The 72,089-nt window shown below is 33.9% G+C and overlaps 1 protein-coding gene and 1 long non-coding RNA gene across 6 annotated transcripts; both read right to left on the bottom strand.

Moving 5' to 3' along the window:
• Positions 1-34,010: 34,010 nt before the first annotated feature.
• On the bottom strand, positions 34,011-35,292 carry LOC131178526 (uncharacterized). Its single transcript, XR_009147446.1, has 2 exons — positions 34,559-35,292; positions 34,011-34,256 (listed from the first exon to the last, which is right to left on the bottom strand). It is a non-coding gene; the product is annotated as an uncharacterized LOC131178526 (long non-coding RNA).
• A 1,541-nt stretch (positions 35,293-36,833) lies between these two features.
• LOC110653720 (F-box protein CPR1) lies at positions 36,834-49,102 on the bottom strand. Of its 5 annotated transcripts, XR_002494634.2 has the most exons (5): positions 47,870-49,102; positions 47,702-47,778; positions 47,370-47,434; positions 37,318-37,445; positions 36,834-37,188 (listed from the first exon to the last, which is right to left on the bottom strand). XR_002494634.2 is itself a non-coding variant. In XM_021809514.2 (3 exons), exons 1-2 carry the CDS (start codon positions 49,000-49,002, stop codon positions 47,739-47,741), a joined length of 1,173 nt encoding a protein of 390 aa, XP_021665206.2. In that variant the 5' UTR covers positions 49,003-49,102; the 3' UTR covers positions 36,834-37,188; positions 47,702-47,738. The 5 variants fall into 5 exon arrangements, 1 of the variants encoding a protein (XP_021665206.2); XR_002494626.2 differs by lacking the exon at positions 47,370-47,434; XR_002494643.2 differs by lacking the exon at positions 47,370-47,434 and having other exon boundaries at positions 37,303-37,445.
• Positions 49,103-72,089: the final 22,987 nt, after the last annotated feature.

Raw genomic sequence — 72,089 nt, forward strand, 5'->3', positions numbered from 1 at the left:
GGTCAGTGTGCCCTAATCCAGATTTGGCCTAATGGTTCACTAAGTTATAGTCATTTTCTGGGCATGGTTCCTAAATGAAAAATGTGCCATTTTGTGTCTAGATTCATTCCCAATTAGCCTCACACCAATTGGGTTGGTAAATTTTCAGTTTTAATCCTTGAAAGGGACCTAGGTTAAGCTGCCTGCATACCAACCCTAACCAATCCGAATTGAAACTTATTTCTAACAATTCACACACACCACAAATGGTCACAATTGACCATTTCTCAACTTAAGTAAGTTCATTTGCATCCATTGACCATTTTCTACAATTTTTCTCCCAAACCCTAAGTACCAAGAACCCTAATTTTGGCATATGTTTCAATTGATACACTTAAAGTAGATATTCAACTTCCACACATTCAATCAAGCCTAATTACATGTTTAATGCACATAACCATCATCAAAACCCTAAGGGACTATGGCTGGCAGAAATTCATAAGTTCCCTAACAAGCATGATTTTTCACTTTTCCAAGCAATCCTCACTTATTCAACCTCAATTCTTTAGTTATAACCCAATGAAGCTAAGAAAAACACATACCTTAAGTGAGCAGAATTTGTGTCCTCAATTCTTCACTTTTTTTTTTTATCTTTCTTATTCCCAAACTCTCTATCCAAGCCAAATAGCAAGATTTTACTTAAGGGAAATATAAAATTAATGGCTAATTTTAGGGGTAAGGAAGCTTTGAAAGTGAGCTTCAATGGTGGAAGAAGAAAAAATGAGAGAGAGATGAGAGAGAGTGTGTGGACGGGTGACTAAGGGAAAAAAAGACACAAATTTCTTTTCTTTTAAATTTTGTTTTATTTATTGTGTGATTATCCTTATAATTAAATAATTAGAAATTAAAATGGTTAATGGTGTCATGCTTACCTAAGCATGATGATGTCATAAAGCTTTTTATTTTTGAATTTCTTTTCTTTTTCATTTTCTTTTCTTTTTCCATCCTTCATTAATTTAATTTTATATTTCAAAATTTTCATTTCTCAGATTTTATTGGACAGTTAGGTCAGGAGTCAGCTCTAGGGGTGAATTAACCAAATCGTCCCTCACCGGTTCAATCCGGTTTGCAAGTTATTTGGTATTTCTTTCGGATCCCTGAACTAATTATTTGACCTACTTAACAACTCTTTTTCATGATTTTCTCTTTTCCACTTTGTTCGCAATAGTCCTAAGGACTGCGGCGTCACATTTTCCGATTTGAAATTTGAGTTTAGACTGACCTTGCAGTCATTTCCCGAGAAGGTCACCCATCGCTGTGACTCCCAACTCGTTTAACTTCTTGTGCTTTGTTTTTCTTCTTTATACTTAACTATTTGGCAATTACTAATTATTTGCACTCAGGGCTTATCTAGTTGTCTTAGACGTGGTTCTAATCCTCTTAATTGTCTGGACCGACACTGGTCATTGGAATAGTAAAATATACCAGGCTATGCAAATAGGGGTGTTACATATCCCTTTGCCATAAGTCTTGCCTTATATCTTTTGATAGATCTATCTGCCTTGTATTTAATAGAGAAGACCCATTTGCATCCTACTGTCCTCTTTCCCTTTGGTAAGGAAACCAAAGTCCATGTTTTATTCTTCTACAAAGCCTCCATTTCTTTTTCTATAGCTTAAACCCACTTTGGATCTATTAAGGCTTCTTGTATTCCATTCGAGACATGGCATGAAGACAATGTATGCACAAATGCTTTAAAAGGTTTTGATAATCTTTGAATGGACACATAATTTGTAATCGGGTATCTCGATCTCCTCTCCTCAAAGTCCAAAGAGTATCAATTTGGTGGCTTCCTATGATTATGTATGAAAGGTAAATTATAACTAGCAAAAGTATCCAAGTTATTAATAGGAGAAGGTGTTGTAGGAGCGCTTACCTCAGGAATATTCTCAGGAGATGGGTCTTCAGGTACTAGGGAGTGAGGAGGGTCATTTCCATAGTCAAATTCAAATTCACTTCCTGGTTCATATTCAACTTACCATTTCCTTCTTGTTGTTCAATATCAGTTCTCTGCCCTTTACTAATCACATTTTCTTCTTGTTGTTCAATATTAGTTCTCTGTTCTTTACTAATCATTTCCTCATTTCCTTCACTCATTTGTATTAAATTGTCTTCAAAACCTGGCTAACTTTTCCAATTCTGCTCTTCACCTTGTATCTCACCCTAAAGAGAAGATGTGGACACCAATGAAGGAAAAAAAAGTTTCAGATTCTAAAAAAGTAACATCCATAGTGACGTAGGTGCGCTTGATGATAGGATTATAACAACGATATCCATTTTTATGTGGGCCATACCATAAAAAAAAAAACAACGCATTGCACATGGATTAAGTTTACTACATTGATTTTTATGAAGATGAACATAAGCAACACACCTAAAGATTTGTGGAGGAATCATTAAAATAGTAGGCAAGGAAATATAGTTTGATAAAACCTATAAAAGGGTCTTAAAATTTAATATTTTTGAAGGCATTTGATTCAACAAATGTACTACTATGACAATAGCATCATCCCAGTAGCTAGTCAACATGTGCACTCCAATCAAGAAATCACGAGCTATTTCTAAGATATGCCTGTTCTTCCTTTCAGCAACCCCCTTTTATTGGGGTGTTTGAGTGCAAGAAGTTTCATAGAGAAGACCATGAAGCTAGAAGTAAGTTTGAAATTATTAGCTACCATATTCTCCACCATTGTCAGACTAAAGAATCTAAATTTTAGCTGAAATTGTGTCTGAATCATTGCATAAAAAAATTAAAATACACTAAGAACATTTTTATGTTTCAATAAGTATAACCAAGTCATTCAAGTGCAATCATCTACAAAAGTAACAAGCCATCAAATGCCAGATGAAGTGGAAATCAGAGAAAGTCCCTAGACATTAGAGTGAATCAAGGTGAAAGGAATCTCACTTTTATTCATGCACATTGGATAAGATGCATAATGACTTCTAACCAAAATGCATTGCTACATTTAAAGTCTAAATTATGTAACTGCAAAAATAAGTCTAAAAACATGTACTTTATATATTCAAATGATTGATGCCCCAAATGACAATGCCATAGCCAAATCTGTGTCTCCTTGACTCTAGTCGTATGTTGCACATTATTAGCTTTACCACTAAAATCATCCATGGAATATAGTGCCACCCCCCCCCCCCCCCCCAACATTTCCTTTTAGTACCAACCCTAATAATCTCCTTGGTGAGAATATCCTGAAAAAGGCAAAAAGTAGGATAGATTAGTGCAAAACAATTTAGTTCCTTAGTGGCTTGTACTAGAGATATCAATTTATTTGAGAGAGATGGAACTAGTAAGGTATTCGATAAAAAGAGAGAGGGTGATAATGCCACGATTCTAGCCCCTGTAATTGGATATGTAACCCCATTAGCATTAGTAATACTAGTTTGCCTTGGTTGAATGATTTTAATAAATTCATTTAAATCAAATGTCATGTGGTCCATTGCTCCCGAATCAATTATCCAGCCACTATAATCTCTCTGGTTAGAACTAAGTAATGTGTTTCCACAATTACCTTATTCATTTAGGGTATTTGAATCATTTAAAGGTTTTACTTATGGGGTGAAGGATAACTGAGGTTCTGCATTCACTAAAGCAAATCAACTCGAGCCCCCATTGATAGTAGCTTCACATTATTTTCATGCTTTGAATTCATTTCACCATTCTGGGTACCCCATGTAACTTGAAACAAGTTTCATGAGTATGTTTCATTTTTCCACAGTGAGTACATCCCCCTCCTTCCGATTTTACCTTAGCCTTTGAGGTTGTGTTCAATTTTTCATTACCCATAGAGAAAGAAAGCTAGAGTGAAAGGTGACTGTTATTGCCTCATCTTGACTCCTTTAGAAGCCATAATAGCACTAGTTGTATTTTTTGTTCTAGTTATCATCACTGCCTAGCTAATATCTTCCCTTCGAATATGAGTGTAGGCTTATTTTACTATAGGGAATGGTCATAGCTATAACACTTCACTCCGTACCCTGTCAAGTCAATTGTCTAATCCATCAAGAAAAGTATAGACTCTATATTCTTATAGGGTTGAATTGCATTTCAGTATATCAGTCACACACTCCATTAGGTTAGGATGGCAAAAATTAATTTCTCTCCACAAGCCTTAAAGATCATTATAATATTTTTCAATGTATCCTGTGGCTTGTCTTGTTCTACTCATCTATTTCTTGAGATTCATACACTTGGGAGATGTCAGTTCCATCATAATAAGTTATAGCGATAGAATCCCATACCATTTTGTAGTTGGGAAGCAAATGAAATTGCTAATCAAGGATGAATCCATAAAGTTGATTAGCTACCCCTTCATAATTGCATTTTCATTTCTCCACTTTCAAAATTTTGGGTCTGTCGGTTGAGACTATGGGAACTCTCCAATGATATATCCCAATTTTTCTTTATCGAACATCTCAACAATTTGGGACCATAAGGCATAATTGGTGCCATCTAACTTGATGTCGATCTGTGCAGTATAGGATTCAAAATTTGGTGTATGGATGTGGGTTTGATTTTGGGTCATAACTTGTATTATTTTTGTTGTCAAATCTTCTAGGGTGAAGTCCATAGTGTTTGCACTATGTTGTACCTCATCAGTTGATTCCTCTGTAGTTTTTGATCAAATTTTTTCTTTTAGTTGTAGCAAATATCCTAGGATCTCTGCTTTAATTCCATGCAAACAAGGAATCCCCTTTTTCTCATCTATTTTCAACAGTAAGAATACATGAATATATATCAATACAAGAAAAAGAGAAAACTATTAAAAGTTATACATATTTTAAGGCTAAAAAAAATGGTTAACCCTTGAAGTAAGGGATTCTAAAGGAAATTAGTCCTCTGATTTCTCAATTAGATTCCACTGATTTCCCGATTAGATCTTCATATTAAGACTCACCTTTTGATAATTTTCTTTAAATAGGACTTCAATTTTGAACTCTCCTTAACAAATACTGTATAACAATCTTGTGAAATAGTCCAACGGGAGGGAATCCTAAACTTATGACGTATGGCTCTTATAAATTTTCAAAAACCCTTACCTTCAACAAATTTAAATGTCAACTCATCAATGATAGTCATGTGTACTAGAGCCTCCCTAATTGCATTTTCATCATACTTCTAAGTAGATAGTGTGCCCTATTCACCCTCTTCATCAGTTGCATTTGGTTGCAAATTCGATAGTGTTTACTTAGTCTCAATGGCATGTGGGTGCTTTTTACAAACATTTATATGATTCCTAAGTGCAGTGGTTCCATTTCTCCTTAGATCATAACAAAATTCTTTATCACAGTAATTACAATTGCCTTTTATTTCTCCATTATTATTTTTGAACCTGGTGAATTGATCCCAAACTTGCGACCTTGGCTTAATTGGCTTTCTCTTCATTTTTTATGTTGTTGCAGTTACATTTTGGCTTTGATTTGAATCAATCATACTTGTTGGTTTGTGATTCCCACTTGAAGGATCCATGTTCACCTATTATAAGAGTAAACAATGAATTAAAATTAAATTAGAAGCACCTATTAATTTATAACAACTATTGCATTTATAATATAAATCAATTAAGAAGGAAGCAATACTAGAGTTGTCTAATTTGGGCCGCAACCAACCAAATATAAATGGATATCTCATATCCTAACATGCCAGATGCTACATTCTCTAGAGATTTATATGAAAAAACATGAGAATCCATTCTCTTCCTTATCAAAATCAAAGAGCATTCAACACACATTCCTTTAAATCTTTCACAAAAGCAATTAAAGCATCTCATAAAATCATTTTTCAAGCATTGCAAAATCACAATACTATGTTCTTTTTTCCTAATAAAATCAACCCACAATAATTGATGCTCATTAAACAAAGGATGAGTCTCACTTGTAGAGAAATAAGATAATTCATCATTCATCAATCTATTTATCTCTTATCCACCCAAAATACATTAACATCCAACTCTCAAAATTAAAATAGGAAAACCATTCTCATATAAATTTTAATACATTTAAATATCAAATCAAATTTACACAAAATAACATCCAAAACAATATTAAAAGTTATTTAATTTATGTGAAACCCAAAAAGAAAATTAAGAAAGAAAATGTAACACCCCTCACCCGATCTACAATGTAGCCGAACAAGGAATGTCACATTCTGTGTCGGAGCACCTTATCTTATTTTGCTTTATTTATTAGAAATTTTAATTCCATTATTAATTACATCATAATATTTAAATGGAGAAACTGCCAGAGTTTCTCCTATTTTATTAATGTTGACCTGTTAAACAATTACCTGTTTAAATAATTTCATATCATCTATCACATCATCATTTTCAATAATTCAAATCATATATCATTTTCATCCATAACATTTCTATGTTGTTCCATATCAAATTTGCAAACTCATTTCATATATGAAATTTACAAAAATTACTTCCTTACATAATGTACAAAACTTATTATACAAATTTAGAATTTACATTTCAAACTTAACAATTAAGTACAATATACAATTACAAAAAAAATTTTATAGCTCATGGGCTCTACCAAAAATACTCTGCTAAGGTGACACTAACTCTAGTGCAGATCTGTAGTCCAGTTTCCAGTCCTCTGTCTACTAGGCTTTATCTTCAGTACCTACGCGAGAGAAAAATCCATCGCGCTAAGTATATTGCTTAGTGGTGCAATAACAAAGTGAAAATAAACTAAATAATTAAAAATAAATGTTTCCTGTGTGTAGTGTCATCAAAGAAATGCATTTTCATTAATTATGAGCCATTGCACATTTTTGGTGGTCTTTAGGAACAATCTAGTTCATAGGGATCTTTTCCATTCATTTGCTTAACATTCAATCTTCTTAATACTTTTCAATGCCCAAGTAACCTATAACAGACTATTAAGACTGGATACATAGGAGTATACTAGTTAGACACCCCATGTGCCTATCAGGTATATATCTGTCAGGCATAAAGCCAGCGGGCAGGAATGAAAGCCTGTAAAACATGTCAAGCATAAAGCCAGCAGGCAGGCATAAAGCCAGAAGAATAACCATATCAGACATACATTATCTATCAATGATCATCCATGAAGTATGCTCGAAAGCCATGGACAGTACTGCATCTGTGGTCCCTAATTGGCATGCCAATCCATCCAACCCATACACTAATATCTAGGCATACATGGGCAAATTAATATCGTTACGTATTCATAAGTCTCATTAATTCATTTCATGTGTCATTGATGTTCATAGCATTTTCATTCCATTCATGAACATATTCATATAATATATGTGTTTTTCAAATCATTTATGTTAAGTATCTATTACATTTTAAGTCATTTTGTGAAAGTTTAATAAATTCTAGAATTGATGCTTTAATTTTTCCTAGCAATTTGGCCAAGATGTAGAATCAGTTTGGCCTCACTTTCTCATGAAAGTTGTTCCCCTATATTTTAACTTTAATTCCCTTTTTGAATCATTCAATTTAAAGTTTTGGAACTCCAGTTATAGTCAAATTACAAAGTGCTGTTCAAGGGTACTAAACCCTGCTCTTTCCTTATTTTTCAAAATTTTATCAGATTTTACAACTGATATCCGAGCACCTTAGGCTCAGAATTGGCTTTAGGTTCCTAAAACAAAGTTTTAGGCCATTGTCTTAGGTTTCCAAATCTTTTTGAATCACTTCAATTGGAGTTTTGTAGAGGAAGTTATGGCCTAATAACTATTTGGAGGTCATAAGGCAAAATGCTTCATGTGCAAAAATTCCAGATTTGGCATTCCTAACTTATCCTAATAATTCCCCTACTTTGCTCTAAGAACTGAGTTCTGGTCAAAAGAGAAAAGTTGTAGTTCTATATATTATGAACATTTTGGCTTTATAATTACCCCATTTGCAGTTTTGTAGCTTGAGTTATAGCATTTTTACCAAAACTAGTTAGTTGACCAATTCCTCACATTTTCCAGGTTTAGTCTAGAATTTAGGGCAGGTTTCTAGACCAACTTTGTCTAGCAATTGGTTAGGTTAGGTTCATAATTTGGCTTTAAGTTCTGCATATGAAATGTTCTCTTATGTCTCAAAATTCCATAGGTTCAAAAATCAGGTCAATTGGAGTTTCTTAGAGTGAGTTATGACTAATTTACTAAGTACTGTTCATTTGGTCAATTCTGCTCAGGTCCAGAATTGCAATTCCGGTTTAAGGCTTAATTAGGATAACTTATGGTCATTTTTTGGGCAGGCTCTCTTCATGAAAATTGTTAAGTTTCATCTCCAATTGGTTTCACACCAATTAGAGCTATGTAGCTCAACTTATGGCCAATTAACCATACTGGACTCAAGCTGTCCAAAATCAAGTTCCCTACATAACTTCACTTTCCATCAACCAATTTGATATCTTCTCGACATACTCAAATAATTAACATATTCAAGAGTTATAATCAACGTCCAATAGCATCAATTAGGGTATAAATAAGAAACTTCCTAATTATAGCAAACCCTAACAAAAATTCATAAAACTTCAAAATTGATAGGGACTTTTAGCACTAACCTTGTCTTTAAGCTCTCCTTAGCCCAAATCAACCTTCAATCCAACCAAACTTCACGCTCCCTTATGGAACCCTCTTTGGTTGAAATTTCCTCTTGCTCTAACTTCAAAATTCTTGTGGTTTCTTAGTTGCTCTCTTCAATTTGAGCTTTAGTTTAGAGTGGGCTATAGTTTTTCTAAGGAAATTTTGGTTGAAACTTAGGGTTTCAAGCTTTGGATTTTGGGTTTTAATGGAAAATTTTAGAAAAAGAGGAAAGAAAGCAAGTGGATGGGAAAAAGAAAGGAAGAAGATGCAAAATTTAGTTTAATAATTAACTTATATAATAATTAAATTTTTAATGGAAATATGGTAAATAAGTAGAATGGCAAATTTGAAATTATTTTGAAGTTTATGATCATTATAATTTGACTTTTCAATAATTATTTTTTATTTTCATAATATAAATTAATTAAATTAAAAACCCTCATTTTTTGTCAATATTGGACCTTTAAATTTAATTGACCAAGTTTGGCTCTTACCAGGTTTATGTCTGTCTTTTTACATAATACCCGATAATGCCGTATCTTTCTTTGCTTTGTGCTTATTTCTTTTCATTTCTTTGCCTTATTAATTCATAAAAATTCCCTTAATTAAGTCTTCATTAAGGGTCTCATAGGGTTCTGCTTGAATTTACAGTTACACCGAACTCATTGTCATTTCCCATTGAGGTCACCCATCACCGGGACTTGTGCTCATTTAACTGATTCCTACTTCCCTTCTTTCATTTTTCTACACCCTTAATTGATCTTTATTTGATTTAATTATGATTCCTCACTCTGATTTAAATGTGGTTCTATACATTTTAGCTCTCGGAACAGACCTTAGTCCCCGGAACAGTGGAATGTACAGAACTACCTACAGTGAGGATGTTACAATTCTTTCCCTCTAAATAGAAATTTCGTCCTCGAAATTTACCTGATATAAATAACCGAGGAAACTGCTACCTCCTCGTTTCTTTGCTTTCCAGTGTCGCCTCTTCAGTGTCTGGATTCGACTTCTCCCAACCTTTATGGCATATACGCATGGTGCTACTCTAGCTTGGGGCCTGTCAACTGTATCAGAAGCAACTTTCTGTAATGTACCAGCCGCTTTTGTCCTAACAGGTCTTTTACCCCTCTGGGCTACTGAGGTAGACCTCTCTATCTTTGGTGGAGCAGTAGGAACACTCCACTATGGACAATCTCGCAAATAATGATCTGTAGCTCCATAACGGAAACATCCCCCAGTCAACAGTCGACATTCTCCTCTGTATCTCCTACCACGGTGTGTACATTCTGGCACTGGGACTGATCCCCTTGCTACTGTGCTTGGAGAACTGGCCACAAATACCCCAGACTGGCCTCTCTGGTATTGTGAACCCTTGGGCTTCTTACTAGCAGAAGCTAAAATATTAGACTGCCCTAGTCCTCCCTTATGCTGCTTATCTCTCCGAGTCTGCTCGATATTCCTGACTCTCTCCGCATTTAAAGTTGCTACCACTAACTGGGAGAAATCAGTAATCTGATGTGCCATGACCAGAAGTCTGATATTATCATTCAGCCCATCCTCAAACCATCGGCACCTATCTGCCTCTGTAGGCATCATCTCCCAGGCATACCTACTCAGTCGTACAAACACTCTCTCGTACTCAGATACAGTCAACTGCCTCCGCCTCAGGGCCAGGAACTCTCTCCGTCTAGCCTCCAAATAAACATGGCTGATATACTTCTTCTTGAATTCAGCCAAGAAGAAGTCCCATGAAATCACTGTAGGCTGCACAACTCTGGACACCGTAACCCACCACTGGTAAGCGTTCTCCTGTAGTAATGACAGAGCACATTCCAGCTACTGCTCAGGTGTATAGTGCAACTGCTGTAAGACTCTCTCAGTCCTCTCTAACCAGTGCTCTGCAGCTGCTGGATCATCCGCCTTCTTACCCTTAAAATCGACAGCCCCATACCTCCTCACTTTCCCCAGTGGGGACCTCTGAACTAGTTGTGCTTGTGGCTATGGCTATGGCTGTGGCTGTGGAATAGCTCTGGTAACCTGACGGAGCATCTGAGCCATCTGCTCTAAGAATGCCTGCTATGCCCTACCAATGGCACTCTGCGATGACTCCTCTCTCTTGTCTCGATCCTAACTACAGGCAGGTATATAACTCTCAACCTCCTCTTCCACATGTCTAGGAGACCCGTGTTCCAAAGGATCAGAAGCGATCTAACCTATAAAACAAACAGAAAAACAGATCTACATTAGTGTCACCTATACTCCTAATTAAAGGCCATGTCAAGCTCACTATCACTTTCTATCTATCTATGCCTAGGAACGCCTAAACCCCTGCTCTGATACCACTAAATGTAACACCCAACACCCAATTGATAGTGTAGCCGAGCAAGGAATGTCACATTCTGTGTCAGAGCACCTTATATTATCTTGCTTTAATTATTAGAAATTTTAATTCCATTATTAATTACATCATAATATTTAAATGGAGAAACTGTCAGAGTTTTTCCTGTTTTATTAACATTGACCTGTTAAACAATTACCTATTTAAATAATTTCATATCATCTATCACATCATCATTTTCAATAATTCAAATCATATATCATTTTCATCCATAACATTTCTATCTTGTTCCATATCAAAATTACAAACTCATTTCATACATGAAATTTATAAAATTTACTAACTTACATAATGTATAAAATTTATTATACAAATTCAAAATTTACATTTCAAACTTAATAATTAAGTACAATATACAATGATAAAAAATTTCCTGTAGCTCATGGGCCCTACCAAAAATACTCTGCTAAGGTGACACCGACTTTAGTGCAGATCTGTAGTCTAGTTCCCAGTCCTCTGTCTACTGGGCTTTATCTTCAGTACCTACGCGAGGGAAAAATCCATCGCGCAAAGCATATTGCTTAGTGGTGCAATAATTAATTGAAAATAAACTGAATAATTAATTGAAAATAAACTGAATAATTAAAAATAAATGTTTCCTGCATGTAGTGTCATCAAAGAAATGCATTTTCATTAATTATGAGTCATTGCACATTTTTTGTGATCTTTAGGAACAATTTAGTTCATAAGGATATTTTTCCTTTCATTTGCTTAACATTCAATCTTCTTAATACTTTTCAATGCCCAAGTAACCTATAATAGACTGTTACGACTGGATACACGGAAGTATACTAGTTAAACACCCCATGTGCCTATCAGGTATTCATCTGTCAAGCATAAAGCCAGCGGGCAGGCATAAAGCTAGAAGAATAACCATATAAGACATACATTGTCTATCAATGATCATCCATGAAGTAGGCTTGAAAGCCATGGGCAGTACTGCATTTGTGGTCCCTAATTTGCATGCCAATCAATCCAACCCATACACTAATGTCAAGGCATACATCGGTAAATTAATATCATTACATATTCATAAGTCTCATTATTTCATTTCATGTGTCATTAATGTTCATAGCATTTTCATTCCATTCATGATGGAAACATAAGTTCCAATTACATATTCATATAATATATGTGTTCTTCAAATCATTTATGTTAAGTATCTATTACATTTCAAGTCATTTTGTGAAAGTTTAATAAATTCCAGAATTGATGCTTTAATTTTTCCTACCAATTTGGCCAAGATGTAGAATCAGTTTGGCCTCACTTTCTCATGAAAGTGGTTCCCCTATGTTTTAACTTCAATTCCCTTTTTGAATCATTCAATTTAAAGTTTTGGAGCCCTAGTTATAGTCAAATTACTAAGTGCTATTCCAGGGCACTAAACCCTGCTCTTTCCTTATTTTCCAAAATCTCATCAGATTTTGCAACTAATATCCGAGCAACTTAGGCTCAGAATTGGCTTCAGGTTCCTAAAACAAAGTTTTAGGCCTTTGTCTTAGGTTTCTAAGCCTTTGTCTTAGGTTTCCAAATCTTTTTGAATCACTTCAATTGGAATTTTATAGAGAAATTTATGGCCTAATAACCATTTGGAGGTCATAAGGCAAAATGCTTCAGGTGCAGGAATTCCAGATTTGGCATTCCTGACTTATCCTAACAATTCCCCTACTTTACTCTAAGAACTGAGTTCTGGTCAAAAGAGAAAAGTTTTAGTTCTATGTATTATGAACATTTTGGCTTTGGAATTACCCCATTTTCAGTTTTGTAGCTTGAGTTATAGCATTTTTACCAAAAGTGGTGAGTTGACCAATTCCTCACATTTTCCAGGTTCAGTCCAAAATTCAGAGTAGGTTTCTGGACCAATTTTGTCTAGCAATTTAATTGGGTTTGGTTCATAATTTGGCTTTAATTTCTTCACATGAAATGTTCTCCTATATCTCAGAATTGTACAGGTTCAAGAATCAGGTCAATTGGACTTTCCTAATGTGAGTTATGACTAATTTACTAAGTACTGTTCATTTAGTCAATTCTGCCCAGGTCCAGAATTGCAATTCTGGATTCAAGGCTTAATTAGGGTAACTTATGATTATTTTCTTGGCAGACTTTCTTCATGAAAATTGTTAAGTTTCATCTTCAATTGGTTTCACTCTAATTGGAACTATGTAACTCAACTTATGGTCAATTAACCATACTGGACTCAAGCTGTCTAGAATCAAGTTCACTACATAACTTCACTTTTCATTAACCAATTTGATATCTTCTCAACATACTCAAATAATTAACACATCCAAGAGTTATAATCAACATCCAATAGCTTCAATTAGGGCATAAATAAGAAACTTCCTAATTATAGCAAACCCTAACAAAAATTCATAAAACTTTAAAATTGATAGGGACTTTTCGCACTAACCTTGTCTTCAAGCTCTTCTTAGCCCAAATCAACCTTCATTCCAACCAAACTTCACTCCCCCTTATGGAATCCTCTTTGGCTGAAATTTCCTCTTGCTCTAACTTCAAAATTCTTGTGGTTTCTTAGTTGCTTTCTTCAATTTGAGCTTTAGTTTAGAGTGGGCTATAATTTTTCTAAGGAAATTTTGGTTGAGACTTAGGGTTTCAAGCTTTGAATTTTGTGTTTTAATGGAGAATTTTAGAAAGAGAGGGAAGAAAGCGAGTGGATAGGAAAAAGAAAGGAAGAAGATGCAGAATTTAGTTCAATAATTGACTTATATAATAATTAAATATTTAATGGCAATATGATAAATAAGTAGAATGGCAAATTTGAAATTATTTTGAGGCTTATAATCATTATAATTTGAGTTTTCAATAATTATTTATAATTTTTATAATCTCAATTAATTAAATTAATCTAGCTTTATTAAATTAAAAACTCTCATTTTTTGTCAATATTGGACCTTTAAATTTAATTGACCAAGTTTGGCTCTTATCGGGTTTATGTCTGTCTTTTTTCATAATACCTGATAATGCCTTATCTTTCTTTGCTTTGTGCTTATTTCCTTTCATTTCTTTGCCTTATTACTTCATAAAAATTCCCTTAATTAAGTCTTCATTAAGGGTCTCATAGGGTTCTGCTTGAATTTAGAGTTACACCGAACTCATTGTTGTTTCCCATTGAGGTCATCCATTACTGGGACGTGTGCTCATTTAACCGATTCCTACTTCACTTCTTTCATTTTTTTACACCCTTAATTGATCTTTATTTGATTTAATTATGATTCCTTACTTTGATTTAAGTGTGGTTCTATACATTCTAGCTGTCTAAACAGACCTTAGTCACCGGAATAGTAGAACGTACAGAATTGCTTATAGTGAGGATGTTACAAAAAATATCATAAGAAAGGGATTAATAGGAAAAGTTTCTCATAAAAGTTTCTTCATATACACCAGAGCAATAAACTAAACATTAAACAAATTAACAAAGGTTGGAAATGTTTCGGAGTAAAACACATGTAATTAAGGAATTTTAACCGTACAGGTGTACCGTACAATTAAATTTATCAGAAAAGGGTGTGAATCAACTAAATTAAAGGAAGGGGATGAGATTGAAGTTAGCTTACACAAAAACGCTAATCAAAATAGCATATGAAAATAAAAACGCCAATCAAAGTAGCGTTCGAATAAACACGCAAATAATAGCATTTTTACACCAAAACGCTAATCATAATCGTGTTTTTGCAGGGTCTTCACCTTTGACTTTCATCGGATGATTTTGGCACCAAAATGCCATTATGAATGGCGTCCTCCTGCCACAATATAATATATTTTTTTTAACTTAAATTTATTTAATATTATTAATATAATTAGTGTGTAAAATATGTTTTTTTTATAGATAAAAAATAATAATGTATATAATATTTGAACCATCTATTGGGAATTTTTTTGTTTTTATTTTTTAAAACACGTTAATTTTGTATTTTTAAAAATATATTAGTTTTATGGATTAAAAATATTAAAGTACAAAACTTTAACCGTATTTGTTAATGAAAATTTATATTGTAATTATTTAAAAAAATATATTAATTTTATAGATTTAAAAATATTAAATTTTGAACGTATAGGGGTACTGTGCAATTTAATTTATCAGAAAATAGTGACAATAAACTAAATTACGGGAGGAGGGTGGATGTCAATGAAGGGGAAGTGTCCCGCATGTAGGACGCTAGCTTAATTAGTGTCCCGAGGCAACACCCATACATGCAAACATAAAAATTTGTATTAATTTGTACATGTAAAAAAAATAAAATTATGAAATTATATTTTCACAAATTATTAGTACTATTCAAAAAATATAAGAAATTAAATAAAATTTGTTGCTTTAATATTCACATAATATAATGTACAAAAAATAAGAAATTAAATGAATTTTTTTTTCTTTAAAATGTTAAATTTAAGTTATATGAGACGGAAAAAATGATAAACAAAATTGATTATCCTCAATTAAATTAATTTGCATGTAATATTAATTTTTATTCTTATTATAATTATGGATAATTTATTTTCTTGATAGCAATTAATAAGTTTAAGTATTAAAAGAAATTAAATTGTTATTTATTACGTGTGAGTATTTATAACAATATATAATTTAGATATTGCAATTGATTTTCACTTAGTACGAAATTAAGTTATTAAAAATTTGTACGAGATTAAATTGCAATCTCTTATAAAATTTATAGTTTTTAATAAAGTGTGAGTTGCATCGTGTGTTATATAGTCATTAGTTTTAATTATTTTTTTTATTTTCAATTTAATTATGCAAAAAATATAAAAAAAAATTTCACTAGCATATCGTAGCAATTGACCTAAAGCAAGATATAAATTAAAACAAGTATTCATAATTAATATATATATATATATATATATATATATATATATATATATATATATGAAAATAAATATTTAAATCAGTCATGTGCCACAACCAGGTCTTTGTATATGTTGCCTCAGTCGAAGAACTCGATGCTGTCCCCCTTCTTGATGATCTTCTAAATCACCTTGTGCATCTTGGGGTTAGTTAGGTTGCTCTTGTTGTCGTCCTGATGATTCCCCCCTTAAAATATACCCGCACCAGATGGAATATGGCCTAAGACACCAAACTAATATGGTGCAATGTATTGACATGAACCATATCCACCAAATTGACTCAAAGTATAGGGTGACGGCCGAATGCTAGATGGTCTACCAAAAGGAGCAAATAAGCCACCGAATGGTGTTTGTGGCTATTGACTCTCAGTGAAGTCAAATGTGCTTCTGCTTTGCATTTGAGATTGATATGGCATCCATGGTGCTGATGGGCCAGGCATTGATGGGGTAGGCATCCAACCAGTGTAATGTGTGGGAATAGTTTCTGAATATGGTTGGAATATTATGGATGGACTAGGATCAGACGGTACAGAAGCTGAGGGAATAGGATCAAAAGGATCAGGCGCTGATGCCACGCAGTAAAGGTGGAATGCGATAGGTGGGGGCAAAACAACATCGGGCAAAGAGACTCAATGCACTGGATGTTGATGACGTCGAGCAGAATGTGATCGACATTGTCCTGCTCTATGTGAGGGCTTAAGCTGGCTGATGGGTTGGTCCTCTTCCAATTCATCATTAAAAGTTACTACTTGAGGTGTGGACTGAGGAGGTGGCATTTGGCAAAGCCAAGTTTCTTGCTCTAGAGCAATCATCATTTTCCTTAATGTACGCTTAACTTCTGCCACATTTTGTGTTAATAGGTTTTGTAATTTTAGGAAACAATCTTCAATTGTGTCCTCCTGTAAAATAAAAAGTCCATGCATTACTTAACATTTTGGGTTAAAAAAAATATAAAATTATTATTACTAAGTATTTAATAATGAAAAAATATGTGTTGTAAATCATTACCATACAACCAATAGTAGCTCCATTTATTGAAATCCATTATCTCGCAACTCAACGGTACCACTCCATATATTCAGAATGATGGTGGAGTGGTCATCCCATTTCTTACCCTTGAACAATATATTGTTCTCACCTATTCTAACGATTAATGTATATCGCATGATGGTGTGCCCAATTACTCTCACTAAGTCAGAGAATAATCCCATGTAGCTCATCTGTTTGCATTGGTGGTCCTGGAATAAGCTGGGCCAAACCAAACTGCCTCATCACTCTATCAGGTTAGTGCTATTCAATAATATGGAAGCAAACTAATGGCACCACTGCCTGCTAAATGGGACAGCCCTAGATACATATGTCTGGCAGTTCATCCAACAATTCCTCACTATATGGTTTCCATGTAATCTACAAGTGAATATTAGCAAAACATGAAGTGATAATAAATGTAAGCAAAAATATAACATATTATTTTAAGATTTATGGAATTTTGGTTTACATCTTTAGATCGCATCTAGTCAAGGTTCTACCGGATTTGCAGTAGTACATGGGTGTTACTTCAGTAATTTGTCGAGCTCTACTCCATCTATTAGTTGATAAGAAAATTTAAAATGTAATGCAATAAAAATCAATTTATTGATTGCTTAATGGAAAAAAATATAAATTTAGTGACATACCTAGCACCTAGGGGTGCATCATGAGGTGCTGATAGATCTCTTATTAATGGAGAGATTATTTTAAAACTCTCCTAGGCCCAGATCTGTAAAATGAATAGTGGTCCTAAAATCTCCTTTGTTTCATAACAGCAACATGACATAGCTCACGATAAAGGAAGGCTAAGCAAGCTCCACCCCAACTGTATATCGTAGCTTCCCTCAAGTCTTCTAAAAGGGATAGAAACATCAAGTTGACCTGTGAGTTTGTCTTGTTGGGAAATATCGAACCGATGAGTCATTATGTGAATGCTCTTGCATGCCATAACACTGTTAAATCATCAGCATGATGTGGAATAGCTCTAAACTCATAAGTTAGCCATGATAATTTTAATGCATGTCCTCGGATCATTTTCAGGGTTGGTCTAGCTCTAAACAACATCTCACAAACTTCTAGCCAGTTGGCCCATGACATTACAGTAACAGTAGAACCATGTACTTGTAAACCAGAAATAATGCGAACATCCTAAAGACTGATTGTGCACTCACCAATTGACACCATAAATGTATGGGTCTCCAGTCGCCATCGCTCTGCAAAGGCACTAATGAGGTGCCAGTCAAGTGAAAAAAATCCTAGTATAACAATACCAATAAATCCAGAATCACGGAGATGAGGAACTATTCAGTCATCAATATCAGAATGCAATATGTTCTTCTACCTCCTGCACGTAAGCACTTCACGCTCAATTGTGCCATTCCAAATCCCTTTAGAATGGTGTCATGGTTAGAGTCGAAGAAGCTCTGGATCAATTGGACCTGGCACAATGTAATCTCTTCTTTCTTATTGTCTAGCCATACCTATTCATTACAGCAAATATACATTTTCAGTTTGTATTTTGACAGCTACAGCAATGCACATATTTTCCTTGTATATTAATTAATATATGAATGGTAATAAAAACAAGTAATAAAGGTATTAAATTACATAAATAAACATTTTTCATTTAATTAATTAATTAATAAGTCTGCATTACATAGTCAATACAAAGATAGAAGTACAACATTATTTAGTACATCAACAAAACATATAAATATTGTTTACAACATTAAAACTAATTAGGTCAACCTGACTATTTGATTCACAAGACATGATCTAATTAACTCGTCATAAAGATCTTTGTCCAATGTGTAGTTGATTTTATGTAACATGGGCTTTACCAGAGTATATTTGTTACTATCACGCATTTTTATACCAGTTGACCGACACATTGTCCTTGTAGCGACCCAACTAGCATACTCTTTAACAAACCCTTTAAGTACTAGTAAATATGATGGGGTATGGCTGGCTTCTAATTTTTGCCATACACAGTCAAGTATACCCTTATTGTGGACTTAACTAAAAACTAATTTTAGAGCCAAATATCTAGGTTTATCTGTTAATAGCTCTCCTTCCCATATAATTTGTTGAATGAGCCTGTTCATCCTTATCATATGCTTAACAATGCAGACTAGATGATCTCCTATACTTGAGGGTGTTACTTCCATAAATAGATTAATCAAATTCCTAATTAGACCATGGACCCTTACTCGCTGTTATTGACTGACAATCCTTTTTGGAGTGTGCATTATACGAGCCATTATTTTATTTAAGACATAAACAAAAGGGAGCGCAAATAAATAAATGAGAAACACATTATAATGCAACCATTATATTAAATAATGCAATAAATGGAACTATTCACTATAAGGATGGAGGGTGGACAAGCATCCCATTACCTGTCCCACCCCCATTTTATTAATTCTCTCACCCTCACCCCTCACTTGTTAATTGTTTTTTTGAATGCATCCTTACGATAAATAGCTCCAACAAATGCTAGTATTATCAATAAAAAACAAACACATTAAAAGGCAACAACTAATATTTAATAATGCATTACGAATATCTTATGCTCACAATATATAAAGATTAAGATAACATTGAAATGTACTTAACCTAACAACATAGGGGTAAGCAATGTGGGAGATAATATACAAAATCACTATCATCACTATCACTAAAATCAGATATGTCATCATCATCCACGTTTAAGGTAGTTTCAGGTACGCTATTAAGCCAATCCATATTTTTGAATGGAATTTATTATTTATGAAATAGTTCAAGATGATTATTCATTATCTCATTCTTAGCACACAGTTGTGCTTTAACTTTCTAGATGCCTTAGACTGAATTCCTTTCAACCTCAGCTGATCGAACCTTAGGGATGGATAAATCATGAAATCTATAATATGCTTCCAATTCATAATGTATCTCCCATAATCTATCTCATTCATGTTGTGCATGATTGTAACTTGTCCAAAATCTGATAGATTCTTTGAATGCTTACCTATAAATATAGCTTCTGAATCCTTGTTGGAGACATGCATAATACTTCAGATTGATAAAAGCTCTTTTATGACCATACCATGTACATCCATTAGGGTCAGTATATTTGTCCGCTATATTTTCCTATGCATTTGTATTTGAAGTGGTTGGATGACTCTTATGTGATGAGATAGTTAACTTCTTTCTATGCATTAATTCCTGTTACATTTATACACATAAAATGAAAACATAAAAATAAAAATAGTGTGCAACAATTTGTGATAATAATATAAAGTATTTGAAAAGAGTAACACAATTAATTCATGGTGTTCTTTTGCACAGGACAACTATTTTTTGTGTGTACTTGTTCACGACATAGCAAATAATGGATTTTAGACATATCTCCTCCTTTTTTTATTCACCCTCCAATCCATTTCATTCTTCTTCCTTGAAGAAGTTGGTCTTCCTTTAGACCTTTTCCAAGTTGGGTCAAGTAGAAGAATTGGATCATTGTCTATTGGCCAATCATCATGATGTCCAAATATATGAAACTGCCACTCATAGCACTTAAGCGTTTGCTCCAATGTATAATAATTTGAGACATTCTGCTCATAATTAATTGACATTGATTAACATGCCGCTATCACATGGGAACATGAAATGCGTATTTCTTGAAACTTTCCGCACGTGCATGTCCTTTCATCAAGTTTGACCACATGCTTTGTTTTAGATCTACCCTTCAAAACTTCAAATTCACCACAATCACGGTTAAAAATCCAGACATTAAGTGAGTTTGCTTCATTTAAATTGTCAAGTAATATTTGATGATATGTCGGTGTAAATTTGAAGCCCAGTTGCAGTTGCTCGTGTTAAGATATATACCATAATAGCTAGGATATGTATATCTGTAGTGATTGTGTGAATATATTTAGGTGCTAGAATCGTGGCTATAATTACGTATTTAATTAGGATTGTATTTCCTATTTAGTTGTCCTATACAGATTATAAATTTACACCATTGGCTTGAGGGAATAATCAAGCTCTTCAATCATTCTCAATATTCTTCTTCTGTTCTATTTTCTCACATGGTATCAGAGCCCTCAGTGGGTCTGATTTGAAATCTGAAACAAAGTCCTCATAGGGAGGAACTTTCCCTCTTTTTTCGGTCATTTTCTGAAAGTCCGTGGCTATCACAGCCTAGCCTAGTGGATTACCCAACCCAGGATCGGCCTCTCCACTAACCGCCGATGAAAGACTCTGGTACATGCGCCTTCACGCACTTCTTCCCGTTGACTCGCTGGCCTCAGACGACCTCAACCACACTAGTCCCGTCACTTGTTTCTCACTTTTTTATCACTACCTCTTCATATAGTCGGCTTTTCTGGTGTATTTCTGAGCAACATTTCAGTGTGCTTCTCTTGCCAACATGTCTGATATTGAGGAGTCCTCCAATACAGCCTCCAACATAGGTTCTGAGATTCTCACACCCATATCCAACACAGGTTCTGAGATTCTCAAACCCATATTTTCTTCCATTGGTAATTTTCTAGCTATTACTACTGTTAAATTAGTAGGAAGTCAAAATTATATGTCTTGGGCTGCATCAGTGGAATTATGGTTTATGGGGCAGGGGTATGATGACCACTTGGTTAAAAATGCCATAGATATAGCTTTAACAAATAGAGCTAATTGGACTAAGATTGATGTTCAATTATGTAGTCTCTTGTGGCATTCTTTAGACCTAAAATTACTTAATATTTTTTAGTCTTGTAAAACCTGTTGCAAAGTCTGGACTAAGGCGAAAACCTTATATACAAATGATGTGCAACGTATTTATAAAGTAGTATCAGATATGGTTCATCTGCAGCAAAATCAACAAGATATGTCTAGTTATTTAGGACAGATAGAATCACTAAAAGATGAATTTAATTCTATCATGCCATGTACTGATAATATTTCTGAGCAACAGAGGGACAAGTTCTTCACGGTTTTAACATTGATTAGGCTAAGACCTGACCTTGATTCTGTTAGAGACCAGATATTAACTAGTCCAGTTATTCCCACTCTAGAAAATGTGTCTGCCAGGCTTCTACGCATCTCACTCAATAAGAATAATTTCTCCGGAATTGAATCTTCAGTTTTAGCTACACAAAGTGGAAACCAACCGAGACAGGGTACTTATCAGAGTGGCAAGGGTAAAAGGCTCCATTGCACTTATTGTGATAAGAGTAAGCACACTCGAGGCACTTGTTGGACCCTTCATGGTTGACCACCATGCCCCATTCAGTCAAATAATGTGGGCCGATCAACTACTCCTATGGCTCAATCTGGTGAAAATGGTATCCTTCCATTACCTGATGGAAAGGATCAGGTGTTAGATTCTATCCTATTAACTGGAGCTGATTACAAGGAGTATTTGCAATAACAAATAGCCAAACAGCAATCTTCTAGTAGTGCTCATTCTAGTAATTTCTTTACTTGTCTAACACAGTCTTCGCTCACTGGTCCATGGATCCTAGACTCTGGTGCTTCTGATCATATATTTGGTAACAAAAGTCTTTTCTCATCTCTAATTTCTCCTCCAGTTTTGTCTAAAGTTACTTTGGCTAATGGTTCACAAACTTTAGTTAAGGGCATAGGAGAAGTAAAAATCTTTCCATCTATTCATTTAACCACAGTTTTGTTCACTCCAGAATGCCTATATAATTTAATTTCCATTAGTAAATTGACTAAAAATCTCAATTGTTCTGTCACCTTTACATAGTGGAAAGGGTAAAAGGCTCCATTGCACTTATTGTGATAAGAGTAAGCACACTCGAGGCACTTGTTGGACCCTTTATGGTTGACCACCATGCCCCATTCAGTCAAATAATGTGGGCTGATCAACTACTCCTATGGCTCAATCCGGTGAAAATGGTATCCTTCCATTACCTGATGGAAAGGATCAGGTGTTAGATTCTATCCTATTAACTAGAGCTGATTACAAGGAGTATTTGCAATAACAAATAGCCAAACAGCAATCTTCTAGTAGTGCTCATTCTAGTAATTTCTTTACTTGTCTAACACAGTCTTCGCTCACTGGTCCATGGATCCTAGACTCTGGTGCTTCTGATCATATATTTGGTAACAAAAGTCTTTTCTCATCTCTAATTTCTCCTCCAGTTTTGTCTAAAGTTACTTTGGCTAATGGTTCACAAACTTTAGTTAAGGGCATAGGAGAAGTAAAAATCTTTCCATCTATTCATTTAACCACAGTTTTGTTCACTCCAGAATGCCCATATAATTTAATTTCCATTAGTAAATTGACTAAAAATCTCAATTGTTCTGTCACCTTTATAGCTGACTCTGTTGTTGTGCAGAACCGGAGTACAGGAAAGATGATTGGAGTAGGATGTGAGTCACAAGAGTTGTACCATCTTTCTATTTCAAATTCTCCAGTTGCTCTTGCCTCTACCACTTCCACTGATCTTCTTCACAATCGTCTGGGTCATCCAAGTCTTGCCTAATTGCAAAAATTAGTTCCTAGTCTTTCTAGTTTATCTTCTTTTGAATGTGAGTCCTGTTAACTTGGGAAACAAAGTCGTATTTCCTTTCCCAAGCGAGTCAATAATAGGGCTAAGTCTGTAACACCCCTCATCCATCTATAGTGTAGTCGAGCAAGGTGTGCTACATTCGGTGTCCGAGCACCTTATCCTATCTCATCGTGTACAATATTAATTTAATGTCTATTTAATTTTATTATCTCACTTATAGAAATTTTTTTTTTATCCCATTTCATTTTTATGGAGACCCAGACAAAGTCTCCTCTATTCTATTAGTGCATGGTGGATTCCATTATTTACCTATTAAATTCAAATTATATTCCTTTCATCTATTCATTCATCATATCATTTCTCATGCTCATATCAATTTCAAGAAAATAAATTACATTTCATTCATATAAAATTTACATATACAATAATTTACAATTTATATACAATCCAAAATTATTTACATCATTTAATTACATACAATACCAAAATGCAAAATCTATTATGTATATGAGCCCTACCAAAATAACTGATTAGGTGACAATCCACACTGTAGCAGATCTGGTCCAAGTCCGGTGTAGGCACTACTGCTGCTGCTGCTCTCCAGTACCTACGCATGGTAAGAACCAACGCGCTAAGCATATTGCTTAGCGGTGCATAAATTGAAATAAAAATATCAAAATAATTGAAATAATTATCCTGCGTATAACATTATAAAGAAATATACAATTATATGAATTTACAGTCTTTTACATGTTTATAAAACTTTGGAAGCAATTAAGTTAATCGGGATCTTTTTATTCATGTAATTTATATTCGGTCTTATATACTTTATATTAATGGTTCTCTCATGTACTTGTTTGAATTTAAACTTTTATTTCTCATAACTGTGCCCAAGTAACCTATGACAGACTATAAAGACTTGATACTCGGGAGTATACTAGTTAGACATCCATATGTCTACCCAGTATACAACGGTCATATCAGGCACAAGCCTAGTGGGCAGGCATAAGCCAATAATAATGAAAATTGGCACTATAGCCATCGAGCAGGCATAAAGCTAGTAGAACAATTATCTTAGATATATGTTGTCTATCAATGATTATCCCTATGGGCAGTACTGTAATATGTAGTCCCTAATTGGTATACTAATTGATCCAAGCTATATAAATGAGTCTAGGTGTACTCTGGGCAAAATAATATTATTAAGTATTTATAATTTCATTAATTCATGCTAGTTTTATGTTTAACAATTTATTCTAATTCATTTCATCTCATATACTCAGTTATTTTATGGACCTTTCTCAAGGTCCAGATTTAGTATCTTCAATTCATCTAACCAATTGGCTAAGATGTGGCCACTGTTTAGCTATACTTCCTTCATAGAAGTTGTCCCTCTATGTCTTGTCTTTGTTTTTCTTTTCGAATCATGTCATTTGAAGTTTTATAACTCAAGTTATGGTCAAATAACCATAACTGGTTCACTGTCTCTTTCTGGGTCCAGAATTAGGCAGATTCTAGAGTCTGTCTTGGTCTAATTAAATGGACCTGTTACAGTCACTTTTAGGCCTAGTGTTCTTCATAAAAGTTATTACCCTATGTCTTATGGTCACTCAGAAATTTTAATTACAATTTTCCAAATTCTGTAGAATTAGTTATGGCCAAATCACTGGCCTGGACTCAGCTACCCTGTGTCTTCGGGGTCCAGGTTCAGGTCAGTAACTTTGACCTCCATTTTAGGGTTCTTATGTTCATAGTTTGAAGGCCATGTCTAAAACAAAGTTGGAGCCCTGTTTCTTAGGGTTCCACATCAGTATGGCTCATCCTAATTGGAATTTTCTAGTGGTAGATATGACTAAATGAGTGTTTTGGGGTCAAATGGTCACTTAGGTAATTTCCAGAATTCATGTACTGATTTAACCTAGTAATATTGACCTAGTTTCCTTGGTTTCTGGGTTTTGGTCAAATCATCAATGTTGTAGATCTATGTCTTGTAGAAATTTTTCCACTGGTTTCATTGGATTTGGGTTTTTATAGACCAAATTATGGCCATTTTGCCAAAATTGGTCGGCTAGGCTTATGTCTAAAAAATTCTGGGCAGAATGGATTCTGGTCAGTTTGGTGACCGCACTTGGGCCAACAATTCCATTTGGTTAGAGTCATTTCTGGGCTTGGTGTTCTTAATAAGAGTTGTAGTCCTATGTCTAAGCTTTCTAATGGTATAAAATTCAGGTCATTTGGACCTGTCTAGAGGGAGTTATGGTTAAATGAACAGGTCATTTTTCTAGGTTCATAATATGGTCATCCGGATTTGGATAGTAATTTGGTCAAGATTTTGAAGAAATTTAGGCACGGTGTCTTCATGAAAAATGGGCTATTTTGGATCAAGTTTCACCTCCAATTGGTCTCATACCAATTGGATTCACACAATTTTAGTTATGGTTCATTAAACATACTAGACTCATTGAGTCCCAAACCTACAATGAAAAATGCACTCCCAATTTCAAATGTCTCCAACTCCCTTACTTCAATTGGCATACATAGCATTTCAATCAACAAATAGTCTCAACAACATCAATTACAAGCCAAATCACAAAATCCCCAATTCAAGATCAAACCCTAATTTCAATTTTTCCAAATCCCACATACACTTATGTAAATAAATTCTAACACTTTTAACTTTGTTAATCCACTTCCCTAACCCATTTAAAACCAACAAAACCATCAATTTCATACTCCTCTTAGGGCTACCGAAATTCAAGTGCCCCTTTTTCTCAAAATTCCTTTTTAATTTCATAAAATTTACACTTAGTTTAGCATGATTTTCATGCTTAAAGAAGAGAAATTAGGAGTTTAATGCACTAACCTCTTTGATCTCTTTCTTGGCTTGTATAAACCTTGGAATTTCTTCACTTTATGATAATCAAAAGCTTCCTTTTGGTGTGGGGGTTAATTTTTGTGAAGGGTGTTTAGGGTTTTGGAGTAAGAAACTTAGAGAAATCAAGCTCAAAGCTTGATGAAAATGGAGGACTTGTGCTCTAATGGTGGCTGGCCAAATGAGGGAGAGAAAGTGAAGAAGGTGAGCTGAATTTTTAGTCAAATTTTTGTCTTTTATAATCTCTCTTATCCCTTTAATTTGTTTGTCAAATGGTAATTGAGTAAAACTTTTTAATGGCATCATGCTTACACATGCATGATGTCATAATTAAGCCTTTTTATTTCATTTTCTTTTCTTTCCCTTTTTACTCATTTTTAATTAATTTTTCATCAATATTTATTCATATTTTATGTTATATAATTCACTTACTTAAATTTACAAGTTGGTTAAAAATCATCTCTGAAGCCGAAATGACTAAAATGCCCTCCATTTAGCTTAACAAGCTAGAATTGTCTGTACCGATTGTGTTGATTTTCCTTGTGTTTTCTTAGCAACTTATTATCAGCGAACCCTCAATAACTCTTCACCGGAGTCCCAAGAATTATTTTCCTAGGGTTCCTCGAGGGTCTAGGGTCAGCAACTATCTTCACAGTCGCTTCCCCATACGGTCACCCATCGCTGTGACCCCGGCTCGTCTAGCTCATTTGCAATTCAGTTCTTTTATTTTTCTTTAATTTTTTTTAGTCTTTATTCGGTCAATTTATGCCTCCTCACTCTAGTTTGAGTGTAGTTCTAGACATCTTAGTTGTCCGAACAGATGTTAATCGTTGAAACAGTAGAATGTACAGACTACCTAAAGTGAGGGCATTACAAAGTCCATGTTTGAAATTGTCCATTTAGATATTTGGGGTCCAAGTCATGTCAGTACAACTTTGAGATTTCATTATTTTGTTACTTTTGTTGATAATTATTCTCGTTGCACTTGGTTATTTTTAATGAAGACTTGTTCTGAATTATTCTCTATATTTCAAAAATTCTCTACTGAAATACATAATCAATTTGGTGTTTCTATTAAAATACTTCATAGTGACAATGCAAAAGAATATTTGTCTACTCTTTATTCATTTCTTATCTTCTTAGGGTATTACTCACCAAACTTGATGTGCTTATAGCCCTCAACAAAATGGAATTGCCGAATGAAAGAATCGTCATCTAGTTGAGACTACCCGCACTTTACTCATTCACCATAATGTTCCTATTTGTTTTTGGGGAGATGCTTAATTAACCGAATGAATGCCTTTTTTTGTTTTGCAAAATCAGAGTCCTCATTCCATTTTATTTCCCGACCAAGATGCCCATTAGTTGTCCCTGCGTGTATTTGGTTGTATTTGTTTTGTTCATGATCACACTCCTGGCAAAGACAAACTTCAGCCCAAATTAATAAAATGTGTCTTTGTAGGATATTCTAGACTTCAAAAAGGTTACAAATGCTACAATCCACTTACAAATAAATACTTTGTGTCAGCTGATGTAACCTTCTTTGAAACATCTCCCTATTTTTCCTCCAACACCGCATCCAAGGTTTTTATTCCCACCGCCTTACTAGTTCCTACTCTTCCTCCACCACCAATCAGTCCACCACCTCTACACGTTTGCTCACTTCGTCCTCATCCTCCCACTAACACCATTGATGCTCCTTTGCTTGATACAGGTACAACACCGACTCCTGGTGACTCTTGCCCTCCTTCATCTTCACCTATCCCAGTCTCACCTTCAACAGACGATGCTACTCCTCCCATTACCATCCGAAAAGGTATTTATTCGTCTTGAAATCCTCATCCTATTTATAATTTTGTGAGTTATCATCGTCTGTCTCCTTCCTACTATGCTTTTTTCACCACTTTGTCTAATGTATCTGTACCTATGACTATTGGAGAAGCTTTGGAACATCCAGGATGGTGTAATGCAATGGATGAAGAGATGACTGCTCTCTATAACAATGGCACTTGAGATTTGGTGCCACTATCAAAGGGCAAATCTACTGTTGGCTGTCGATGGCTTTATACAATCAAGGTGCGGCCTGATGGCCAGATTGATAGACTTAAAGCTTGCCTTATTGCAAAGGGCTATACTCATATCTTTGGCCTCGATTACAGTGATACCTTCTCTCTTATGGCTAAGATTGCCTCGGTTTGCCTTCTTATTTCCTTAACTGCCATCCATCACTGGCCACTTCATTAACTAGATATCAAAAATGCCTTTTTACATGGCAAGCTAGCTGAGGAAGTTTACATGGAGCAACCACCAGGGTTTGTTGCTCAGGGGGAGTCTGGTTTGGTGTGTCGCCTACGGCGTTCTTTATATGGCTTAAAACAATCTTTGAGAGCATGGTTTGGACGGTTCAGTACTGTAGTCTAATAATTTGGAATGTCTCGGAGTGAAGCCGACCATTTAGAATTTTTCCATCATAATGGCCATGATAAGTGCATTTATCTCGTTATTTATGTTGATGACATTGTTATTACAGGAAATGATCATGTTGGGATCTCAAAACTCAAACAACACTTGTCCAGTCATTTTCAGACTAAGGATCTTAGGAAGCTAAAGTATTTCTTGGGGATTGAAGTGGCACAATCCAAGAAAGGTATCACCATTTCTCAAAGGAAATATGCTTTGGATATACTGACAGAGATGGGCATGTTAGGCTGTAGACACGCAGATACTCCTATGGATCCAAATGTAAAACTTATTCCTGGACAAGGGGAGCCATTGGAGGATCCTGCTAGATACCAGTGATTGGTTAAAAAACTCAATTATCTTACAATCACATGCCCAGACATCTCATTGTTGTAAGTGTGGTCAATCAGTTCCTTTAAGCACCATGTAGTAGTTATTGGGATACAGTTATTCGGATACTCAAATATATTAAAAGAGCTCTAGGACAAGGCCTATTATTTGAAGACAAGGGTCATTCACAGATTATTGGTTACATAGATGCAGATTGGGCAGGTTCTCCTTCAGACAGACAATCTACTTCAGGATATTCTATTATGATTGGAGGTAATTTGATTTCTTGAAAAAGTAAGAAGCAAGATGTGGTTGCTAGGTCAAGTGCAGAAGCAGAATGTCGAGCTATGGCTTTGGCAACTTGTGAACTTATATGGTTGAAACAACTTCTCCAAGAGTTAAAGCATGGCAAACTTAAACAAATGCAGCTAATCTGTGACAATCAAGCTGCACTTCACATTGCCTCTAATCCAGTGTTTCATGAGAGAACGAAACATATAGAGGTGGATTGTCATTCATCAGAAAAAAGATTGAATTTGAGTGTATTGCCACTAGCTTTGTTAGCTCAAATGTCCAATTAGTAGATATCCTGACAAAATCTCTCAGAGGCTTTCGGATTGAATATATTTGCAACAAGCTTGGAGCATATGATTTGTACACTCCAGCTTGAGGGGGAGTGTTAAGATATGTACCATAAATAGCTAGGATATGTCTATCTGTAGTGATTGTGTGAATATATTTAGGTGCTAGAATCGTGGCTATAATTACGTACTTAATTAGGATTGTATTTCCTATTTAGTTGTCCTGTACAGATTATAAATTGACACCATTGACTTGAGGGAATAATCAAGCTCTTTAATCATTCTCAATATTTTTCTTCTGTTCTATTTTCTCACAGCTTGCAGACGGTCATGCGGGGTGTGTCAAAATAATCGACACACTAGAAAAATATTTTCTCTAGCATTGCAGTTATTGGTAAAGCATGGATCGCCTTGAGCAATCCATTTACCGACTCAACAGTATTGGTTGTCATGGAGCCATAACATTTCCATCCATCATGAGAACGTGTCCATTTTTCCAAAGGTATCTTTCTAGCCCATTCAAACGTGTCTGGATGCTCGCTTTTAATTGTGTTCATGGCCTCGTAATTTTTTTTTTTTTTTGAATTTGGTGGGCTGTAAAAAGAAAACTTCATGTCAATTGTTTTTACTATGTGACATTTATACTTAAATTAATGTTACGCTAACTAGTAAATTTAGAAAACTAACCTGCCTTTCGAAGAGCTTCTTTCATATTAGTATTCTTAAACTTTGTGTTATAATTACTAAGGACGTGTCTTAAGCAGTATCGATGATGTCCATCAAGAGGCTACCACTAATCTTGTTGCATTGCCTTTTTTATGGCATTATACTTATCTGATATAACACATAGACCTTTACGATCTATCACAAACACCCTCAAACAAGACATAAACCAATCCCAATTCCTTGTATTTTCATAATTGACTATTGCCCACGCAATTAGGAAAGTATGGTTATTGCCATCAAGTGCCGTTGTACAAAATAAATACCCTTTATACTTTCCATATAAAAAAGTTAAGTCTATGAATATAACTGGTCAACAGTGCTTGAATCCTTCTATTGTTTGTTTATACACGCAAAACATTCTGTCAAAAACCCGATAGGCAGGATTTAATCTATTATTAACAAAAAAAGGGATCATCTTCAATCAAGAATAAACATTCAGGGTTGTGTTTGCACAAAGCAAGCATTAATTGTCACAATCTTCCATAAGATTCCTTCCAACCACCAAAGATCTTAATAATTGTATCGTGCCTAGCCTTCCAGGTCTTTCGATAACTTGGCATATATTCGACCTTATCTTTTATTCGACTTGTAACGCTCTTATCTTCACATTGGGTTGTTCACGTACAATAGCGAGAATGAAATCAGAAATAAATTTGCTATCCAATTGCTTATGATCTTGTGACAGTAATGGATTAACACATGTATGTGGTCTATTATATCATGTAATTTTCCATATATCACCTCTTGCCCCCCGTGAGGCACGCAATCTCCACTTACAATTGCTCTTTATGTCTTTGCACCTGATGGCATATGTTCTACTCTTTGCCTCCTCATTACAAAACTCATAGTGCCTATGTAAATGATATTATTTGGCAGCTTTTTAGACATCCTCTCTAAACGAGAATATCATTCCTAATTCAAACTTTTTCGATGGATCCCACATTAAACTACATTTTGGTGTTGACCATTGATCAACCGTTAGCAATGAAAAATCTATTTCACGAGTGAGACAGAGGAGGGACAAGTGGCATTATTGGGTTTACAACATGAGTATTGTAGTAAAAAGGCAAATCTACTACTAACTTATTATGATGACCAACATCCTCATTGATGTCTGAGTCATCACTATCAATCCATTATTCATCACAATCCTCTTCGTCCTCATCATCCTCATCATCATTGGGCCAATAATCACTGTCAGCGGATTGTGAATCGTACACAAATCGATTTGGACAAATATCTTGACATTCACTAGCATTCCCTATAACATTATCCTCAACCGAATTGTTATCAATTTCATACATTTCATATCGTAACACCGTCTCATCACTTATATCCGTAGACCCAAGTGCTTAAGTGTAACCAGTATTTGATGGGCCTACTTCATCAATAACATTTGTGGATGCATCCGGTCAAAAAATGTCAATATATAATTCAATCGATGACATACCCCAATTTCATCAATGAAATTAAACATAATATTCACATCGTTATTGTTTGCCAAACTCATGCAGTCCCATTTCACTGAACCATTTCCTACAATGGGTTGTCTGAATAAGATATTCAATATAAATTCATGTCCAGCTTAAGTGCAATTCCACGGACTATTTTCATTCGTAAAGTATCAAAATCTATGCATCTACCAATAGTAATAACCATTGATGAACCCCCACAATAGTCGTGGCCTTCATCGTCGATAATAATATCTCCGTCCCAGTATAAAGTAGCAAACGATGGAATTGACATTTTCTAATTAAATAAGAAACTAAATTATTTAAATTAATATTACACACAATAAAAATTATCATTAAAAGTATTCACTATAGCATGCGAAGGGAAAATGCTATTCATAATAGCTTACAAATTTTTTTTATTTAAAAAACTATTAAATAAAATTATTAAAAAATAAAAAGAAAAACATTGTATATTTTTTATTTATATTAAAATTTTAATTACGTTAAAAAATATGTTTTTTATAATGAAAATATTATTGTGTAAAATATTATTTATTATAACAACATTTATCAAAATAATATTTACTTTTTTATTTCAAAATTATACAATATAAAAAGGAATAAAATAAAATAAAGCTAGGATGTTACCCATGATCGGAGTGAATACAAGTATTCAATTTGATTTTTTTTTAACTAAAAAATAAATCGAACCGGATTAAGATGTAGTTCGGTTTAACATTTCAACTTAGTATTATGAAAACCACTAATAACCGCTACAACTGCTTGCATAAACAGTCAGTTTGACTAAAACTATTTAATTTGATTTTTTTTAAAAAAAATAACAGAATCAAAGGCCAATTCGGTTTAATATTTCAACTTCGATTTATTACGACCGGTAAGAATTGGTAAAATAGCACGGATAAATGTTTGGGTTCACTACACCTATTCAATTCAATAATTAAAAAAATAAATAAAACAATCCGGATCAAAAAGCGAGTTTGATTTAACATTTAAACTCCGATTTATCATAACCTATAAGAACTACTAAAACAGTCCGGATCTTGACCATAAATATTCAGTTCTATATTTTTAGAAATGTTAAACTGAACCAGATGAAGATCTGCTTCGGTTTAACATTTCAACTTCAAATTATCACAACCTAAAATGAAAAGGCCACATAACAAGTTGGGTTCACATTAAATATTTAATTCTATTTAAATAAAAAAAATTAACTAACTTAAGTCGTGAACTAAGGTTTCGAACGTTGAACCAAGGAATACCCTCTTATACTAATAGCCATCTATTCTAATTCAACACATTGTAGCACTTTTACCTACCAACTCCATAATATTACATACATTTTTCTTTTTTTTTTTTAATTTTTTCAACTATAATTATTTTATTTTTATACAATTTAAGTATTATATTTTTATACATTTTAAGTATTATATTTTTATAACTTAAACTATTAGTATGGGTGAATGTAAATTTTTTTTTTCAACTGACAATTTACTTAATATAATATATTATTTTTCATGCCATTTTTTAAATGTAAAATTTTTAGATATTTTTTTACCGTTATCTTCATAATACAAATTTATACTATATTTTTCATACTTACTTTACTATAATATATTATAAACTAAAGTTTCTATAATTTGTTTTTCTTTCTTCTATAACTTACACTAATGTTGTCCCATAATATAAATTATTTAAAAAATTCATGTTTTATCAACTATAATTTATTCATTAATAAATTCTCACTTTTGAATATCAACTATCTATAGCTATTTAAGTATTATACTATTACTATATCGATTATATATAAAAATTTATATTATTAAAATTATTTACTTCTATATATATATTATTTCCTAATTTTTTCGGGTTCCAAGTATAGCCTACTTAATGAATAAACAAAAAAGTTATATTACAATATAAATTCAATATCTTAAATTTTCTTTATCTAATGTAAGTTCTAAATATTATAAAATCATTCAAACAATCTATTATATCTTCATACATGTTTATTATTTTATCCTAAACACTAAAAATATCATAATAACCTAACTTTTAAGACATGCATGCATATTTAACAAATATTCATCAACTTTCAACAAATATAAACACATTAAACACTCAAATAATTTTAACATAAATCATTTTCATTTTGTCAAACAAGTAAAATATATAAAAATATTCACATATTACATGTTTATTATGTTCAAAATATGGACCTTTTTTTGAGAGTAATTAACTTTCAAACTTTGTACTAAAACCCTTTTTCAAGCCACACTATTTTGCCCCAACCTTTTCTGCTGGTCCATAAGTGCCGTCCTCCCTTCTTTGTTGGTCCACCAGAAGCTGCTCCACCACGTCCACCATTAACAGAGCTGACAGATGATAGATGAGAGATGAGAGATGAGAGATGAGAGGGATGAGAGACGTGAAATGAGAGCTGTAAATGGGAGTTGATGTTAATGAATAAGAAGATAAGCGGACGGGTTGGGGGGGATAAATGCAAAATGCTCCGGATGCTATTATGAATCTCGTCCTAGTCTAGGCACTATTTTTAATGGCGTCTCTAGTGTTCACAGCACACCGAATCTCCCCAGTGTCCCCAGTGTTCACAGTGCAGTGAATCTCTATGGTTATGTGTGTGGAACTCCAGACACTATTTTAAATAACATCCCACCTATGCACACCATTTTCATCCACGTTCCTGCAGCATTTCATTTCTCTCTTACGTGACCGAGTGTAGACAATGGTAGAGAATCTGTGGCAGAACCTCTGGAAGCCATTTATATTGGCATCCTAGCATAGGGACGTTATTTTGAATGGCGTTTTTATTACCGGTCTGCCCACATCAGCTCAATTTACCCTCTTCCCTTAATTTAGTTGAATGCCACCCTATTCCGGTATTTTTAGTTGTACCGTACACCTGTACAGTAAAAAAACTTTATAATTAAACTAACATCAAACATATCAATCATTGCCATTTCAAATACTGCCAACATCCATTACCATTAGGCCATTTCAGATCCCAACATCCATCACCCAACAAACAATCAAAAATCGACTAAAAAAACTAAAAAAAGAAAGGAAAAATAACAAACATATTGATTGCCAAAGATCCAAGGAAGTAGGCGAGTAAGCGACGAACGATGGTAGAATTAAAAAAAGTTTAAATTTGGATGCTTCAGCCTTTCAAGTGAGTCAAATCATTCATGAAAATAAACTTTGAATTCTGGAACAGTTCAAAGTTTAAACATAACAAAAAAAAATAACTCTTTTTTCTTAGTAACTAAAGGAGTCAAATAGGGAAAGAATCAAAGAAATAGTACACTTAAAAGAGAGAGAGAGGAAGCTTACACAGAAGAGAGACTATAGGGAGAGACAGGAGACACACAACTCACAATTCATGAAGAACTGAAGGAGAAAGAGTAGGTCGCACACTGCATGCAAGCTAATAAGAGACATCGTGGTCGGCCAACAGCAAGCAAGCAAGCAAGTGTAAGACTATAAAGCTTTATAGGGATTTTCATTTTGTAGGGAGTGTGCAGTGAGGGATGGCTACAACTATATAGAGATTGGAGAGAAAGGTGTATAACTATAATAAGCAAGCTTCAATATCTTAGCAAAATATTAATTTGTATGACTTGAGGACTTTGTTAGTGGACGAGTAATTATTATAAGTTTAGTTTATTGTGCTTGGCTTTGGTTTTATGGTAATTTATGTAATGTGAGAATCTAGATGACTTTTATGTTTTTAAGAACTTCAAAATGCTTTTTCTTTTATGTAAAATGTTGCGATGAGTTGCACTAATGTTGAGATGGGTTGCACGAGACTTTAGCACTCTTACCTATTATGTTAATGCTCAAATTAAAGCTAATTTCAATTATAGAATGCAAGAGTATAGCTGTTACTAAGTTGCTTTGAGTTACGTATTAATATGGGATAAGTGATGTTTTAATAGGTTTTTAAGCTTAATATGTATTCTGAGAGCTTTAAGCTGAACCGTTTCTCTAACCTCCAAGTTAAGTTGTTACAATTTACAACTCTATATGGATCTTAAAAATACTGAAAGTGCGAATATTATAACTTGACATGATTTGAAAAAAGGTTCAACAACTATTATATTGAACATTTTCATCTAAATTCATATACTCATTAAGCACATTTTAATTGGTTTTATATGAATCTTAATACAAATATTTAATATAACGATTATTAAATTAATTCTCATCCATTTATTTTACGAAAAATAACTAATAAAATTAATTTTTTAAGAAAATATTATGTTTTATATCATATATACAAATGTTTTCACAATTTAATAAGATTTTCAACATCTATAAAATGACTTCACATTTTTAAAAGAGAATTATTCTTCTTAATGGTAGTTTAATTTTCCCCTTCAACCAATCAATAAATATTTTTTCTTGAAAATATATATATATATATCTCCCAAACAGAATCATATAAGATAAAAATGTTAAACACACCCATGTACTAATTAATTTGCTAATAAATGATATTATTTATAACGTTATTATGATTTGCAATAATTATACTATAACTGAAGCATTAATTTTATTCAATAATTATATAAAAAACATTAAGTGACAATAAACTCGCATTACATTAAATGCAAATGAATAGATGTAAAAAGAATTTAAGAGCATTTCTTTGTAGATGATGCTAATAATCACAATTTAATAAAATGAAATTTTTTAATAATCAAAATAATTAAATTCTTTTTCAAAACCACCTGACATGTAACTACTAAATTAAATTTATACCAATGTTATTGAAACTTTTTTTAGCTAATTTTTTATATGTATCAATATAAATTCCCAAGAAGTAAACTATTATCCAAAAAATTTATTTTCCAAAACTCAAAGCTTTTTACCAAAAAATTTGTTGCAAGACCAGTCCTATTAATAATAATAAGAAGAAGAAGAAGAAGAAATCATAATCCTTACCCAAGTGGGATTCCCATTCAACACCATTATCCTAACACTTTCAGCAAACCAAGAAAATATGACATTGTTATCTCTACTTAGCGTGAAATATTCTAGTAATTACATTTCATGAAATTGACTCATAAGTGTTAATTTACGGGAAATCTACATCACTTGTCACATCAAGTAGCTAACCTTGCAAAACAAACACAATCCTCTGCAATCGTAGCACCTGTATCATCCACAGCTATATCCATAGCATGGATTTAGCCAACACTCTGCAAAATACAGCAAACATCAACTAATTTATGTTTATGTCATCAAGAACTCTCAACCACGCTTGTATCATTTGATCACCACCTGCAAAACAAATGACCATTATGACTATTATTCTTTTTATTGAAACTGAACTGCACACCATTAAGATGTCATTATATTTCCAGCAAATAGATAAAAACATAATGAGAATCGAACAGCTCTAAAGACAACCAACAAAAGTACTCCTCCAGCACTCTTGCTTTCTGTTCTCCCATACTAATAATTGAACCCATGCTAGATGGCAATTATGCGACTTAACCACCAATGCAAGTAGCAGAGCAGGTTAAGCTTTTATCCATCTGCAATCATATGAAAACACGGCAGATGTGACCTAGTTATGTGTTCAATGATGAAGCATTGAAATGCAAGACAATCACTAGGCAGGAAGTAAATCAATTTAATAAAGGAATAGGATACATAATAAACCATTTATATACCAGCAAAAATCCTGAATCATTAATCAACTTAAGCTTATTAATTTGGCATAGTAACATGAAAAGTGAAAACACATCAGGTGCCCACCCAAGGATTGCCTTCAAAGTGGTAGTGTCAGTCCAGTTACTAATGCTATGACTTTTTTCAAATGTCAATTTCCAAATGAAGCAGTAAATAGGACAAGAATGTTAATCGTATACTTAATAGGCCACATATACTATCATTTAGTAAGGCAAAAACTATGAGACTAGACAGTCACAAATAGAATGAATCAAGCGAATTTGTGTCATTCACCAACCAAACATTCAAGAACCAATTTGCAAAAAAAAACTATTGAGCTTTCAATCCTCTACAAATACAGGAAGACTTAGCACAGACAAATCATTCAAATATCTAAAGGTCCGAAAACAAACCATATGAAAATGTTAAGAAAGAAACTAAATAAATAACTTCTGAAGACAAATGAATGTAGCAACAAAAACGGTGGCCTCATTGCCATGAAGAATATTTTTCTTGCAACACTAAAATAAAATTTTAAGAAGATATATAGTCCACTTCTAATGACCTGCTTTTACTTGTATTATTTCTCAGCATGGCTGTCCTATACCCAATTATGTCAACACATAGAAGAACTAACATTTATTAATAAATAAGCTATAAACATAAAATTAAATACATCCTACTTATGCTGGGAGAAAAAAAATCAACATAGCTGAAAGCAAAGACAGCAAAATCAAATCATTTTTGTATATATAAGATCAAAATTTAAACAAGGAAATGGTTCAATGGGTTTTAGATTTAACAATTATTGATACTTCTTGTCAGGAAATTGCAAATGATTAAAAAAATTTAGATACCCAGATGATATGGATCCAAATCCTGGCCCAGCTCAAGTAGATAAAGGCCCAAGTCAGCTAAGGGTATACTACAGGAAGAAGAAAAGAGCCATGGAAGAATCTAGCAGTATGCAGATGGAGAATCAAATTCAGCTAGAGCAATTCTCAGGAACACTGCCACCTGGTCTCAATTAACAGAAAGGAGAGGAACAACAGATGTTAATGAAAAAGGAGGCAGCTGTAGTAGGAGGGTAACTTCGGGGAAAGGGCTATCCATTCAGCAGAATTGCTTAGGACAAGTGCAGTGCTTGCTCAGGAGAGCTCTCCTGGTTTATTTTTCTTTTCTCATTTATTAGTATTGTATTGCTGAGTAGCAAGTGCTCAGAGACTCATTTGTAATTGACTGTTGATTGCAATACAATTGCTATTTGAATTTCTATCTTCTCTGTTCTTGTTCATATTGCTTTGTTCTTATTCCTATCTCTATCAAATTGGTCTGACCTACTAGATCAACACCTCATGACCAAAATGAGAATGGAAGGGTAGAGCAAGTAAAGAGGAACATGGCAACTCTAGAGGAAGCTGAGGTGGCAATGTATTGAACAGGAACAGTATTTCACGAAATCAGAAAACCTACTGACCTCTCACCCGAAGCAAAGCAGTGATTGAAGATGGTGAAGGATCTAATCAGACTGCGCAAACCATGCCTATAGCAAAAACCACAAATACCAGACCAGGTACTCGAGCTAATATTATTTGATGAAACTCCTCCCTCTGCAAAGGTGGAAATGCCCAATTTTGAAGGTGAAGACCTAGTAGGCTGGCTTGCTTGAGCTGAACAATATTTTGTGATTCGTTAGACGCATGAGGAGATGAAGGTAACACTGGCCATGATTTGCATGGAGGGGATTGCATTGCCTTGAAACTGATGGATACGCCAGCGAAATCCTCACCTAACATGGGAGCAACTTACAGTTGAACTGTTGCACTAATATGGAGGAGACTTGCTTGCCAAACCAATTGAAAGGTTAGCAATGGGGTAACAGGAAGATCCAATGGAGGATTATATTGATCAGTTTGTGGCTCAGGCTTCGGAAGTCTCGGGAATTTCTTACCCACAATATTTGGGATATTTCTTGAATGGATTGAGAGATGAAATACAGGTAATGATTTGAGCACAAGATCCTGTGGAAATATTCTGCACCATAACACTTGGAAGAGAGTTTGAAAGGGAAAATTAGTTTTTGCAGATGTCGAAGGGCATGAGGAAGACGATGACTGATTTAGTGATAGCATATGGGCCTAGGTCTCGGTCTGGACCAAGTTGGGCAAAAGCTTTAGTCAAACTAACAGGCCGCCATTTTTCACTAATGGGCCTCGGCGATTAGAAGCCACACTTGCCTTCATCCACACCTGCTATTCCTACTCAGCAACAACCTCCAGCTACAGTTTGAAACAAGGGAACACAGCACTACTAACACCAGGAATTTTTGGACCTCAAAGCCAAAGGTTTATGCTACAAGTGTAAGCAACCTTACTACCCCTTACATGAATGCCCGAATAAAACCTTAAAAGCTATAATTGTTGGAGATGATGAGGAAAGACCACCAGATGGGAATTTGGAAGTTCTGGAGCAGGACACCAATCAATCTCCCTTATCTATTACTAATGAAACTCACTTTATGCAGTTGGAGTTGCCATTTTATTCCATGAGAGGTATTTCCATACGTAGGACCATGAAGCTGAGAGGGCAATTGAAAAATGCTATTGTAATAGTGATGGTGGACAATGAGACGAGCCAGAATTTTATTGTTAACAGTGTGGCTTATAAGCTGCGGATTCCAGTGGAGGCAGTACCGTCATTTGGGGTCAGATTAGGAGATGGACATCGATCTCAATCCTCAGGGATGCGTTACAAATTATCTCTGGACTTGACAAATTGCAAATCAAAGTTGATTGCTACGTATTTCCTCTGGGCGAAGTGGATGTAATAGGCTTGGCTAGAAACCTTTGGCGATGTCAGGGTCAATTAGGCAAGCATGACAAGGATTATTCAACATCCTCCACGTAACTTTGTTATATCGTGCGGTGATCCTTCTTTAACTCGTGCTCTCGTGTCTGTCTTCCTTAGGGAAACTCACAGTCATTTATTCCACCTACTGAATTATCTTCAAAACAATAAGAGGATCTTCATTAGTTATGCAATTCATATTCAGTTATTTTTAATCAGCCTTCTTCATTGCCTCCATCTTATTCAACTGATCATGTTAGTCCTTTGCTTCCTGGTACTTCATCTGTGAAGATTAAGCCACATCGATAGAGTCATTGGCAAAAGAACGAGATTGAACAACTGGCAGTTGAAATGATTGCTGCTGGAATTATTCGGAACAGTTCTAGTCCATGTTCAAGCCTGGTGTTATTGGTTCAGAAGAAAGACAGAAGCTGGAGGCATAGTTATTAAATTCGGCCTGCTTGACCTAGCTGAAAGACTGGGCCGAATATACTAATTAGAAATAAAACTAAACATAAATATTGACTTTGCATAATACTCCCCCTTAAAATGGAGCATGGAATCTTATCAATTCCAACACCTCTAAATTTTACATGAAAATATTAAAAATATTAAAATTTTAAATATTTTTATTCTCAAACAAAACCGATCTAAAAACAAGGTGCATGGCAGCTACGCACGAGGCCACCGGTCACTTGATCTTGGACGAACGCCAGTCGGCAGCCAAGGAAGTTTCTAAGGTATTAGGTTCTCTAGAAGGGTGGCTCTTATAGCATGTTAAGATTTAAAAATACGAAGAAGAAAAAGAAAAAAAGAACCATAAAGGGCTACATCTTTTCTCATTAATTCTATAAAATAGATGGTTACATCTTTTCTCATTGTATTAGTGTGTGTGCGTGTGTGTGTGTACACTAATACAAATCCCACATTAAATAGGAATATAAATCCAACCTAAATATGAATACATAAAACCTATTAATTAGGAATAAAACTAAATATAAATATTAACTTTCCATAACACTCCCCCCTTAAAATGGAACATGGAATCTCATCAATTCAAACACTTCTAAATTTTACATGAAAATATTAAAATATTAAAATTTTAAATATTTTTATTCTCAAAATTTATAATTAATATATAAAATATAAATATTTTTATATATAAATAATTATCTTCTTAATATTTATAAAATATTAATTATATATTAAAAATAAAAAAATAAACATATCATTTTATAAAATTTCTTGTATATGTATGACTATAAATAAAAAGATAACACCTAAATAACATCTTATTCATTGACTAAATACAAATTTAAATACTTAAATATTAACATATCAATATGATTGATATTTTTATAAAATTCTAAATAGGTCGGGTTATGGGTTATTGGGTCAATAGGTCACCAGTTTAACTACTGGGTCACCTGGTTTTTTCTAGGTCAACTCCTTGTCCGGTTCAATGAGAGAATTAGCCCGATTTTATGTCGAAGTCACTGGTTCACTGAGTCAACCCGTCAGGTCGATCCAAGTTTTATAACAATGGCAGGAGGTTCTATGCAGATTATAGAACTTTGAATAAGGAGACAATCCCGAATAAATATCCAATTCCTTTAATACAAGAGCTGGATGAATTATATGGAAATCAATATTTCTCTAAACTGAACCTAAAGTCAAGATACCACCAGATTTAAGTAGTAGAAGCTAATATTTCCAAAAATGGCTTTTCAAACTCGCTGGAGGAATTATGAGTTTGTTGTTATGCCATTTGGGTTAACAAACACACTAACCACCTTCCAAGTTACTATGAACGACTTTGGCCATATCTTCGCCGCTTTGTTCTTTTTTTTTTTTTATGCCATATTGATCTATAGTCGTGCCTCGGAGGATCATTCGTTTCATCTAAAGAAAGTCTTGCAATTATTGATGGCCAATCAGTTTGTGGTTAACAAAAAGAAGAGCTCTTTAGGCAAAAGAACTATCAAATACTTCAAAAAGTTCTTTTTTTTAAGAAAAGAAGAAAGTCTAATAAATTTCAACCTTTTTGCGATAATGAAATTTGAACCTGAACACCGCAAATAAGGGATTATGCGTTGTGATAATAAGAAGAATAGGAGTTGAGTAGATGTAAAGGAGAATATATTGTATAAGTAGGATGTATAGGAGAATATATTACATAAATAGGGAGCATTGTAACTGATTGTATAGGAGGATATATTGTATAAATAGGAAGCTTCGCAACTGATCGGGGAGTGAAGAATTCAATAACACAACAATTTCTTCTCATCCCTATTTCTTCTATTTTCTCATCTCATTTCTTCTATTCCTAATTCAAGGATTATGTGACAAATTAGTATCAGAGTTTCGTTTTGAGGTGGGATTGCTTCTAAACTTCCTGACTGAAGTAGCAATTTGAGCAGATGAATGGGAGTCTCCTCAATTCCAGGTTTTTCCCTCTCTTTCCTCTAATTCTTCTTTCTTCTTCCCTTAAAATTTCTTCCATTCTTTCCCTATATTTTCTTGTTCTTCTCGGCAAATCCTGTTTCTTCTTTTTCTTCCTTTCATGAAATTCTTGAATCAAATTTCTTTATTCTTCTGTTAATTTTTGGTTCTTTCTTTAATTTTTTTTCTTCTTAATTTTTCACTTTGTGCATTTCAAGAACCTATTTCTTGAAATTCTTGAAATTTTTTATTTCTTTCTTCCTCTCCCTCATTTTTCTCTCTTCCAAGCTGCCTTATTCCTTTTCCCAATATCAAATTCTTCTCAACCTCTCTATCTCCAATTTCTACCCTGTTAGGGTTTCTTTCCTCCATTCTTTCTTGAAATTATTGAAATCCTTATTTCTGCCTCAACTTTTCTTCCTTTTCTTCCCCTATCCCAATAAAAATTTTCTCTTCTTTAAGAAACAAAATTTTCCTACGTCCTACCTAGCCTTCAACAAGATGACCATGGAAGACCATCCTTGGAAATAGCAATTACTTGATAAGATTATGGAAGTTGTCAAAAGAGGATTAAGAAGGCAGGAAGAATTGCTATTACGAAAATTAGAGAAATATGAGAAGTCATTTCAAAAGAAATTAGACAAAGTGATAGAAGCAATTCAAGTGGTAAAGGAGAATGTTGCAGTCAAGGATCCACTTCTTGAAAATTCAAGTGAAGAACAAGATGAGATGGAGCAGGAGCGAGATTTTATTTCCGATTTGTATAGTGCAAGAGAGGACTATGAAGAGAAGGATGAAGATGGCAATGATAGAAAACTAGAGTTGACAATGGGGAATGCAAAATCTAAACCTAAAATTCTTGTTGCAGAGATTCTTGGGGATGTTCTTGAAAACAAGAAAGATAAAGGAGTTACAAAAAAAATGTGGGTATTGTAAGAAAGTGGCATGGCAGAATTTTAGAAGCCAAGATGGTGAGTTTAACTATGGTAATCCTATCAATCTCAATGGAAGATGAATGGGAAATATCAAAAAGGAAAAGGAATAAAGTTAATCCATCAAATGGTATTATGATCTTAAAGGAAAAAGCATGTGAAATTTGGAGAAGAAAAAGAAAATAGTACTTCAACATTTTTATTTTTTCATTCTGGTTATTTTCTACTGCAATACATGGTCATTTCTAGATACACAAGCAACATTTTTACAGTCAAAATAGCAAGGAAACTACTCATATATGGGCATGTGTTCATCTCCCAATTCAAGATTTTGGTATTTCCTTTCAATGTTATAGTTGCAGCTTTCCTTGTTCATTCTGGAGGACAAGAATGATATCAAGAAAAGGGAAATGTTATGATAATAAGAAGAATAAGAGCTAGGGGATTGTTAAGGAGAATATATTGTATAAGTAGGATGTGTTGGAGAATATACTGTACAAATGGAAAGCATTGTAACTGATTGTATAGAAGGCTATATTGTATAAATAGGGAGCATTGTAACTGATTGAGAAGTGAAGAATTCAATAATACAAGACAACAATTCCTTCTCTCTCTATAATTCTCTTTTTCTCTCTACTTCTCATCCCTATTTCTTCTATTTTCTTATCTCCTTTCTTCTTATTCTCTAAAGTTGAGCCGTAACTCAGTGATTCGGTGACATTATGTAGCCTAAATAACATTAAATAACAATATCACTTCAAAAGACAACGATGATAATTGAGCTAATGGGCAAAATTGTCCATCAAACTTAAAACGAAACTATGTGGGTGGCCTTAATAAACTATTTTGTGGCAATAATGCCATCCCAACAAGCATCCTGGATTGGCAATTAACTCAAGCACATTTACTGATTTAAAATCAATCTAATTACAAAGAAACCTTTAAAGTTCATTGAATTTTTAAATCTATTCTATAGTTTCAATTTAGATCATATGCACTTCCAATATTATATAAATTATGTGCCAAGCCCTAACTCCTACTAAATTGAATAAAAAATAGATGAGCTGGCACTAAATAAAAGAAACAAATGGATAAATTATACTGACCACCCCTGATGTATTTTAAATAACACCGAAACTACTTCAATTTGAAAAAACACAGAAACCAGCACTATAATGAAATTTTAATAATATAGTTTACTATTTTACTGAATAAACATAAACTGTCATTGTCTTTTTCATTGGTTTATGTAGTGGCTTGCTATTTAACCACAACAATAACTTTGTTTGCATTTTTGTCTACTACAAATATCACTATATATGTGCTAAATGGTGTGCACTTTTGGGTACAAATCCTACAACAAAACAACTAAACCCTAATTCCAAACTAGTTAGGGTCAAATATATGGATTCTTTTTTACCAATTAGCTCTATTAGACACCAGGTCCACATCAATATCCAAAACTTGCAAATCCTTTAATACTACTTCCCTCCACGTCATCTTAGGCCTCCTCCTTCCTCTACTAATTTATTGTTGGAATCCTACATTGAAATAATATGAAATAAAAGGGGCAATATATAAGTGGTTGGGTTGCAACATTGACTTGGCTAGTCATTTTGATGTGTAAAGCAATCTAATCACTTATATAAGCCTAAATTAAAATGAATTAATTGTAATTTGACCAACACTCTCTCCGAATTTAACATGGTATCAGAGCCCAGACTGGGTTGTGGATTTCAACCGCCCATAAGGCTGTATAATTGAGCCCGTATTGAGTTAAAAATAAAAATACAAACTAATTGTCAAGTGACAACCATGCGGTTGCACTTGAGGGGGGAGTGTTGGAATCCCACATTGAAATAATACGAAATAAAAGGGCAATATATAAGTGGTTGGGTTGCAACATTAACTTGTCTAGTCATTTTGAAGTGTAAAGTAATCTAATCACTTATATAAGCCCAAATTAAAATGAATTAATTATAATTTGACCAACACTCTCTCCAAATTTAACACTTATCACACTTTTGTATTGAGGCATTTGATTCTCCATGTTGTACAACCATCTTAAATGGCCCTCATTTTATCTTCAAATGTGCGACATGCATTCTTTGGCAAATGTGGTCATTCTTAATCTTATCTATTAGCCTGTTTTGGACATCCCTCTTAACATCCGCATTTTGGCCAGACTCGTATTGTAAGTATATTGTACCTTAGATGCCTAGCATTCACTCCCATTCAATATAGCTAATCTGACCATGGTGTTATAGAAGTTGCCTTTCAATTTGTTAGGATCTCCTAATCACAAAATATAGCCGTCACACTCCTCCATTTCATCTATACTGTATTGATCGTATGATTTACATCCTCATCTAAAATATCATTCTTTTGTATGATATAACCTAGATATTGAATTGATAGCATTTTGGCACCAAAACTCCATTCAATGAACCTCACCACCATTCATTTTGAGAGAGCTAAACTCACATTACATATATTTCATCTTACTTCTATTTAGCTTAAAACCCTTGCTCTCAAGAGTCTTTCTCCACAGCTCCAACGTTTGATTAACTCTTTCACTAGTTTCATCCACTATTGGATAGAAATCCTAGATGTAGTTTATTTTTCCTTAACATTTACCTAATGCCAACTTAATAATTTTTTATCCAATTTGACCGAAGAATGAGAGCAGGATAAAATAGATATAATATTGAAATTACAAATGATCAAATGATAAAATTGAAAGCATAGGATAGATATGAAAATTCACGAATCTTTTTGCAATTATGCAAATATCTTAATAGAAAGGATTAAACTCCTTTCAAACATTTGAAACATTGCTTAGATTCCAAGCTCTAGACACCATTTTTCAGTTGAGTAAATCATACTAATTTTGAATAACTGAATCATTTCACCAAAAATCCAAATGAAATTCAGAAAACAGAAAAGAAAAAATGATAGGAAATTATATAAGATTTCTATGCAATAACAGTATTTCATTCATATAAGGAAAAAGAAAAGAATACTAGTAAAGAAGACCAGATTAATCAAAATTTGAGAATGTTGTGTGTAACTATTAGTTTCTGGAATAACTTCTTAATCTCACAAGGAAAATTATCAATACAATGTTGTCCTTGAATAACAGAAAAGCTGAAAGTGCTCCAAAATTGCTACTAGTCGTTGGGATTTCTTTATCACAAAACAGAAGTTCAAGCTTAATGTCTATATATAACATCAAAACTACCCAATCTATTTCCTTTTGATAGCACTGTATCACTCTATCAATTAATTCATATTCACTAAAGATTAATAGAAACAATCAAGGACAAAGTGTCCCTTTTAGAGCTAAAGAGGATTCAACAGATAGAGTGCAAGCAACTTAAACCTTCAAAAAGCAAACGAACTATTACTTCTAAAACATCCTATATGAACGTTTTCATGTTCAATGAAAAGCCACCAATAATATATTGACAGAATATGGCCTTGACAAGACAATACCTGACCAGTTACCTTTTGGTAAAACAAAAAGAAGACATCTTATGTACATAGTTCTTTAACTGATTAACTCACATGCTCCTATCTTCAGAATAATTCATATGCTCAACTACGTACATCCTTGTCCACCAGTTTCAGCCCTGAGGGAATAAAGCCACAAAAAGGCAGAGAAGGAAAGCTGAAAAATCTTGAGGGAAGAAAGTGGATATTCATCCTCTAAAATATAGTGGATAATTAACCAGGCCCCTATTTATATATTTAGTTATTTTGGTAGCACACTAAATCCCATTTCAATTAGCAAATAAGTTGACATTCATTCAAGTTCACCCATAAAGAAACATAGCATTATACAACATTAGAACATTGGTAGGCATCACATTAACTGATAGTATAATTAACTAAATTACCTCTTTCAGCTCTTTCTCTTGCTCTTCATAGATCGGTTTACAGGACCAATTTGAAACCCTCGGACAAGAAATCATCTCTGATAAGAAAATCCAGGCCAGTTAATGAGTTGCACCAAATGCAATAATCAGAAGCTCTACAAGGCACAAGACCAATCTTATATTATTTACCTCCTCTTCCTATCTTTTATCTCCTTGTGTTCATGCCGACTCCTCCCTTTAAGCGGTCTATTTGGATTAACTGGAACGAGGCTTCCAACATAAATTTCTGCTTCAAATGTTAATGGCATATCCTGAATCCTAATGTTCCTTACTTCTTTCCTCCTAAGGTCATACCGTAAAAGGTTTAAGTTGCCATGCTCCATAAGAACTTCACTGCCACTCTTTGAATAAGCTAGAGGTTTAAGAGATCTAAGAATCCCAATACCTTCTTGCTGTGCAACAGAAAATAATTTAGTCCAAGATTCCTTCATCCCGTACTCCTTCATCACCCACAAATCAACACGCTGGCCTTGAAAATTTGCAAGCAAACATAGGCATCCTCCAAGAACCCCAATATCCCTGTTAAAATTCTTATCCCTAAATTCAGGCTGCGGCACCTCCCTATAATCCTCAACCCCTAAATCCAAAGCAACAATTATATTGGCCACATTTGATTCAGGACCTTGGCTCACTAGCCAATGCAAAGCTCCACAAGCAAACACCCCATTCGCCCCAGGATAAAGAACACAATAAGGCATATCTCCAATCCTTCTCCAAGAATTTCTTCTCAAACTGTAAACCTTAACCTCAGACTCAAAAATTTTTCCATTGACTCCACCAAACTGTGCAATCCTAACCACCTTATAATCATCATTAACGGGATCATGCCCAAGTCCAAAAGCACATACCCTGCAGGTGCATGTCCCGAGATAGCGTTTGAGCTCAATCGGCAAAAAGGGTAAAACGATGTACTTTCTAATAGATGGATTCCACAGAGCAATGTCGTCCACAACATTGCAAATGCAAAGCAACCCATTACAAGAACCCAAGACTCTGATGCTATGATTGTAACACATCAAAGGATGGTCAAGTTGCTTAAAGTTATTCAGTTGATCGAAACCTATGGAGTAAAGGTCTGAATTCTTGAGGATAACGTTTTTATTAGAGGTGGTTGCTATAGAGTGCTGGAGATGTAAATTGATGAAATTTGGGCCATCTATTAAGGCATGCCATGTTTTGGATACGCACCTGCAGCATAGAAGTTTCTTGACGGGTAGCCGGCAGAGGATTTCAGCGATCATGTCCAATGGCAGATTTGACATGGTTTGAAGATAAGCTTTGGTTCTCTCCTCTGTCGTGTTTTTAGGGTTACATGGATGGACTTTCCTCCGGCCACAGAAATGAAATAAATTGACATTGAGTTGGCTTAAACTTGACTAATACGACAGTCGACAGTGGCATTTCAACTTGCATTTCACGTCATATTTTTTGACCGATACCTAATTGGTGTCAAAATGTTTTGTGGGCCCAATTAGTTAATATCTTTTTATTTAGATTTATATAAGCTATACAATAATTTTATATTTTATTTGATAATTTTTAATCTCTATTATTATTAAATTAAAGTTTATATAAGTAAATTTTTAATATCATATTAAAACCCTTTATAATAATTCAATTTTGAATTTTTATGACTTGATTTTTTTGTATTAATAAACTATTATTATGCTCCATATTTTTCTTTTTCTAATATATTTTCAACTAATTATGTGAAAAATCTTGTGGATTTTGAAATTGAGAATTTAGGGAGAGATATTTGTAAGAGTTGGTTATTTTGTTTTGCAAAGCTAAAATTTATGGTTAGGGTTTGAGAGAAAGGAGTTTTGTGTGAAAAGAGGAAATTTGCTAAGAGTTATGAAAATTCCTCAAGATTGAAGTTGTAAAGGGTTTAGTCTTCACCTTGAAGAAGACAATTAGTTTATTTGAGGAGGCCCTTAAGGAGGGAACCTTAAGGAGGGGATGTAGGCGAAAAAAGTGTCAATACCTTAATAAATACCATTTACAATTTCTTCTATCCCTACTTTATTTACATTTGTTTCACTTATTCATTACTTAAATTTATTGTGGTAGTTAATTTAAATTAAGGTGCTTGAATTTATTGAGTATAAGTTGTGGTTGTTGCATTGTATTTATTGTGCACTTAATGTGTTTGATGTTTTGCCTCAATTGTGGTTATTGAGTATTATAGAAATTGTTAGAAAGACTTACATGCTTTGTGTTAAAATTTTTAAAACCCAATTCATCTCGCTCTTGAATTGCCTACGGACCTACAATTAAATTTACATATTAATTTTAATTATACATATATTTAATAAAAATATAAAAATATGCAATCGAACCTTAAACAAACAAATGGCATTTTAATATTTAATTAATATTTTAATAAAAATAATTAAAAAACATACTTGTAAAAGAGTAAATTTTAGAATGTTATATAAATTCATAAATTAAATATAAAGAAAATAAAAATCAAGTATAGTTAAGCTCTAATATAGCAAATAATTAAGTTTATATTTACTAATTTATCATTGTTTAATAATATAATTTGTAAGTAAATGGATCAAAACAGGTTTAATGGATTGGGGGTCAAAATGGGTTAGTGGGTCGTAGGCTAACACGTGATATGAATAATAAAGTGTGAGATAAACATGTTAAATCTAGTTAACGAGTCAACCTGTGACATAACATAATGATTGGCGTGTCATAAATAAGTTGACATGATTTAGACATTGACACGAACACAAATAAACTCAACCCAAACCCTCAATTTTCTTATCATATTCACGAGTCATGTCTAAAATTATCACTCCTAATTGATATTCCAAGAATAATTATTAATGAGTTTCCTCTGTTGAGTAACATTGTTAGCGATTTAGACCTTGGACCTAGTATGTATATTGTCACTGTACTTAAAAGTGGGATAGCTAAGGTTAATGAACGAATTGGGTTTGAGGATTTATTTAACATATAAGGTAGTGTGAATATTGATATGTTAAATGATAGTCCTTAAAGATATTAATATTGGTGGGGTTAGTGTGACTAATGCTGAGGGAAGCGATGATAATGTTAGGGATAAAAATGGAAAGGATAAGCAGCCAATAGAGGTTGTAGATGCAATTGATCTATAAGTTGATGATAGCTTAAGTAAGGAGAGTAAGGCTAGTTCCACAACTTCCACTATCAATCAACTTTAGGCATCTGTTCCCAATATATTATAGCTGCTAGTAACTATCTTCATGCCATAACCTAAAGTACATACCTATGAAGGCCAGATAAAACATTATAATTTTTTTTAGTCTTACTTGTTCACTTTGCCATAGATAGTGTAATATGGTTTAAGAAATTCTTATTTTGGTTAGTTGGAAGGTCAATAGGATACCTATTAATGAGAGTGGTGCATACCGTGTAACATCCTCCCGAACTTCTGGAAAAAAAAATATTTAAACTAAAGTGAGGAACCATAATTAACTCAAATATTAATGAGAAAAATTTAGTAAAAATTTTAGAAATAAAATACAACTAAGTCAAATGAGCCGCGATGGGTAACCCAGAGGAAGTTGCGGCTCAAAATTCATAAAATAATTTTTGGGACCCTAGAGAAGGGTTATTGAGGTTCCCATGGCATTAGAATGCCAAGAAAATATTTAGAAAAATTTTTCAATCGGTACAGACAATTTTGACCCGTTAAGCCAAACGGAGGGCATTTTGGTCATTTTCGCCTTCAGAGGTGATTTTTGGCCGACTTGCCCAGTTGAGTAAATAATTATTATGATAGAAAATATGAATAAATATTGCTAAAAATTAAATTGAAAATGAGTAGAGAAAAGAAGAAAAGAAAATGAAAGAAAAACCTAAATATGACATCACATGATGTCATTTGGAAGGCTTCCACCAATCACAACTTAACAAGCCAAATTAAAAAGAGATAAAATGACAAAAAAATGAAAACAATTTCTGCAATTCTACATCTTCTTCAGCCGTTTCCCTCTTCCCTCTCCCTCCACCATTTTTATCAAGCTTTGAACTTGATTTTCTCTTCATCCACTCACTAAAACCCATATGTCTCTTCATCAAAAATTAATCCCACACCTAGATAAAGCAATTGACAGCCAAGAAAAGAGGAAACAAGGAGGTTTTCACAAGTCCAAGAAGTGTCCCTTAAAGGTTAGTGCACTAAAACCTTTTCTTTCAATTTTAGGTGTAGTATGCATGCCAAATTAAGTGGGAAATTCAAGAAATTGAAAGAATTAGTTAAGGAATTAAACATCCCTAATTCAGCAACCTTGGGAACCTTATGGGGTTTGATGAATTCCTGCATATATACATGATTAGTGATGATGATTGATGAGGTTATATGCATGAGAAGTGATAGGAATTTAATTGATTAAGTTTTGAAATTTGAAATTAGGGTTTTGGGAGTGAAGAATTGGACTTGGTTTATGAAGTGATTAATGGACATTTTAATGGTCAATTAGTGACCATTTAAGGCAAGTTAATCATAATTTGAAGTGAGTTAATGCATGGAATGGGAAGGAAAGAAATGAGGCTGTGAGTCCAGCCTGTTTGGACTGCCATATCCTTGGCTGTGTCGGTCCAATTGGTGTTTGGCCAATTGGACATGAAACTAGGCTTGTAATGGCACATTTTTGCTGAAGAAACCATGCCTAAAAGACCAAAGCAAGAGGACCAAAAGTTGTCCCCATTCCGGATACAATGACCAAATGAACAGTAACTATTCATTTGGCCATAACTCACTGTAGAATGGTCAAATTGACCTGAAATTTTTACAGCAACAAGATAGGATATAGACAAACAACTTTCATGAAGAACATCACCCCAAATTATGCCATTAACCCATTCAAATTATTGGACAAAGTTAAGTTATCAAACCTGCAACTCTGCAGATTTTCACTTGAGCAGTAATGTTTGGATGGCTATAACTCTCTCTAGAAAACTCGGATTTAGGCGATTCTTAAACCGATGGAAACCTAAGGTATGGTAGAACATTTCATAAGAAGAAAGTTAGGCCAAATTATGAACTTAACTTGATCAAATTACAGACCAAAGTTGGACCAAAAATCCAAAATCTCAACTTATTTTGGCCATAACTTGAGCTACAAAACTCCAAATGGAGTGATTCAAAAAAGGAAATTCAACTAGACAAAATAAGGAACAACTTTCATGTTTACCATTTCCTCAAATTCCCACTGTAATAGTGCTTAATGGAATAGTAAAATTAAACTTCAAAAACTGAAAATTTTGTTTCCCTTGGTTTAAGCCTAGAAATGGTAATGGTGATCACTTCCAACAAGTTTTAAATGAAAAATGTGGTATGTTTGAAGTGCCAAAGTCAATGTACCTACTTTCTATGCAAAAGTCAACTTTTTTGTTGACCAATGAAATAAATAGTGACACCAAAAGTTGAAATTCAAAGATTGAAGAATTTTAAAGTATCAAATGCCCTAGTATACCTAACAAGATTGGTTTGGATAGTTTGGCATGCTAATAGGGTATTGTTTTAGCAGTACTGCGAAAGGCTTTATGCCTATATTCATGGCTTTATGCCCGTATTCATGGCTTTTATGCCCGTATGCATGGCTTTTATGCCCGATTATGTGATATCATGGCTTTTTAGCCATTACATGGTTGACGCCATAGTATGACCAATGACCCGTTATCCAGTCCAGTCGTCTAGTATAGGTTACTTGGGCATGGAAAAGTATAACTGTGATTGAACTGATTATTAAAGAAAATACGAAAATTAAGTATCAAGAATGATTACAAAAATACAAAGAAGCTCAATATCATGAAGAAAATAATTAACGAAATGCATGAAGAAGTTAATATCATAAAACATGATTAGCCCTCGACTAAACAATAAGTTAGTAATTATTCATTTCTTATGAACACAATAGCAAGGAAATTATTATTTTTATTTGCATATTATATTTTCTTGTATTATTGGCACCACTAAGCTTTATGCTTAAGATTTGGACAGAGGGCCCAGAGACCAATAGTGTCCGTGTCACCTCACCATCCACCATTGGTAGGACACTAGGTCCCATTTTGTATTTTGAGATTTTTGTAAATTTTGTAATTAAACTCTTATTTTATCATGTGTATTTGAAACAAATGTAATATAATTTTGTATTAATGTAAGTACTTGTAATTTGTGATTATAAATCACATGTGAGAATTTATTTATGATTTGAGTCTAATGATGATGTGAAATGAATGAATGACAAATAGAGAAATTGTTAAGAAAATTGTGTTTGTGAAAGGAAAAGTGAATACATAACTGTGACTTGTACATGATTATCACATGAGATGAATGATTAAGAAATGAATGGTGAAAAATGTTGAGATTTTGATATTGAAGTTTGAGAGTGATGAGATGATTGAATATGATCATAGGAAGTGTTTTCAAGAATTCTCTATTTTTAGGATTTTCTATAAAATTCTCGGAACCTCAAATAAATTATAATTTAGATAAATGGCTTAAATAAATTATATTTCACACGTTATATTCAAAAGGAAGAATAAAAATGAATTAAGATAAAATATAGTGCTCAGTGGCATAACTTGCTCTGTCACATACCGAATGCACTAATTAAAAATACTCTACCTAAACTACTTGTATATAAGGTAAGCGGAGGTCGTTCACATAATGAATGAGTAAATACAAATAAGAAAATAGATCTTAGACACAAATAAATAAAAGAAACTAGAGCACCTAACACACTTAAAATATAACGAATTAATCTATATGAAAGTAACACACAATAAAAACCTAATATACTAAACATAATATGCAAAGAAGAAATAAAAGGGCACTAAAAATACTTAAGTTAAAATTAAGAATTCTAGAATATAAATATAAAATAACCCAATTGTAATAAATTCAGTAGAGAGGGTGTATCCACCATGTCACACCTTACCCCTCTGTAAGGCATAACATGATCCCGTAGAATATCTAATAAACTACCGAACTTCACCTACCGATAACTCATTAAGTACCCTATAAGTGATTTTAAAACAATTTTCTTACTTTTTATAAGTGGTGAGCATTTTCTAATAGATATCAAAACATTTAATTAGAGTTTGAAAACTAGTTAAGATTTTTGTCCCATTTTATTTTTCTATAAATTTTATAAAATTTTCGATAGAGTGCCGTCTGTCTTTTGAGAAAACAGTTCTTCAAATACCTATAAAAAGCACTTCCAATTATTTATCTCATCAACTTCATCAACTCAACATCCATCCCAACCAATTTCAACATCATTTCTCAAATTCCAAATTTCAAAGCAATAATTTCCAATTCAAAGATTATCCAAAATAATACTAAGTAATTTCACTCAAATTAGAACAAAATACTTTCATTCATATTTCATTAAAGATAAAACAATTTACATTCATCCAAAATTTACATTAGAAAAATCTAAACTAATATTATTATAAACTTTATACAACTACTCATGACCATTTTTTACATTTACATACATTTACATACATCAAAATAATTTTTACAATTAGGGTATAAAATATACCCGATAAAACTTCAGGGAAGGTAGCTCCACAATCCTTAGCAGCTCACTCTGCTGCTTCTCTAGTCTCTATATCTGCGACAGCAATAACAGCCATTGCTGAGTACTGTGACTCAGTGGTGCACAACATACTAAAATAATCTTTATGCGGAATTTAAATCATACTTATTCAAAAATTGAATTGAACATGAGAAATAAATTCAAAACATGACTTATAAATTTTAATCCAAACAATTTCATTTTGAAAGTCTCAAAACAAATTTCATAAAAACACACAGTTATATCATGCCATTCGAAACATATTAATTTCAATAGCCAGAGGCTTATGAGAAGTCACATCATAAGGCTAGTTAGCTCAAATATATGGGAACCTATTCTTTTTCTTCTTCTACTGGCACACACCTCAACACTTCAGCCAGAGAAGGAATCAAAATTCGAAATTGATTTCCCCCACTAGTCATGCTAGTGAGGTATTCAAATATATGGTCATGACACTATGGTTTCAAAACTATCTTAACAATTTACTAAACATTTATTGCCATTTTAAACACAAACAAGTAACCTTTCAACAATTTAAATCAAAAGCATAATAAAAATTTCAAGATAATGGTGTCACAATGTAATATTTCAATTCTTTCAAAACAATGTGCATAAGAAAATTTACAGAAATTCTATATTGTGCACAAACTTTATACGAGTCGCCTCTTGACCTTGACTCGACACCTTGGGTTTTTTCCCGGTATTCCTTTCCACTGAAACACACAGTTTCACAGTTTTTCAGTATCACAATTTATCATAATTCTAAAAATAAATTCAAATCCACTTATACCTAGTTTTAATATGCTAAACTTGACGTTCTTTAAAATTTGTATTTCGGATTTACTATTCACGATACTATTAAAGTTAATTTGTTGACTTTCTAATGCTTAATAGGTATGGGAATTCCAATTTCACCCACATACCACATTTTGGTTACCTAATTTGTTAGTTTTGTTTGTTTTCTTAAATTTTAAGTCTTTTAGGCAAAATTGCAAATTTTCAGTTTTGGTGTCCTATTTTGTACTGTTCCATTGGTCATGTTGCTGTTAGAATTTGGCTAAGTTTTCTTCATAGAAATTGTTCCTTATTGTCTTAAATTTATTTCCCTTTTTGAATCACTCCATTTGGAGTTTTGTAGCTCAAGTTATAGCCATTTGAACATGGCTGGCAGTTGGTCTAACCTGCATTTTCCAGGCACCAACTTGGTTACGGCGGTTTAGGTCACCAAATTTGGGTGGCTAAATGACTTAGTTAAGGGCATAATTTGGACTTGTTTCCTCATGAAAGTTGTAGGTTTATATCTCAGCTTTCTACTGGTAAAATTTCAAGTTATTTAGACCTGCCGAGCCCAAGTTATGGTCATTTTTGTACAAGGCAGAACACCCAATTCCGGATTTGGTTAATTTGTTCACTAGGTTATGGTCACTTTCTAAGCGTGATTCCTAAATGAAAAATGTGCCATTTTGTGTCTAGTTTCATTCCCAATTGGCCTCACACCAATTGGGTTGGTAAATTTTCAATTTTGATCCCTGAAAGGGACCTTGGTCATGCTGCCTGCAGAATGTCCATAACCAATCCGAATTTCCATTTGGTTCCAACACTTCTAACACACCACAATTGGTCATACATGATCATTTTTCACCTCAAACAAGGTCAAACTCACCATTTGACCATTTCTTAAAATTTTATCTCTCAAACCCTAGGTCCAAAACTTTAATCTTCATGCAAATCAAATCTAATGCATTCCAAACACCAATCCATAGTTCACATACATAATTCAACTTAACCAACCATTCAAATACATCAACTTCACTCATTTCACACCCTAACCTACTGCTGGCCGAATTTCTATTTGGTCCACCATGCTTGATTTTATTCACTTATTTGTTAATTCCAAGTGTAACTTAGCTACTTAAACATAAATTCAAAGAGAGAAGGAAGGAAGAACACTAACCTCAACTCTTTGATTTACAATCCACCAATTCTTTCACTTTCTCCTTTCTTCTTCTCCCTCAATCTTCCTTTTTAGTGTAGATTGGAAGCTTTTTAGGGTTTAGGGTTTATTTTGGGAAGCTAAAATCAAGTTAGGTAAGCTTGATTCACTCATCAATGGTGGTGAGGGAGAGGGTGAGCATGGGTTATTGCAAAAAAAAAGGAAGAAGAAGAGTGTTATTTATTTTTTTTTCTTTTCTTTTATGAATTTTTAAGCCTTTAGTAAGACAAAAATTATCCTAAAATTTTAAATTTTAAATTATTAAGTTTATTGCATCATGCATGATGTCATGCATGATGTAATAAACTTTATCAACTTTTTCTTTTTCTTTTTTTTTTCATTTATTTTTCTTTAGTTCTTTAATTTAATTCTTGATCCTGAAATTTTCTTTTCTCCGATTTTATTGGACAGTTAGGTCAGGAGTCAGCTCTAGGGGTCAATTAACCAAATTGCCCCTCGCCGGTTCGATCCGGTTTGCGAATAATTTAATATTTCTTCCCCCTGACCTAATTATTTGACCGGCTTAACAATTCTTTTTCATGATTTTCTCTTTTCCACTGTGTTTGCAATAGCCCTAAGGATCGCGGTGTCACATTTTACGGTTCAAAATTTGAGTTTAAATCGACCTCGCAGTCCTTCCCGAGAAGGTTACCCATTGCTGTGACTCTCGGCTCATTTAACTTCTTATGTTATGTTTTTTTTATTTATACTTAACTATTTGGCAATTACTAATTATTTGCGTTTAGGGCTTATCTAGGTGTCTTAGATGTGATTCTAATCCCCTTAATTATCCGGACCGACACCGGTCATCAGAACAGTGAAATATACCAGGCTATACAAATAGGGGTGTTACAATTCTCCCCCCCTTAAAAGAAATTTCGTCTCAAAATTTTACCTAGTATCAATTTCTGAACAGCTGTGGGTGCTGTCTCCTTATATCCTCCTCTCGTTCCCAAGTAGCCTCCTGGCTCGAATGATGGTTCCACATCACTTTCACTAGTGGTATTTGCTTGTTCCATAATTACTTCGCCTCATAAGCCAGAATCTCTATAGGTTCTTCCTCATATGTGAGGTCTGGATTCACTTCAATTTCTTCTACTGGTAGTACATGAGATGGGTCTGATCGATACTTCCTCAACATGGACACATAGAAGACATTATGTATCTTCTCTAACTCTGGAGGTAGTGCCAAGCGATATGCCAAAGGACCCACTCTTTCCAGAACCTCATATGGCACAATGAAATGAGGACTCAGTTTCCCCTTTCTGCCGAATCTCATAATTCTCTTCCAAGGGGAAACCTTGAGGAATACTTTGTCACCCACTGCATACTCAATATCCCTTCTCTTCAGATTGATATAGGACTTATGGCGGTCTGATGTAGTCTTAAGTCGATCTCTAATCAACCTGATCTTCTCTTCAATTTGCTGAATAATTTCGGGCCCAATCATCTTCCTTTCACCTACTTCATCCCAACCCAGGGGAGTTCTGCACTTTCTACCGTACAAAGCTTCATATGGAGGCATCCCAATGCTTGATTGGTAGCTGTTGTTGTAAGCAAACTCGATCAAAGGTAAGTGTGTGTCCTAATTGCCCTCAAACTCAATCACATAAGCCTGTAGCATGTCCTCCAATATCTGAATTACCCTCTCAGACTGGCCATCTATCTGTGGGTGGAATGCCGTGCTGAAGTTCAATCTAGTTCCTAGGGCTCTCTGAAGACTACCCCAGAATCTAGAAGTGAACCTACGATCTCTGTCTGATATGATGGATACTGGAGCTCCATGCAGTCTTACTATCTCATCAATGTACAACTTGGCCAATCTTTCTAAACTGTAGTCCATCCGGACTGGCAGAAAATGAGCAGACTTGGTCAGTCTGTCAATAATGACCCAAACTGCATCATGACTCTTCTGTGTCATCGGAAGTCCCATCATAAAATCCATTGTTATTCTCTCCCATTTCCATTCTGGTATTGGTAGTGGATGTAACAAACCAGCTGGTACTTGATGCTCTGCCTTCACTTGCTGACAAGTTAGGCATTTGGAAACAAATTCTGCCACATCTCTTTTCATACCCATCCACCAGTAATGCTCCTTTAGCCCCCTATATATTTTTGTGCCACTAGGGTGCATGGCAAAAGGAGACTCATGTGCTTCCTTCAAAATGATCTTCCTCAAATCAACATCATTAGGAACACACATTCTGCCCTGGTGTAGCAGTAGACCGTCATCTCTTATTGAGAATTCTGGTTTCTTGCCTTGTCTGACTTCTTCCAACAGCTTCTGATACCTTTCATCATTCTGAGCAGCCATTCTGATCTGATCAATCAACACTGGCTGTACATGCCATACAACTGCTGTCTGCCCCTCATCATTAATCTCTAAGCTGACATGTAATGATCTCATCTCATGTACCATAGACAAAGGAGTAACCCGTAGACTTGCCATAGTCTTGCGACTTAAGGAGTCAGCCACAACATTAGCTTTCCCTGGCTGATAGTCTATCAGACAATCATAGTCTTTTATCAACTCTAACCATCTCCTCTGTCTCAAATTCAACTCTTTCTAAGTGCCTAAATACTTCAAACTCTTATGATCTGTGTAAATGTAGCATTTCTCCCCATATAAATAGTGTCTCCAGATCTTAAGAGCAAATACAATAGCTGCAAGCTCCAAATCATGTATTAGATAATTCCTCTCATGTGGTTTCAATTGGCGTGATGCATAAGCAATGACATTTCGATCTTGCATCAATACACAGTGTAACACCCCTATTTGTATAGCCTAGTATATTTCACTGTTCCGGTGATCAGTGTCAATCCGGATAATTAAGGGGATTAGAACCACACTTAAGACAACTAGATAAGAACACAAATAATTAGTAATTGTCAATTAGTTAAGTATAAATAAGAAAAATAGAACATAAGAAGTTAAATGAGCCGAGAGTCACAGCGATGGGTGACCTTCTAGGGAAGGGCTGCGAAGTCGATTTAAACTCAAATTTCGAACCATAAAATGTGACGCTGTGGTCCTTAAGACTATTACAAACATAGTGGAAAAGAGAAAATCATGAAAAAGAATTGTTAAGCCAGTCAAATAATTAGGTCAAAGAGCCGGAAGAAATATTGAATTATTTGTAAATCGGGTTGAACCGGCGAGGGGCAATTTGGTCATTGACCCCGAGAGCTGACTTCTGACCTAACTGTCAAATAAAATCAGAGAAAAGAAAATTTCGGGATCAAGAATTAAATTAAAGAACTATTAAAGAATTGAAGAAAAAGAAAAAGAATAAAAATGAGACTTATTACATCATGATGATGACATCATATATGATGTCAAAATTAATTTTAATTTTTCAACCTTTTTGACCAAGTCAAATAGCCAAATAATTATTAAAAAAAAAACAAAAGGAAAAGAAAATAGAATTATAACATCACCCAAATGACATCATGCATGACATTAAAAATAAATTCTATTTAATTTAATTTTTGACTAAGTCAATTATGTGGCATAAAAACAAAAATTCAAAAAGATTTTTTTTACTTCTTCTTCTTCTAATTTCCGTAGCTCTCTCCTCTCCCTCTCTTCTTATTTTGTTCCACCATTAAAGCTTAGATTTAAGCTTCTTAAACTTTAGATTTTACCCCCAATCCTTGAGAATAATTATAGAAACCATTAAATTGACCCTCAAGAAGAAGATTTGGAGCAAGAAATTAAAGGAATTTGAAGATTTGAGGGAGATTGAAAAAAACTTCAATTAAGGTAAGTTCCCTCTTTTAATTTGAATTTGAATTGAATTTTTAGTATGAAATTGTGGTTAAACAAGATTTTGATTGCATAAAAACATGAAAAATTTTCATGTAGAGGGACTCCATGAATTCGGCTAGAATTAAGATTGAGTATAGAATTGATGTCAATTGATTGAAGTAAAAAAGTGAGCATGCTTGAATGAAGGTGTGAAGATGAATTATACACTTTGAATCTTTGAAATTAGAGAATTAGAAAATTAGAGTTCTTGAATTAGGGAAAATAGGGGGAAAAATTAGAGATTTTTGAAATTGAACCAAATTGACCAAATTGTGGTTAGAAATGGTCAATTGGGACCAATTGAGGTGTGTTTGAATGGATAGAAGTAAATTCAAATTCGGATTGGTGAAGGGTCAATTCTGGATAGTTTGACCTAGGTCCTTTTGAGGGACTAAAACTAAAAATTTACAAGTCCAATTAGTATGAGACCAATTGAGAATGAAAATAGACACAAAATGACACAATTTTTATTTAGGAATCATGTCCAAAAAATGACCAAAACCTAGTGAACAAATTGACCAAATCCGGATTTTCTCAGTCTAACCTGTACAAAATGACCAAATGAACAATATTTGTATAAAGTTTGTAATAAAATTTAGTTTGAATTTCTTTTAATGTAAATTTTTAGTATGATGTATATATAAATTGTTTTTCTTTAATGAAATATGAATGAATGAAATTGATTGACAGTATCTTGAGGATTGTTGAATTTTGAAACTTGAGAAATTGGTTGGAATTGATTGTGAATTTGAAGAAGTTGTGGAGAAAAATTATTGGAAGTGCTTTTTTTCAGGTATTTGAAGAACTGTTTTCTCAAAATACAGACGGCACTCTGCCGAAATTTTTATAAAATTTGCGGAAAAATAAAATGGGCCAAAAATTTTAACTAGTTTCCAATTTTAATTAAATGTTTTAATATCTATTTAGAAATGCTCACCACTTATAAAAAGTAAGAAAATTGTTTTAAAATCCCTTATAGGGTACTTAATGAGTTATCGGTAGGTGAAGTGCGGTAGTTCATTAGGTATTCTACGGGATCATGTTATGCCTTATAGAGGGGTAAGGTATGACATGTTTTAGTGGTATCAGAGCAAATTTTTGAAGTATGTTTTAACTTGAGAATTTTTGTCTTTTCTTGTTAAGTATAACTGCTCAATGTTCATATTTGTTACATACAGTGCATTACATCATAAATATGAACTAACGGAGGGAAATCTCCTTGTGTTATTTGTTCAGGAGATACCCTAACTTCAGACTGAAATGGAAGAAGGGGATCGCTCAGTCGAGCAATCTGTTGAAGCTGAGGCACAAGGGGAAGCCCCAGCTTTACAAAATGTCAGTGGATCAGTAGCACCAGCCCCACAAATGCCGCAATTTTCTGCACAGTTCGCACAGCAGATGGCGGCTATGTTTCAACAAATGGCTGGGGGTATGCCTACTCAAGCTCTACCCCAGACACCTGTGGCACAACCACTGCCTTCAGCCAGACCCACTGACATTTTGTAGAGCTGAGGCTTCCCCTTGTGCCTCAGCTTCAACAAATTGCTCAACAGAGTGATCCCCTTCTTTCATAACAGTCTGGAGTAGGATATCTCCTGAACAAATAACACAAGGAGATTTCCCTCCGTTAGTTTATATTTATGATGTAATGCACTGTATATAACAAATAAGGACATTGAACAGTTGTACTTAACAAAAGAAAAGACACAAATTCACAAGTTAAAACATACTTTAAAAATTTGCTCTGATACCACTAAAATATGTCACACCTTACCCCTCTGTAAGGCATAACATGATCCCGTAGAATACCTAATGAACTACCGAACTTCACCTACCGATAACTCATTAAGTACCCTGCAAGGGATTTTAAAATAATTTTCTTACTTTTTATAAGTGGTGAGCATTTTCTAATAGGTATCAAAATATTTAATTAGAGTTTGAAAACTAATTAAGATTTTTGTCCCATTTTATTTTTCCGCAAATTTTATAAAATTTTCGGTAGAGTGCCGTCTGTATTTTGAGAAAACAGTTCTTCAAATACCTGTAAAAAGCACTTCCAATTATTTATCTCATCAACTTCATCAACTTAACATCCATCCCAACCAATTTCAACATCATTTCTCAAATTTCAAAGCAATAATTTCCAATTCAAAGATTATCCAAAATAATACTAAGTAATTTCACTCAAATTAGAACAAAATACTTTCATTCATATTTCATTAAAGATAAAAAAAATTTACATTCATCCAAAATTTACATTAGAAAAATCTAAACTAATATTATTATAAACTTTATACAACTGCTCATGACCATTTTGTACATTTACATACATTTACATACATCAAAATAATTTTTACAATTAGGGTATAAAATATACCCGATAAAACTTCAGGGAAGGTAGCTTCACAATCCTTAGCAGCTCACTCTACTGCTCCTCTAGTCTCTATATCTGCGACAGCAATAACAGCCATCGCTGAGTACTGTGACTCAGTGGTGCACAACATACTAAAATAATCTTTATGCGGAATTTAAATCATACTTATTCAAAAATTGAACTGAACATGAGAAATAAATTCAAAACATGACTTATAAATTTTAATCCAAACAATTTCATTTCGAAAGTCTCAAAACAAATTTCATAAAAATACACAGTTATATCATGCCATTCGAAACATATTAATTTCAATAGCCAGAGGCTTATGAGAAGTCACATCATAAGGCTAGTTAGCTCAAATATATGGGAACCTATTCTTTTTCTTCTTCTACTGGCACACACCTCAACACTTCAGCCAGAGAAGGAATCAAAATTCGAAATTGATTTCCCCCACTAGTCATGCTAGTGAGGTATTTAAATATATGGTCATGACACTATGGTTTCAAAACTATCTTAACAATTTACTAAACATTTATTGCCATTTCAAACACAAACAAGTAACCTTTCAACAATTTAAATCAAAAGCATAATAAACATTTCAAGATAATGGTGTCACAATGTAATATTTCAATTCATTCAAAACAATGTGCAGAAGAAAATTTACAGAAATTCTATGTTGTGCACAAACCTTATACGAGTCGTGTAACACCCCGAACCTCCGAGTTATGAATAGTACTATTTTTGGTCCGTGACTAGTACTATTCAAAGACACCTTGAGGGCCAAAAATAAATAGAAAATTAATTGAGATAGACACAATAGAAATTTAAGTGACCCAAAAATATAAGGACTCACCGGGTATACTGTAAAAGAGGGATTATGACCCGATAAGGGGCATTTTGGTGAATTCACTTTAAGAGTTGATTTGGTCAATTCACTTTAAGAGTTGATTTTTGATCAAATGTCAATTTAATTAAATGAAAATAAAATATTGAATTATGAAGAAAGATTGAGGGATAAATTAGAGTAAAAGTGGAAAGAAAATAAAAGAGGCAAAAATCTAGAATTTAAATTCCATTTTTGACCTAATTAAAATTAATAACTTATGGGCTTTTGACAATTTAACTTAATTATTTAATTAAAAAGGAATAAATAAGTATAAAAGAAGACAAGTCTCCTTCTTTCCCTTCTTCCATGCCACCACCCATCTTCCCTCTCCCTCTCTTTTCTTTTCCCTTCTTCTCCAATCTTCTTCCACCATTGTTTTCCCTTCCAAGTCTTGATTCACTTCAATTCACTTCATAAATTCCATAGCCCACTAAAAGAAAACATCAAAGAGATCTTTGATTGAGAGATTAAAAAGAAGAAGAGCAAGATTTGGAAGAGATTGGAAGTTGGAAAAATCATCAAGTGAGGTAAGCTCTCTCTTTCATGCTTGATTAACCAAATATGCTTTGAATCAAGTTTGGGTGTGATGAATTTACATGAGAAAGTATGAAATTTCATAAGAAAATGAAAGAAAACATGTATGGAATCTAAACTAGGGTTTTGGCCAAATTGGAGAAAAGTTAGGGTTTGATGTCTTTGAATGAAATTTATTATGAGATTAAGCTTAGTTGAAGTAGTATACATGATTGGGGCAAAGAAATTGCATGAAATGTGTATAAATTTAATTATGAGAGATTAGGGTTCATGGGAAAATTAGAGTTTTGGTGCTAGAGAGTGAAATTGGTGTGTGTAGTGTTAAATTATGGTCATTTGAGGTTTCTTTAGTTTGAATTGACATTGGGTTGATGAATGGAGGTAATGAAATGGTAGGATTAGGGAAAATTGTAAACTTTGGTGTTTGAAAATTATGGGGTTTGTGCTAGGAAGTGCCATTGATGTGTCAATGCTAAATTATAGTCATTTTTGGGTGAATTAAATGTGAATTGAGGTTGGTTAGTGGGAATAATTGAAGAAATGAAAAATTTGAACCTAGGGTAGAATTTGCACACTGAGTTCAGTGTGTTTGACAACCCATAAATTGAGCTACATAACTCCAATTGGTTTCACACCAATTGGAAATGGAACTTAAGACATAAGGCTAGAATTTTTGTGAAGATACCCTGCCCCGAAAATGACCTTAAACTATCCGAAATGAGCCTTGAAGTTAGAGACAAAATTCTGGAACCTGCAGAATTTGACCATATGAACAGTAAACTTTGCATGGCCATAACTCTCTCTAGAAAACTCCGATTTAGGCAATTTTTGAACCAATGGAAACCTAAGACATAGTAAAACATTTCATATGAAGAACTTGAGGCCAAATTATGGACTTAACCCAATCAAATTACTGAGCAAATTTGAATCACCGAATCTGCAGAACTACAGATTTACTATATGAAAAGTAAACTTTGAATGGCCATAACTCTCTCTAAAAAACTCCGATTTAGGCGATTCTTGAACCGATGGAAACCTAAGACATAGTAGAACATTTTGTATGCAGAACATTAGACCAAATTATGGACTTAACTTGATCAAACTACTAAACGAAGTTGGATCGATAAATCTGCTAGAGCTGAATCTGCAGCATGAATAGTAACATGAACAATAACCGTGTTTTGGTCATAACATGAGCTACACAGCTCCGAATTAGGCAATTCAAAAAGGTAAATAAATTTAAGACCTAAATGAACAATTTTCATGAAGAACACCTCATCAAATTATGATTGAAACTAGGTAAAAATTGGGTTCAAAGATTGGGGCACTAAGCTGTCCCAAAACCAAAACTCTCTAAAATTTGGAAAGCTAATTTAAGATGCATTAGACATTCATGTAATGAGTTCTTGGCAGCAATTGAGATTAGTATTGAGGTATTCTATTTGTGTATTTTCAGTAGAGAAAGAGGTTGGGACGGACAAGGAATAGTGAGTAAAGAGAAAGGAGAGCATTGAAGGTTTGTGCACAACTAACATTTTCTTCATTTTTAAACTTGTAAATTGCTTGGAATGTGTTAAATTAAATGAGTTTGCTTTGAACAAGTTTACTTTGACTAAAATATGATTTTTCTCTTGCATTTAAGAAATTTGGGTGTTGCCACTTTTTATGGATATGATGATGAATTTAAATGTGTTTATTGGTTTATAAATGTGATTGTTGAGTGGGAAATTTTTGAAAACTGTTTTGAAACCACAGTTAGCATGACAATCCCTTTTGGAACTCCCCAATAGTAACAGCTACTTGGAGTTGATATTAGTTAGCTAGCCCTTCCCTCATTAATAACGGTTAGTGAGGTTGAGATTGCTTTATCGTGGTGTACAACATGACACTGATCGTGAAATTTTGTGTCATGGCCTAAACTGTGTGTTGATGTTGGCAATACTAATGCTTTGTGAATTGTGATTTATGAAGTATGATTTCTCATTTGAAATGTTATTCCAATAAATGGCCTTTATGGACTTAGAACTATTGTGAAGTTTTCCTGCTTAAGAAAAATGTGATTTATTATGCTTTGACAAATTGTGTTTTACCTTAAGTTTTAAAGTTATTGGTTGTGCACCACTGAGTGATATACTCAGCGATAGCTTCTTTATGCTGTCGCAGGTAAGGGAAAGGAGAAGGCTACCGAGTGAGAGACTTGAAAGCAGCATTTTGGTATTGTTTATGGGTATTTACGTTAGGTTACCCTTGTAATTCCTTTGGATGTATTTTGTACCTATATGTATGGATGTACGGACATTGAGCAGTTTGTATTTAAAAGCATTGCATTGCTATCACATTTTGAGTTTGTAACTATTTTGTATTTTACTTTGAGACTTATGAAAAATGTAACTTTTGCAATATTTAGTCTATCATTATTTCCAATGAATGTTTACATGGAATTTTAACTATTCTCATGCAGTTTTCCGTAAAAGAATTGATAAGATAAAAAGCTATGGTTTGTTTTAAAATCTTTTATAGCATAACTAATGGCTTATCGGTAGGTGGAGTTCGATAATTCATTAGGTATGCTACGGGAACATGTCGTGCCTTACAAGGGATAAGGTGTGACAAGTCGCCTCTTGGCCTTGACTCGACACCTCGGGTTCAATTCAAATCTACTTATACCTAGCTTTAATATGCTAAACTTGACGTTCTTTAAAATTTGTATTTCGGAGTTACTATTCACGATACTATTCAAGTCAATTTGTTGACTTTCTAATGCTTAATAGGTATGGGAATTCCAATTTCACCCACATACCACATTTTGGTTACATAATTTGTTAGTTTTGGTTATTTTCTCAAATTTTAAGTCTTTTAGGCAAAATTGCAAATTTTCAGTTTTTGTGTCCTATTTTGCATTGTTTCATTGATCATATTGCTGTTAGAATTTGGCTAAGTTTTCTTCATAGAAATTGTTCCTTATTGTCTTAACTTTATTTCCCTTTTTGAATCACTCCATTTGGAGTTTTGTAGCTCAAGTTATAGCCATTTGAACATGGCTAGCCGGATTAGTCTAACCTAGATTTTCTGGGCACCAACTTGGTTCTAGCAGTTTTAGGTCACCAAATTTGGGTCGCTAAATGACTTGGTTAAGGGCATAATTTGTGTAACACCCTCCTTGTAGCAACTCCGTACATTCTACTGTTCCGGTGACCAGTGTCGGTCCAGATAGCTAGAACGTCTGGAAAAATATTTAAACTAAAGTGAGGAACTATAATTAACTCAAATATTAATAAGAAAAATTTAGAAAAAATTTTAGAAATAAAATACAACCAAGTTAAATGAGCCGGTGCCCTAACGATGGGTAACCTAGTGAAAAGTTGCGGTTCTCGCAACTAGGAGCCCTAGACCCAGGGGAAAAATCATAAAATAATTTTTGAGACTCCAGAGAAGGGTCATTGAGGTTCCTATGGCATTAGAATGCCAAGAAAATATTTAGAAAAATTTTTCAATCGGTACAGACAATTTTGACCCGTTAAGCCAAACGGAGGGCATTTTGGTCATTTCGCCTTCAGAGGCGATTTTTGGCCGACTTGTCCAGTTAAGTAAATAATTATTATGATCTAAAATATGAATAAATATTGCTAAAAAATTAAATTAAAAATGAATAGAAAAGAAAAAAAAAGAAAATGACTTAAATCCCTAATTATGACATCACTATGATGTCATTTAAATGCCCTCCACTAATCACCATTCAACAACACAACTAAAATTCTTTAAAAAGGGAAAAATGACAAATTAAGAAACCAATTTCTGGTTTCTTCTTCTTCATCTAGCCGTGACCCTCTCTTCCATCTCCCTCCATAAAAATTTTCTTTCATCACTTCCATTTCCCATGAATTCTCACTACTAAACCCTAGACATCTTTCATTAAAACTTGTCTATACCTCTTGGGAAAGTGTTTGGCAGCCTAGAAAAAGAAAGAAAGTGAAGTTCAAGCTTGGGAAAATTCTGCTCAAAAAGGTTAGTGCTTATTTATGCATATATCTCTCTTATTCCATGTTAGGGACTTAAAATGAGTATGAAAGTGTAAATTAAATGAAATAAAACTTATGTGTATGTACATCATGGAATTTGGCAGCCCTAAGGAAGGGATAATATTGATTGTTTTGATGGGCTTAGAGTGGACTAGAGATGATGTTTAAAGTATATATATATATGGATAATGAATTAGTGTGTTTAACTAAGATATGTTGTGTGAAATTGAAATGGGGAATTAGGGTTTTGGAGAGAAACTTGGACTTTGCTTATGTAATGGTGAATGAACATTCTAATGGGCAATTAGTGACCATTTGAGGTAAGTTGACCATAATTTGGAGTGAATTATAGCATGACAAACTGATTTGGTATGCTGCCTAGTGAGAGCAGCAGGTGTGGCTGTGAGTCCAGCCTGTTTGGACAGCCATAACTTTGGCTGTGTAGGTTCAATTGGTGTTTGGCCAATTGGACATGAAACTAGACATATAATGGCACAACTTTGGTGAAGAAACCATGCCCATAAGACCAAACCAAGTGGACCAAAAACTTGCCCCAATCCGGGTATCCTGCAACCAGTTTCTGCAGAATGACCAAATGAACAGTGATTGTTCATTTGGCCATAACTCATTGTAGAATGGCCTAATTGACCTGAAATTTTTCCAGCAACAAGCTAAGATATAGACCAACAACTTTCATGAAGAAACCTACCCCAAATTATGACCAGAACCTATCCAACAATTGAGTTGCAGTCACTATTCACTGCATTGTAGATATGGTCAGCCCTGAAAATTTTCAATCCGGCCAGTTATGGTTTTTGGACCATAACTTGAGCTACAAAACTCCAAATGGAGTGATTCAAAAAAAGAAATTCAACTAGACAAAATAAGGAACAACTTTCATTTTTTATCATTTTTCCAAATTCCCACTGCAACAGCAACTAATGGAACAGTAAAGTTTGGGTATGAAAACTGAAAATTCTGCTCTATTAATTTTAAGCTTAGGAATGGTATTATTAACCAATACCAACAAATTTTAAATGCAAAATGTGGTATGTTGGGAGTGTTAAAACCAATGTACCTATTTTCTATGCAAAAGTCAACATTTTTGTTGACTAATGAAGGGAATAGTACCACCAAAACTTGAAATTCAAAAATTGTAAAATTCAAAAGTATCAAATGCCCTAGTATACCTAACAAGATTGGTTTGGATAGTTTGGCATGCCAGTAGGGTTCGATTAGCGATCGCACATGGCATTATGCCATTCTCGTGATTTCATGGCTTTTAGCCATTCGACATTGTGTTGATATTTGGCCTTGTGCCTATTGTCATTACACTTATTAGTCGCTCTATTGCACACCGGAGATGCATATGTGACCGATGGTGTGACGCCCGAGGTACTAGATACCCAAGTGCGATTTACCCGTTTATCCATCCGATGCCCAAGATAGGTTACTTGGGCAACAAAAAATGAAAGTGGATAAATTTAACGAAATAATGAATATAACAAGTACAAAATAAGTAAGACATCGATACATTCACTGCATATTTACTTCCTGTTATTTCTTTTTATTTTATTATTGGCACCACTAAGCATTATTGCTTAGCGCGTTGCTTTTGCCACGCGTAGGTTCCGAGAATCTTGACCGAGAGCCCAAGAGACCACGGTGGGTGAGACCTCCTGTAGCTCTGCATAGTGTCCGTGTCACCTCACTATCTTCAGTGCATTGGTAGGACACTAGGTTTCATTTTGGTATTTTGTAACTAACTTTTATTTTCTCATATGTAATGTATTTTGGTATTAATGTATATAGTGGAAATTGTGTTTGTGAATGAAAAAGTGAATATTTATTTATGACTTTTACATGATTATCATATGAGATGAATGATTGAGAAATGGAAATGTTGTTGAAAAACATATTGAGATTTTGATGATTATTGGAGTTGGGATTGATTGGAAATGATTATTGGAAGTGTTTTTCACAGGTTCCGAAGAACTGTTTTCTCCATTTTTAGCCGGTACTCTGCCGGATTTTCTATAAAATTTTCGAAATCTCAAATAAATTATAATTTCAATAAATGACTTAAATAAATTATATTTCACAAGTTATATTCAAAACTACGATAAAAATTAATTAAGGAAGAATAAAAATGATTAAGATAAAATAGAGTGTTCCGGTACACCGTGTGACATAGCTTACTCGCATATACTGTAGACGGGTAAGGGGTGTCACAATTTGGACTTGTGTTTCTCATGAAAGTTGTAGGTCTATATCTCAGCTTTCTACTGGTAAAATTTTAGGTCATTTAGACCTGCCTAGCCCAAGTTATGGCCAAATGAACAAACACTGTTCATTTAGTCATTTTTGTACAGGGCAGAACACTCAATTCTGGATTTGGTCAATTTGTTCACTAGGTTATGGGCACTTTCTGGGCATGATTCCTAAATGAAAAATGTGCCATTTGTGTCTAGTTTCATTCCCAATTGGCCTCACACTAATTGGGTTGGTAAATTTTCAGTTTTGGTCCCTGAAATGTACCTTGGTCATGCTGCCTGCAGAATGTCCATAACCAATCCGAATTTCCATTTGGTTCCAACACTTCCAACACACCACAATTGGTCATACATGACCATTTTTCAGCTCAAACGAGGTCAAACCCACCATTTGACCAATTCTCAAAATTTTATCTCCCAAACCCTAGGTTCAAAACCCTAATCTTCATGCAAATCAAATCTAATGCATTTCAAACACCAATCCATAGTTTACACACATAATTCAACTTAACCAACCATTCAAATACATCAACTTCACTCATTTCACACCCTAACCTACTGCTGGCCGAATTTCTATTTGGTCCACCATGCTTGATTTTATTCACTTATTTGTTAATTCCAAGTGTAACTTAGCTACTTAAACATAAATTCAAAGAGAGAAGGAAGGAAGAACACTAACCTCAACTCTTTGATTTACAATCCACCAATTCTTTTACTTTCTCCTTTCTTCTTCTCCCTCAATCTTCCTTTCTAGTGTAGATTGGAAGCTTTTTAGGGTTTAAGGTTTATTTTGGGAAGCTAAAATCAAGTTAGGTAAGCTTGATTCACTCATCAATGGTGGTGAGGGAGAGGGTGAGCATGGGTCACGACAAAAAAAAA

The sequence above is a fragment of the Hevea brasiliensis genome, chromosome 3 (genome assembly GCF_030052815.1).
Source record: "Hevea brasiliensis isolate MT/VB/25A 57/8 chromosome 3, ASM3005281v1, whole genome shotgun sequence".
Taxonomy (NCBI): domain Eukaryota; kingdom Viridiplantae; phylum Streptophyta; class Magnoliopsida; order Malpighiales; family Euphorbiaceae; genus Hevea; species Hevea brasiliensis.

Coding starts and splice junctions, on each gene's coding strand:
- LOC110653720 (XM_021809514.2), bottom strand. CDS start 49,002: ATGTCAAATCTGCCATTGGACATGATCGCTGAAATCCTCTGCCGGCTA. Junction 47,779..47,869: donor ATAAAAGATAGGAAGAGGAG/GTAAATAATATA, acceptor TTTTCTTATCAG/AGATGATTTCTTGTCCGAGG.